Here is a 72,089-nt window from a genome sequence, read left to right as displayed (position 1 = left end):
CCTATTCTACCCCGGGTCATAGGACTATGCCACTTATGTATATTCATCGTTAAAATATGTGACACAACGCACCATCGCCTAATAGAGGAAACACATAAGAGAATATTAGCACTATCGATCTAGCAAGACGTCATATGCCAAGTTAAAAATCTAATACATAGGGCAGAGACGACGAAATAGTGATAGTTTCACCTGAACAGACGGATGTTATAGGCATCAAGAAATAGTAAACAGTGTTAGTTTCACCTGAAAAGACGGATGTTGTCGATCTAAGACGTCATATGCCAAGTTAAAACTCTAATACATAGGGCAGAGACGACCATTCTATGTGAGAGAATACAGAAACTAATACTGACGCCTCTGCCGCTATCTACCCTAGTCCTGCCCTGTCCCATGCGTCGTCAGCTATACTCTGACAAACAAAGGTCATGTGTCCGAACCTCATAGTTGGTTTGTTGGTTGGTTTGTTGTTTAACGCCGCACTCAGCAATATTCCAGCTATATGACGGCGGTCTGTAAATAATCGAGTCTGGACCAGACAATCCAGTGATTGGGGTGGATGACATGCATCAGCCAAGCCAGCAAGACTGACCACCCGGCCCCGTTAGTCGCATAGTCATAGTCGCCTTCTATGGCAAACATGGGTTGCTGAAGAACTATTCTACCCCAGATCTTCACGGGTCCGAAACTCATAGTGAAGACACTATGTTTTTCGTGTTATACACTCAGTGTCGAAATATTTCCAGGAGTGTAGAAACTACTTGACCATGGCCAAAAGGCAGTGTAGACATATACTAGTATATTATCGACAAAAAGCTATGGAACTAATGATCTGAATGTAGCTTTCGTTGAGGCAACATCAAATCACAATGAAATTTCACTTCATGCATGTACAGTACGTCGATAGCATGCTCGACTGTACCTCAAAAGTAATTTAATGTAAACACCAAAGAATGCTTAGGGGAAAACAAACACAGATGTAGGTGATCCGTTGCTTGGTATTGCCAGTTGAAGGAGGTTTTCATTTGAAAAATGAAATTCTTCACATCAATTGCCCTGCGTGTCAGTCCATTGACACTGGATTGATGACACGGTCTTTCGTGACGCAGTTCAATGCGATCATTCTCGATCAGTTAATGTGCACCTTGTAACACCTGTAACAGGGGCAACCATTAAAATATTAGATAATATTTCGTACGCAGTTGTATAATAACGTGGTACATATTTGCACAATATAAAATCATTTTTCGACCAGTGGGTCCAATAAATAAATTTATAGGAGAACGCAAAGTTAATGAAAAAAATAAATTCCATCGCAAGAACATTCACTTTTTTGTTGTCCAATCATGTGATTTGTCCCAAACAGGGTCTTCACCCTCTGAGTACAGGCTTTCATATTTTCATACCTATTCTGTTCATTTTCAGAAATTATTGATCATGTAAACTTCTTATCAAAACTATGATACCTTTGTGTGTACTTGCGAAGTTTTTACGTTTGATACCTAATTCTTCTTACAGGTCCAGGTTTTCTAAAACAAATACATACCCCTCATATCCCCAGGGCAAAAGATGTTTGAATCCAGTATCTCTGAGAATGGTAAAATTGTACACATTCCTTTCTTTATGGAAAGTGTTTAAATAAAGTATGTGTTATGATTAGAAAAAAGTTAACTTTGTTGATTGGCAGTTATGAGCTTCAACGTTCTATACAAACTGACGACCAAAAGAAACTTTACCACATTAAAAATGAAATTACAAAAGTTCAAGCAATATCAATGCAAAATGCATCGTCCAAACACATCATTGCTTAATGCAGAGAGTGATACCCGTAAACGACAAAAGTGAAAAACACGCGCCCGCTTGGGCAGTCTAAACTACACGTGCAATAAGAGTATATAAATAATACGGACACTCAAACTGATAAAAAAAAAACACCACAGAAACGCCACGACAGATACCCTAACAACTCGAGCTGGCCATGGCTATGATGCAGATGGAAGCCACCCATCTCTACATTGCTGGAACTTTTGGTTGCTTGTTGCTTAGTCAGATCAGGCAGACATCAGGCAGGCCAAGAACAGGCAGACCCAGGGTAACTACGCCCAATGAAGAGCAGTACTTGTGTACTTTGCATCTGCCGAATCGATTTCTGACAGTGACGTCATCAGGGACGAATGTCTTAGTGCATATGGTTAGTAGACAGCCAGTGGCCAGGAGACTCGGGACTCAGGGAATTAGGGCTTACAGATATTACAGAGGACAGTTATTGACAGCGCAACATCGTCGTCAGAGATTGAGATAGGTCCGGATTGTACGTCGTTTACAGCGACGTGAATGGCCTTTACTGATGACTGTCGCTTCTATCGTAACTGAGTTGATGGAAGACAGCGTGTTTACCGCCGAAGGGGAGAACGAGTGGCGGCTGGTCGTTCAGGAGGTCGTGCAACATGCGTGGGAAGGAATTTGTGGGCAGGGGAGAACACCACTGGTCATCGTTAACGGAATTTAACGGCTCTGCGTTACATGGATGAAATTCTTCGTCCGATTGTTTAACCATTTCAGCTACAGCTGCCGCTTGGTGTCCATTATCAGCATGACAACGCCAGACCCCATACAGCCCGAATCGTACTGAGCGTCCTTTGCAGCCAACAACGTCAACGTTTTGCCGTTGCATGCACGCTCCCCAGAACACCCTATAGAACACCTCTGGGATGTCATGGATCGCCGTGTTCGACAGCGACAACATCCTCCAGCCAACCAACAAGAAGTCATCGATCCCAGGCAATCCAAGAAGAATGGCGATGTAACCCACGTGACGTCATTAATCGACTGGCTTTTATGTCCGCGGGAGAGCTTTTGTCTGTCTTGTACACGATATTAGTATGACGTGTCATTGAAACTGAACGATTTTAGACGGTGTGCCCTTTGTCCATTTACATTGAAAGCTTGTTTTTGCTACCCTACCTCAATTCGGACAACTGCTATGCCAATATCGGATGCTATATGACTGTCATTTTAACTGTTTATTTTCATTGAGATTTTGATGTTTTCAATACATTTTACATCATGCATCTATCTTTCGAAGTTTTTAAATTCTTATGATCTAAAAGTAAGATCAAATGTTTGACTGTCTGATTAGTTGTTGATGTTGAATACTGTCTGTGTTGTATGTAACCGAATTACCTCTCGCCTGCTCCAGTAGTCATAGAACGGCTGTCATGGTCTTGGGTAGGATTACCATCCGATTAGTACTACCAGAACTATTTAGTTAGACATGCTGTGGGGGCTTATTTCAGTGTTTGTTGATTTAGTAGGAGGTTACTATAGGTTTACTCGTCTGTTCATAAAAGAAACCCTGTCTGACTTTCTTTTTCTTTGTTTTCGTGTGAAAGCATGTAGTTCCCTGTCATCTCAGTTGAGATAACACATCATATACTGTTTTTGTTTTTCTTTAATTATTAAAGATAAATACCATGCATATGTATATATGTTGTGTGTATGCTCCGTATGCAGACCAAAGTCAAGGATACATGCCTAGCCAGATCAATAATGGCATTAATAAGAAGAAAGACCGATATTCAAATTATTTTCCTACCAAAATATCAATTAGGTACATGGCGTAATTAGTTTATTGAATCGATTTTAAGGGGAGCAGGGGTGCCGAATCCTTTTCTTTCTTCATGGCTCAACAACAATCTGGTTCATCTCGAAATGAAAAAAATAGACGTCTAGAGGAAATTGATATATCAACTGGAAATATTTCTCAAAATACTGCTTCCTGGGTTAAATCCCTGGTGATCGAGGCTGCTGATAACCTCCCAATCAAATCCTTTTGCTATTTCTAAGACTGTTTCTGGGATTTGTGGTGAGGTCAAGATCGTCACCTGTCTCCGTAGCGGTTCGCTTCTGATGCACGGAGTCAGCAATCTCTCAATCTTTTATCTATCTCTACTTTTCAATTTTCTATTTTCAATTGAGGTTGCTGTGTCTGTGCACAGAACATTAAGTTCTTGTCGAGGCATTGTTCGTATATCATTCCTTCTCTCCGGGCGATAAAGCTACTGGAAGTACTTCTATTTTGGTGCGGCGGGGCGTTGTTCATATTCCTGTTCCACTTAACACAAATCTGCAAGCAGTTGCAATTAGATTTACACTGCATATTGCCTTCACACTTTGCTCCTTATACATTCCCCTTTCTTCAAGTCTTCAGCGGAATGATCTACAGAAACAATACGACCAATTCCCAAAGCCCTGTATTATCATGGCTGATCTAAATGTGCATAATCCTTTATGGAGAAGTTCAATCCCTAATCCGTCAATTTAAACGAAATAAACGTCAACCATGGAAGAATCATGTCTCTAAAGTACATTCGCACACCCCTATGTCCAAGGTATGGGACATGATTAAAAAGATGAAAGGCAAGGAATCAAATTCTACAGTTAACCCTCTGAAGGATGGCGATACTTTGTTTACTGATAAATCTGCCATTGCGAATAACTTGGGAAAACTTTATCTCACCATTCTTCTTCATCTAATTATGTTCCTGAATTTCAAAAATATCAGCTCCAACAGGAAAAAACACAATAAATGTAACATCTGATAATGGTGAAGTATTTTCACTACATGAGCGATATACTGCCTTAGGGCAAGCTCATGACACAGCAGCAGGCGCTGATAATATCCATTATCAGCTACTAAAACACTTGCCCGAATCATGTCTTGAAACTATGTTGAGTATATTCGATGATATTTGGACATCACCTTCACACAATAGAAAGGCAATTACAATTATGTCAAAATAAAATTCACAAGTGGTGTCTTGAAAACGGGTTTAAACTTTCAAAATAACAAAAACAACTGCATACATTTCTGCAAAAAAATATAAGCCGCATAAGGACCCTGAACTATTTTTGAATGGCTCACCTATCAAAGTTGAGAAGAAGGCCAAGTTCTTGGGACTTATTTTTGATAACCACTTAACTTTCCTTCCTCATATACCTTAAAGTTGAATGCCTAAAGGCTCTCGATTCATTGAAAGTTGTTTCTAATTCGAAGTGGGGAGGGGATCAGACAACCCTCTTACACTTATACAGATCACTGATCCGTTCAAAACTTGATTACGGCTCCATTGTCTATGGGGAGATCATAGTATCATGGTATAGATCTATTCATCATCAGGGCCTCATAGAACGTCTCCCATTTACAGTCTGTATGTAGAAGCGGATGAGCCTTCTCTTAAACAACGCCGTCTAAAATTATCTTTACAATACGTCACTAAATTATATTCTAATCCAGCTTTTAAATGCATATTCAATCCTTCGAAGATCTTTACAATAAGAAATCAACATCACTCCACCACTCGGAATCAGAATAAAATCTGCCATTTCGGCTTCTAATATTCAACTGCTTGATATAGCTCCCACTCAACCTTTTTCATCTCCTCCTTGGCAAATGCTAAAGCCAGAAGTAGACCTTACATTAACAAAACTAAAGAAATCAGATACTAACCAACTCATTTACCAGCAAGAATACAATCAATTACGAAACACTTATGACACTTATAAATCTATATTTACAGATGGATCCAAGGATGGTGGCGCAGTTCCTAGTGCCACTGTCATTGATCCAGAACAATATCTCCACGATTACGATAACAGTTCAATATTCACAGCAGAAGCAAACGCCATTTTAACAGCACTAACATATATAAAAAACCAATCAAAACATAAACAATTCATTATTTGTTCAGATTCTCTTTCATGCCTTCAGGCGATAAAAATGTGTCATCCAAACATCCACTTTTAGTCCAGATTCTTGAATAAATAAATTTTCTTGCTACTGGGCAACATGACATCGTCTTTTGTTGGTTACCAAGACATGCTGGTATCATTGGTATTACAATGGCCGATGCTGCTGCAAAAGAAGCACTCAACAAATCTGTGACACCACGTCTTATCCCATACACTGATTATAAACTCGTAATTAGTTTTACATCCGTGATCTTATGCAAAGGAAGTGGGACACCCAAGTAGGTATCAATAAATTGCATGAACTTAAACCAAATATCGGTTACAACTACTTGGGGGAAATATTTCAGTGTCAAAACAGAGTAGGACCTTTTTAATAATGTAAATTCACGTTTAATCATTACCTTTTAAACGATATTGAACTAATTCACAAATTTTGATGTTACAAGTTATGAATTTTATTAATCGGTAGTGTATAATGAGATTGTTAGTGGCTCTGCCCTCGACAGGGGTTAAAGTACCGTCAAATTATTGTCCCCCTGAGAGGGTATGTATGACAACCTCATTCAAAGAATATCTATATCTACCCAATTTTAACTGCAAAATATTTGTTCACTTTTAATCTCTCGCTAAACTTGAAACAATCGCCAGTTACTAAGGGAAAGGTGTAAATCCTGCTGTGGCACCATGCAGGTAGCAGAGGTACCCTAAGTTCCCTTGGTCCCTAGAATGCTGACCTTACCTTTGTTGCTGGCGACCTATAGCCCCATTTTCGTATCGCATCGTTGCCCATTAATGGTTTCTTAATGTTCTGCAACAAGTTTAAAGCCAAACTGTGATATATTGCTAGTTAGTACACTGTCCTTCGTCAAGAGTTATTACAGATATTGTATAATTTGTTCAAGTCAAGCTATGGCTCAAATATTGGCGACTTAAAATTAAATTCACTCACTCACTCACTCACTCACACACACACACATGGCGCATGCACGTCGCTATATAAGTGTAATAGTCTTGGATGCGACGATAAACACCATTTCACCTCACCTCCTGTTCTGTGGGTCTGTGAGTATTTTATTTGAAAATAATGCTGTCACCCCATTACCACTATCGTTTCTCGCTGTGTACAGTTTTAAAGAATGGGTGGGTGTGGTTTAACGCTGCTTTGAACAGTATTTCAGACTGAGTCATATAACTACATGTCAGATTAATGTGGGAGGAAAGCTTGAACTGATGCGTGTCCCAGACGTTTTCCCTCTTGGTGAAACACTAGTGTGGTGACTTGAGCTTTCCCCATTGTGTTATAAGAAAATGTCAGCTGCTCAATTCCAATTGGCCAAATCGATCCTTTTTTCCAATACATTCCCTTCATCATTCCGACAGTGTTGATAGTTGTTGCTGTTAGGAAGACTGAGAAGGAGACTGTGATATTTTGGTTCCTCCATGCGATCAGCTGTACAACCTGTGTGATACACGGTGAGTAGGGCACATACAATAACGCCTAGTTAATTTGGACGAGGTAATAATTTGAAATATGAAATGTTAAAGTGACGTAAGTCTTTAAAATATTGACATGAATGTTGAAATGACAGAACTAATCCTTCAGTGTGGCTAAAATGAATAAAAAGACCGATGTTTCAAAACTGGAAAATCGATGTATGAGTGCCTCTGTGATACAAGGCGTTTTCTACTTTCATGAACTGGTTTTTTTTTCTACATCTCCTAAAAAAAACAGCTTCGGTCAAATACTTGCTTTTGTTCAAATATGAGAAAAACGCTCCCTGAAAACCAATAACATTAGAAGTTAATAATTGACACATTTTAGCCTTGCATGTACCTATTAGTATTGTCACAAGTCGAAAACATTCAATTGTTGAAAAGAACAACATCTAATTCGCATTCATATGAACACGTCTAAAAACTTATTTGTTTTCTTCGATACCTAAATCATACATATCCATTATATAATTAAGTCAAAAAGGGACTCTTTCATACATTCTGTCGTTTTCATGTGTGTCCTGATCAAAGGGATACGGCTTACAATTACAAGACTGAAAAGGTCCTTGACTGTTTTTACACTGAAATATTTATTCCTTGTGATGGAAAAATCAATACAGTCAAGCAGGACATGCTTGACTGTGATTCTCTCATCACAAGGGATACAAAACGGAGGATCCTCACCTTTTAATACATATTCATGAGTATATCTGTTGTGGCCAATACAACATCGTCGCATAATGACCTTTTTAAATCAGGACTGACAGCCCAAGTAGTTGTAACCGATATTTGGTTTAATTCCCATGCAATTATTTAAAACCTACTTGGGTGTCCGACTTCTTTTGCGTGAGATTTCGGCTGTAAAATCTAATTACTGGTGTATAAGGACTGTCTTGAATAATAAGTGGTGTCACAGATTTGTTGAGTGCTGCTTTTACAGCAGCAACGGCCATTGTGTTACCAATGATACCAAAATGGCTGGGGAACCTACAAAAGATGGTGTCATATTGGCCAACAGCAAGAGCATTAAATAATTCAAGAATTTGGTGATGTATTGTAAGGATACTTTCAGACGGCGTTGTTTAAGGGATGGCTCTACATACAGACAAAGCCTCAGGCCCTGATGATGGATAATATTTAGTTTTTGTAAATTACTTTTACATGCTCCACCATAGAAGATGGAGCCGTAATCAGGTTTTGGACGGATTAGCGATCTGAATAGAGGGTTTTCCAATCGCCTCCCCACTTTGAATTAGATACAACTTCAACAAGTCGAGTGCCTTCAGACATTTAGCTTTAAGTGATGAGCCACAATAATTTGGCCTCCTTTATAACTTTGATAGGGGTGCCATTCAAATATAATTTATCGTCTTTATGTGGCCTATATTTTCTCGAGAAATGTATAGTTAGTTGGGTTTTTTATTTGGAAATTTAATCCCCTTTCAAGAAGTCATCTGTGAATTTTATTGAGACAGATTTGAAACTGCCGCTCTGTGGAATGCATATTTTTACCACGACAAGAAATATTAAAATCATCCACGAAAAGTGATCCATCTTTTGAGTCACTTAAAACCTTTGAATGACTATTTATTTTAATACTAAATAAAGAGACAGAAAAAACACAGCCTTGCGGTTAACCTGATCCTGATTATAATGGTCAGACAGGGTTGTACCCATTCAGACTTGAAATTGCCCGTCTGTTAAAAACTGTGATATGAAATGAGGTAAACAACCTCTCAAGTCAAAATCCTTCAAAATGCAATGCTTCCAGGAAATGCAATGCTTTCTCAAGATCAAAGAACATTGATACTATTAGCATGTTTAACAAATAATTCTAATGGTACCAAGTGATCAATAGTGCTTAAGTAAAACCACATTGAATATTTGTGAGAAGATTTTTGTTTTGCAAATACCAAACTTATCTATTATTCACCATTCGTTCCATGGTTTTGCAAACGCAACAGGTTAAAGATATAGGTAGATAATTTGAGGGACCTGTATGATCCCAGTCAGGTTTTGGTATGGGGATTACAATGGCATTATGCCACGAAGGAGGAAAATTCCCTGAAGTCCATATTTGGACAAACATATTGAAAAGTGTCTCAGGACATGATTCAGGCAAATGCTTCATTAACTGATAGTCTATATTACCAACCCCTGCTGCAGTATTATGAGCTTGCTCAAGAGCGGTGTGTAGCTCATGCAATGAAAATACTTCATTGTAATCTTCACCATTATTATTATTTTTTCTGATATCCCTGACACTCAGGAATAAAATTTGATGATAAAGACTTTTTGGCAAGTGTTTTGCCAAGTTTATTTGCAATGTTATTTTATTCAGTTATTAATGTGTCACCATCTTTAAGATGGTTTAGGAAGCTTTTGCCTTTTATTTATTTACCCATGTTCCACACCTTGGACATTGGTGTGCATGAATTAATTTTGGAGACATAGTTCCTCCAAGTTTGGCGCTTATGTTGTTTATAAGCACGCCGTGCCTTGGTACTGGTAACTTTGATATTATTTAAGTTATGAACAGTAGGATGTTTGCGGAAACATTTTTTCCGCTTTCTTCCTACATTTTCTTGCTTCTTTGCATTGTGTGTTTGTTGTTTGGACCTAAGTATGAGGATTTGAAGAGGACTTAGGAATTGTTTGGTCAGCAATATTATTTAGTTGAGCCGAAAACAACTGGATGGGATCTGGTACATGTCTAAATATGTCATTTTTAATTTTTCATAACATAATATTTCATACAAGGTCCAACTGCCCTAGGTAAAATTCCACTGCGATGAAGGTGGGTTCTCATCTGGCTTTTTCAGTTTTTAGCACAGTAAGGAAATGATCACTTCCACAAAGGTCGCTATGCACAGATCATTCAAATTCATTGTAAACTTCTGAATCTGTGAGGGACAGATGAAAGGCCGAATATGTTCCAGTGACAGAATTATTCTTTCTTGAACATTATATACTGAACCGCAAAAGAAACGTCACCAATGATAGATATATGAGAAACCTTATTTGTCCAAACACTGTAAACATACTTTGAGACATATTAAAAAGATGAAACTTGGCACAACTGATCATCAAGGTTGAAATGAAAGTGTCAAATGTTCTTAAAGTGAAACACTAGTCTCTGAGAAAATGGCATCACAAGTCAGTATCCCGTGTGTCCACCATGTGTATTGATGACTGCCGTGCAACGTCGATACATGGAATGAATGAGGCGGTTGATGAAGGCCATAGGCACTTGCGCCCACACTCTGAGGAACGCCTGGCGTAGTTCAGCTGCAGTTGTCGGCCTTGGTCGGACGTCATTCAGCCGTCTTTGAATCTCGTCCCACAGGTGCTCAGTGGGATTTAAATCGGGACTGAGGGCAGGCCACTGCATGGTTCTGTTACCATTCTGCTAGAGGAAGTCTCTTGTTGCTCTCGCAGTGTTGGCACGGGCGTTATCATACTGAAACTCGTGGTTGCGGCGACGTGCCAAATGAGGTATGGTGTGCGGTCTCAAGACTTGATCGATGTACCGAGCTGCTGTGACACCATTGCCTCTCACTGGACCGATGTTCTGGAAGACCACAGGGCCGACCCTCTATGCAAGACCAATTCCACCCCACACCATGATGCATCACAAGCATCCGAATAACGTTCCCCACGGCGTCGTAAGACTCTCTCTCTCTCTCTCTCTCTCTCTCTCTCTCTCTCTCTCTCTCTCTCTCTCTCTCTCTCTCTCTCTCTCTCTCAACTATCTGCTGTTGAGATACAGTAACGACTCTCGTCTCAGGAGAGGTCTCTTCTCCACTGCTGGATGCTGTGTTGCCCACTGAAGACGGTCCCGGCGATGACGTTGTGCCAGAATGGGTCCTCGGTGTGGCCTGTGACAGTGGAGCTGTCTGCTCGTCAATCGTCGACGCACGGTGTCCGCTCTCATGTGTCCCTTCAGTGTCCCCAGTTTCTGCAGCAGTAACAAAGCGATTTTAAAGATGCTGTGGCACAATCTGACGATCTTTACGTCGGGTGGTGACCTTTGGTCTTCCACTACGTGGTCGGTCATCTGTAGTGTTGGTGGTCTGGTACCGTTGCTGGAGCCTGTATATGGTCCTTACGTGGACTTGAAATGCATTGGCTACTTGCTGCGCGATTTGTCCAGCTTGCAATCGTCCAAGGGCTTGGTGTCGCTGATTTCTTGTCAATCTTGCCATGTGGTAGCTATTCAATATGGAATGAATGTTATCCGATCTGGGTTTATTTCTATAGGGCAAGAAATGGGGAACGCGTGTGCATTCAATTTGCACAGAACTCAGGTTACCATGGCCGTTGTCGTGATGCGTTTGGGCGATTGGTTTTATTGCCATCTGCTTTGTTTTTTTTATCGTTAAATTTCATTTTTCCGGACAAGGTAATGTTAAATTTAAGAAACTTTGGCAAAAATTACCCAGATATTTAAATGACAACTTTTCATGCAATGTTTCTTGGGGTGACGTTTCTTTTGCGGTTCAGTATAGTTTGGGGGATTGTTTCAGGGGGTGTTCAGGTGAAGGTAACTCTGATTGTTTTAGATTGGTTAGTTTCGATGTCAGAAACTTCCTTCGGCTTGTCTCCTACTGTCCATGACAGATCTGTCTGACAATGAACTGATGTTGCATGAACTGTTGGAACTGTTTTAACTACAGAAGCATAAGAATGTCCTGTAGTGTTGGCGGATGTGACCGCTTTTGCTTGTTTCCTGGCATCTGAGTAGTTGATGTTGTGTCCCTATATATATTTTTAGTACGATGGATTGAAAGTTATGTTCACTGCAGTCAGTTGAAGATGGCATGTGATCACCGTGACAGTTTGAGTATTCACTGGCTGAGGACATGTACGAGTGACGGATGCTACCGGTAGGTCAGGACATGCTTACTCAATCACGAAGACCTGGTGTTATCACTGATTTTCAGTGATCAATTCCTATTACCCTCAAAAATAGTTTGCCACTAGGAAGTGCCAAAAAGGAATATTAAGTTGACTTCATGTCAGGATTTCGTGTCTCATTCGTGTCGAGTTATCATAATCAATTGAACGTGAATAAGCAATGAAATTTGATGAAATGTGATAGATTAGCATGATTACATGGGGAAAAGAGTGCGGAATTCAACCAAAAGATGCCAGAATATTATAGAAGCATTTCGTGGAATATCTTGACATAAACATGCATTGTAGTTTTCAAAGGTTGGTGCGGTGCTTTAATTGTTTTAGCCCAAAAAGCCAAAGAAAAGTGTTTGTTCTCCAAAAACATAAACGATAATCGATGGTAATTGCCCACAATTCAGTAATAAATCTCGCCATTGATTTACTTTTAAGAAGTGATTTTTATTTTAACCCTGCAGTCAGGTATATAGAGGCAGGCAATTTCGTTTTGAAGGTTTGGGCTGGGGGTCGTGGCTGAAATTAAAAGAATATAAAAAAATACATGTATATAAATCACTTCTCGAAAAGTAATAATTTGTCCCAACCAATATAAACGTCATTCACTGAGCATACTGCGTGTTGAAAAAATAATGCCTTTGGTTTAACAAACAAATTGTTCGTCTCAAGCTTTCAGAGAAAACATGTATGTCTTGAAGCAAATCAACACAATGTTTAGTTTCCATCAGTGAGTCACGCTGAAATATAAGGACATATCAATAGCCCCTAATAAGAATTCAACACTACATACTGGTACGGTTTCATTGATCTTGTATGGAATCGATAAGTCGTAAAGACAACATGCAGATGACGTCCTCTGCCACCCGTGTATGGTTTTATATGCACAAAGAAAATAATCCTCCTTGGTGTTGAAATAAATATATGAAAACAGTATAAACTACAGTAGTTTTAATTGAGCTGGATCGTGATGAACTGAATTCATAACCTATTCTATCTTCAGTCTTCACAGTACTTTCATTGAATATTGCCCAGAAATAGTTTAACTTCGACAATCATCGTATTCGATCTCCTCACCCAGAGAACCGAAGCCAAGACTTTGCCCGCAGACGCCACCCTCTTGTACTTCTTTGGTGAGGATGAGTCTTGAGGTCAAATGAAGTTTTAAGAGAAAGATTTCCGGCTCCTCTTAGAATATAACATGATCAGTGCAGTCATATGTACACACAGCAGCTGAAAGGGAACAAGGTAACAATACGGACATATTTTGGCCCAAACCAGCTGTTTCAATTTTGGGAAAAGGCCCCTAACCACTGGGCTTAGTGTCCTCGCTATAAATGGTTTCGCTCAAACGTTGCCAAGAATTGAAACATACGTGAGCTACGTCCCAGTTAGACACTGATTTTCAGTATCTTAAACTATTGTTTTGTAAGAGATCTCGACAATTATCCACCCAAACTCGTCGACAAAGCCATCTCCTCTGTAATCCATCCCACATCCAGATCTGCGTCCTCTAAACCTGAATCAGTGCCCTTCCGCATCCACCTCCCATTCATAGGAAAAGCCTCCCACATCACCACCCGCCTCCTCAAACAGCGAGCCAATTGTGACGCCTACTTCACCAGTTCAAGCCTCCCTAAAAAACAGCCCAGATATTTAAATGACAACTTTTCATGCAATGTTACTAAGGGTGACGTTACTTTTGCGGTTCAGTATATATAACAGATACTCCTAAGGTGCACACTCTGATTATGAATATGGTATTATTATTCATAACCTCTTTGAGAGGCATTTATCAAGTAATGCTTGATAACGGTGTTAGATCCTACACCGAAACGTAACTAATTGTAATAAAGAAGTTGTTCATCCATATATCTTATCCTTACCTACTTATTATTATTCATGTTAGTTATAACGCTAATCCGTGACCGCGGATTAAAGTCCGTTGAGAAATAGATCTCATGCAGTTTATCTTGTGTCTGCTTACTTGACGCATTAATCATTTAGCTTGGTTTATTGCTTCGTGTTAATAAATCCTTAAACGTGTTTGTTCTTCGCCAGTGTGCCTTAATGCAATCAGTTTGTCGTCCTATATATTGTCTTGGGATGATTAGTTTATTGAATCGATTTTGAGACTCATATACCCGGAGGCTGAGATGTGTTTGTTTGTGTGTTTGTTGTCAAACGCCGCACTCAGCAATAATCAAGCTATATGACGGTGATCTGTACATAATCGAGTCTGGCCAAACAAGCCAGTGATTGACATCATGAGCGTCGATCTACGCATTTGGCATACGATGACGTGCATCAACCAAGTCTGAGATCCTAACCACCCGATCTCGATAGTCGCCTCTTACGACAAGCATAGTCGCCTTATAAGATAAGCATGGGTTGCTGAAGACCAATTCTAGTCCGGATTTTTACGGGCTAGCAATAGTCCAGTAATTAAAAGGTCCTGGTTCAACAAAATTGACGGAAAAGGTTTATTGCTGGATTTTGGTGCCTTGACACATATCCATTAAAATAAGAAATAGTTTACCAAAATCGGACATGGGGAACCATCCGAAAATAGGTCAAATCCAAGATGGCCGCCAACAAAAGTAATGATAGTCAAAAACGTGGAACCAATAACAATAAAAACATTTATGGTGAGTCTATCTATATTAGCTTGCCAGGATAAATGCACAGGAATTTATATTTAACAATTAAAATAATGCTTCAAAATGACGAAAAAGTACATAAATTTGTTAATATCAGTGATTCTTGCAGAACATGAATCGATTTATTATAATGTTGCCTTTTTACATATAAAATTATACAGTTTATTATCTTCACATAAATAATCAAATTAGAAAGAAATATATTTGAAAAAAACCCAAAGTATCCCCTTCTTCAAAATGGCGGCCGAGCAAACGATGTTTTAAAGATAGACCTCAAGAACATAAAGGTATGTATAAGCTATTTGTCTTTAATAGCTAAAATGAAAACTTGTATAATATATAGTTCTGTGGCTCTAGAGGGGAACAACTGATGAAAATATGAACAAATATAGATATACAATTTGTAACCGAGCCATTAACATCAACATTTGTTTCAAGGAAAATCAAGGGAGATAATCCAAACTCCGGGAAGCAGTTTTTTTTCTCAAATGGTATTAGCTTCTCAGAAACTTTGATTAAAAGTTTATTCTGAAGATATAATCAAGACATTTAGCACAAAAATCATTTGCTATAATCGGAAAAGCAACATTTGTATCTGTACACATGTCAACCATATTTCTATCAACTGTTACTTTTCGCAGGTGAATATTCTCAACTGAACGTGTCCTATGTAGATCACAGATGGCTACTTGTTTGCTATGTATGGAACCAGTTAACCTGGACAAACCCCAGGATTATGTGAAGTTGACAGCAAAATGCTGCTGTAGCATTAATAACGCAAACAGACTGCACAAATTAGATGCACCTGACATCATATACAACTGTAGCCTGTTGGTACACAGACAATGTCGAAGTATGCATATAAATCCAAAGGCAATCAAAGTAGCTGAAAACTCTTCGATCATATGTTGAAGCCTTAAATTTTAAAACTCACTGTTTTCTATGTGGTACTTGTATGGACCAGGATGTTGCATACAAACATCCATGTAGAGGTGTACTTCAGCCGTGCGATGGCTCTTGAGTTCCAGGAAGTTACTCAACATATGTTTGTAACATATTGTGTCAACAGGCAAGATGAATGGACCAAGATGGTACAGTCAAGTATCGTGCCCATATACGATCTACCAGCTGAAGAAGCTATCCATCACCATGCTTTTGATAAGAATTTTCGGAGAGGGACTAGTATACCTGCAGCTTATATTGAACATGAGGAGGTTCAACCAAAGAATCGGAGACTTGGTCGACTGAAGTGTATGTCCTAGATGACAGCATTTGGGATTGCCATTGATTACTTGGAAGAAAATGATGATGAAACGATTCCTTTGGACAATTTGCATCACATTATGAAGTCCTTAATTTCTGTTGAAAATAATCAGATACAATTGCATGCTCATGCAGAATGTTTTTGTCTACAATGTACCTCAGCATGTGGACAATGCAAAGGGATGACATGTTCAAATGGACCAAGTCATGTCTTTTCTGACATTACTTAATAATCCTCTCTTCATGTCCAGTATATGAGTGTGAATATAAAGACTGTCTTGAACTTAAGACATTTAAATTGATAGTAAGTTTGACTCGTAAACTGTAGTATTGCAGGGTTATTCCCTATTTATAAGCCTGTGTTAAGTATTTTGTAGTCCGATATGGAACAATTGCATTTTTTTTCACTTTTCGGGCATCCGTAATTTATTTCAGTGTAAGATTGCACTTCAAAATTGTTAAATATATATTCCCCTGTCTTGATCCTATGAAGTTGATTATAAATAGAGTCATCATCCATGTTTAGATTTAAATTTATTCTTTTTTTTTTTCTTTTTCGATTTTCGTTTGTATTGATAGCGGCCATCTTGGATTTGACCTATTTTGTGTGTTTCCCCAAGTCAAATTTTGGTAAACTATTTTTTTTTAAAGTAGGCCTATCAAGGCAGTGAAATGCGTTAAGAAACCTTTTCCGTCAATTTTGTTGAACCTTCATGAAAAATAAACCTTTAATAACCGGACTAATCTCCATGAACTGTTCGTACGTGTCTCAATATGCCTTGTACAAGGCATATTGAGACACGTATGAACAGTTCCTGGAAATAAGCGCATTTCCTGTGAAAGCTGTCTGCAACCTTTCTCAAAACGGAAAACCTTGAACCGACCCAACCGTAAGCAGACCTTGAAAAGAAAAAAAACAATGATGCAGAACCAAAACATTAATGCCTGGACTAGAGCAACATCACTCCACCAGCTAGAATTGAAAAATGCAATTTCTAATGTCATCACAAACACAAATGCTTACTTATAGGAAAACTGGTTTGTGAGCTATGCGCATCGAGAGTATAAGAGTGTGAATCCTGTCACCGACCTCTGTCTGAGAGGTTCTACAGTATACAAGTTGACAAGTGTGACCGGTGCATCGGGAGAATATAGCTGAGATTAACAATCAGAAGGTTTATCAGAAATTGTACACTGCATCGCAAGGAATTCAAAGTTTGAGAAACAAAATGATATTTCAATCAATGTATTAGGTTATGATTAAAAGGATGGGATATGTCCTTTATACATATTAAACTTCACATTTTCCACCTGGAAAAATGATGTGTTGAGAAGATCAGCAATCCTGCAGAGTCCTTTGCATAGATGAAGTCGGCTGGCCTGACAAATGAAACAGGAGGCTTTCTGTTTGGTGGTCAGGACCAGTCACTCCCCCCTCGAAACCGTCAATGTGTGATTTTGTATCAAAATGTAAATATGAAATGTAGATTATGCAATGAATTTAATGAGACTATCCAACACATTGTCAGCGGATGCCCAGTTTTTGTACAAACACAGATCCTCGATCCTTCTTTTATAACCGTCTTCGCCATGTTTGTGGTTTTGACACAGAGGTCCATCCATGGTATGGCCCAGAATATGTAGAGGGCATCATGGAAAATGATACATACAACAGGCTTTGGAATAGGCCCGTATACAACCTCAGACCTATCCAGGCCAACAAGCCTGATCTTGTCCTTTTTAACTAAATCATTTATTTCATTGGATTTTCTGTCCCTTTTGACAGTAATGTGATTGACAAGATTCAGGAAAAAAATGCAAATATGCAGACCTCGGTTTCGAAATGTCACGCTTGCATCCCAAATACGACACCGACTCCCCATTGTTCTCAATGCCTTATGTTTGGTACCTCCCAATCTGTTGACTGCCATTGGGAGCGGTACCCTGGTTTCCTATCAGGAATACAGCCATTCTGACAATCTGGATAATGCAGAAGGCTGCAGAGTCAACAATTTCATAAACAACATAGGTGAGAAGAGGTGAAATTGGGTTTAACGTCGCGTCCAAGATTATTGCACTTATATAGCGACGTGCATGCACGTGTATGTGTGTGTGTGACTGCTTGTACTAGTCCGGACTGATGCCGATTTATAGTGCTAGCTCACTGAGATACCATGCCGCAGTTTAACATGGATACCCCACTCAGACACAGTATACTGACTCCGAGCCGACCAGTGCTTGTTTTAGCCCCTTAATGCCGAGCGCCAGACAGGGTAACAGCAAGTACAATCTTTTAACGTCTTTTTGTATGACGCGGCCCGGGATCGAACCCTGGACCTTCCGCTCTCCGGGCGGACGCTCTACCACAAGACCACGGAGGCGGTCCCATAAACAACATAACAATAACAATAGGGTATATATCCGTTCTGGCCTGATGCATTAAATATATCCTAAAAAAAGGCATAACCAGATTTTGTAATGGGATGTATCACACATTTCCTGAAAATCGGAACACTTGACGATTGGTTATGGCATCTTGCAAAAACGACACGTGTCCAATATGAAGACATTACACGGAAAATGACACATGGGAAACGCTTGCCCTCTCGATATGAAGTGTAATCTGTTTCAGTGCCAGTGGTATAGCCCAACTCGTCCCAAAATCGGGCGATTTTGAGGCCAATGCGGTTGTGGTTGCAATTTAGAGTTGTATTTATATCGCTCAGGTTCATTATGGGACGCCATCGTGTAGCTGCAGGTTGTTAGAATAATAGCGTTGGGCCGTTAATCTGTCACGCACTTGCACCGAGTATGTTAAAACATTCTAGAGATGGTGCTCTGCGTCACAGTGAACACCCTGGCTACTGCCGACTGTGAATATCTTGCTTCCAGTCGCCGGCGACGTTGTTCCGTTCTGCTTCTGATTCAGTTTTTCGTTGCATGACTTCGTTGGTCTGAACAACTGGTAACAGACAGCGTGCTGACAACCCGATAATCAACAACGCTTACATGCCATTTTAAGGCCTATACCATGTAGAGCATACGCAAGCATCCATTCCGTGGTTCTCATGGGGTATTACTTTTCTTTATTGTTGCGCTTGTTACTGCAGTTGGATGGTTTCAAAAATGACATTCATTTGGTACCAAACGACATGATATTCACGATTCACATATCTTTTTTATGTGCGAATGCCATTCATATATGTATATCAATATAACCAAAATCGCTGAACACAGTTGCGTACTCACTCTCACTCTCGTGCTCTGTCTGTGGTTATTTTAGTTATAAATAATGTTATAATACCTATCGTCAGAATGATGAGATCTGATTAGTGCACGTGGTCTTGATGAAATACTATGTATCCCCCCAACCCCCATCCCCCACCCCCTTAGGTGGGAAATTAATTTCTCAGATGTAGAATAAATCCCTTATACCCCGCCACGAAAAGGACACGCTGCACGTGGATTTCTGAGCGGAAGACTAAATCCCATATACCCGGCTTCAAAGCAAAACAGCCGCACGCGTTAACCTCAGACCAATCGAACAGCTGTTTTCTATCATATTGAAATTGTTGAAATTGAAATTGTATCACCCGGGGTAAATTATAAGCGGGATACATTGTCAACCGATATAGAGGGGCCTGTGATGTGATGCAACCTGCGTGTGAGCCTGTGTACCCCGAGCAGTCAAGGATCGGTTGACAACGAATTTATCTTACCGACATTCATTTAAAAGGGTCCGGGATATGTGTCCTCAGTTTTACTGAGTAAGAAAAACTTGTAGCGTACGACGCAAACGAACGGGCTTATTTCCCTTTGTCCAATGCATTCGGATCAACGACGGTTCAGTTCAACTCAACGATACTTATCCAAAATATGCCATGTGTTCCGATATTGGAAACACGGACTGTTTCCAGTGTACAATGTGGCGCTGACAACCCAATAATATATATTATTTTCTTAATATAGTGGATTAGAATTTGTGACGATTACTGAGTATGTGTAGTTCTTTTCTCAAATTTGAATATAACTTGCTATCAATAAGGTAGGCTGTCACCTGGAAAAAATACTTTCAAATCGGTGTAAGTATTGATACTTAAAACCTTTTTTGGAAAGGGATGTGAATGTTGTTTGTGCTTAACGTTTGTTTTTTTCCCCAGATAATCCAGTTATTAACATCATGAGCATCGATCTAGGCAATTTGAATACGATGACATGCATCAACTTTGTACCGTTAGTCGCCTCTTACGTCAAGCACCGGTTGCTGAAGACCAATTCTAACTCGGAATCTTCACGGGATGTGATTTAAGTAAAACAAATGTATTTGTATGAGTCGGCTGATATTAATGGCTTTCTACTTACAAAGAGAACTTACATATCATGAAACACACTAAAGTACTTTGAGAAAATCGTTCATGACATTAAGTGCATATGGAATACACAATCTAAATGTCAGTTTTCCGTTCCAATTTGCGAAATCGATCAAATGTTCCATTACATCTTGCCCTTCTTCCCGACAGTGTTGATCGTGGTTGCTGTTAAGAAGACAGAGATGGAGCCTGTGATCTTCTGGTTTCTCCAAGCGATCATCTGTACAACCAATGTGATACACGGTGAGTAGGCCACAGAGTAATAACGCTTTGGTAATTTTAACTTGAAATCTTTAAAATATCGATATGAATGTTTTAAGACATGTTTTAATAACTGAGAACTAGCCCTTTTTCGTTCTCACAACTGCAATTTTGAGACTTATGACATGAAAACACATCAGTGTGGCTAAAATGAATAAAAATACCGATTTATTACATCTTTTTTTCTACATCTCCTGACGTGAACGACGTCTAGATCTCATTCACATGAACACATCTAAAAGGTTTCCTTATGACTAGGAGAGGGACATTTTAAAACCTTGGCCGTTTTCATCAATACTATTGTCGTGTTCATGTGCGTCATAGTCAAAGGGAATTGCCTTAAAAATAAACATTATTATGTTATGATGTTATTGAATAAAAATTGGATTGTTATGATGTCATTGACGAGTAAATGATTGTTTTATGATATCTTTTACCATTATATGATTGTGCTGTGACTTCACAGAACCGTAAATGATTGTTATCATATTATTGAACATAAAAAGTTTGTTATGATTGTGATGTGATATAAGTGAACATATGATTATTGTAGTATATAAAGTAATTGTGCTATTGAAAGAGCAACTCTTTCTATCGTCCTTGTTCCTACATGAGCAATGAAGACGGTGTTGCCAAATAAGACATTAATGCGTCAACACATTAATTAGACCCAAACCTAAATGCGTCATGGAAGCCCTAAAGATACGTTTGAAATTTAAAAATAACAATATCTCATTATTCGGCAGACAACATATGTTTTTGAATGAAAAAGTGAGATTTCTTTTCTTACAAACTTACTACTCCCATCTTTCCTTTCGCCATTCGGTTGATGTCTGTTCACTAACTCACGGTGTCATCACTGTTATTCAGTGATCCATCAATATAACCCTTCACGAAAATTTGAAAATGTGAAGAACATGGTTACATGAAAACGAATGTGGAATTTAACCAACAGATGCCAGGATATCAGGACTCTCCACCAAATGTTAAAAAGGTGATTGTTACGTGTTGGTGCGTCACAGTCACCACGTAATTGATCGTTATGGGATCGTCACGCATAACTATTAAGTGAGTAACAATCACCTTCTAACTTGCGACAGGAGATCGCATATGAGACATACACTCGCACAGTTAGTATGTAGTTCATTAAACCTGACTACACATAAAATCGGGTACAGTAAACTACGGTTATAACGAACTCAAGGGGACTACTAATTTTAGTTCGTTAAAACCGTAGTTCGTTATATGTACATATACAGCATGACTACAGCAAGTAGTCGGGACCAAAAAGTAAGTTCGTTATAACCGTCAGTTCGTTATAAGCGTGTTCGTTATAACCGTAGTTTACTGTATATTAATTGGATATATGTTGTTGGAAAATGTTGGTGGCCTGATATTCGACAAACGGTGCGTCAAAACACAGCCATTATCGATTTGCAATGTCTTAAACGGCATTGTTTTCACACTTGTTCAAAAATGTCATGGAGAAAAACAGTAAAGTAAAATGCACGTGCAAGTTATGGCATTCGTAACTCGTGGGAGTGGCTATAAAAAGGCAAGCATAAGCCAATAATTTGTCATTCAATTGTCAACATTTTTCAAATTCGAAAATGCTGAGGCTTAGCGCTGCCGATCGGAACATCGCCATAGGACGTATCCGAAGAGGGGAACCGCAGTCTTCTGTAGCACGCCACTTTAACGCCCACCACATCACCATATGTCGCCTTTGTGACCGGATACACACAGTTCAATTCCACTGCAGACCGTCCGAGAACCGGCCGACCAAGAGTAACCACCCCTGCACATGATCGCTACAGTCGACTGTTCCACCAACGTCATCGCAATGGCACAGCTACGGCGACTGTAGGACGCATCTTTGGTTTGAGGAGGGTATCGGACCAGCTTGTCAGGAACCATCATTGCGAGGCTGGAATCCGACCCAGAAGACCAGTTATCGTCCCTGTTTTGCAACAGATCCATCGACAGCGACGCTTGCGTTAGTGCCATACCTTACAGAAACTTGCAGGAATTTGAGAAACTGGAGACGAGTGTCGTTTAGCGATGATTCACGATTTCTTTTTCACCGGCGAGATGGAGGACAATGTGTTTATCGTGGTCGAAATGAGCGTTTTGTCCCACATTGTGTACGTGAAATTGACAAATTCGGTGCCATGGTGTGGGGGCCATATCCTACACCACGAGATCTGACCTGGTTGTGGTTCAGGGAAATTTGACAGCAAATCGCTACATGAATCAGATTCTTCAACCTCACCTTCTTCCAATTATTGACCGCCAGAGGGAGCTGTTTCAACAGGACAACGCTCCACCCCATACAGCTCGTGTCACGGTAGGCTACCTCCATGATACCAACATCAACGATTTGCCCTGCCCGTCGAGATCTCCAGATCTCAACCCAATCGAACACCTCTGGGATGAATTCGATCGACGTGTACGTCAACGTCGAACACGCCGCAGACACTCCCACAACTGGCCAACGCGTTACAAGCAGAATGGCGCAGACTTCCGCAGGACATAATTCGTACACTTATCCAGTCAGTGCCGAGGAGATGCAGTGCCGTGATTGCTGCCCGGGGCAGTCACACGAGATACTGAGTTTAGCGCAACCTTGTGGCCTTATGTGACATGACAATGAAAAGTTTCCAATGCCTTTGTACAATGACAACATGTGACCATCGAGCTCCAAAACTTCAATTTCCTTTGAATGGACATGAATAAATTGACTTTAACTGATTGACATTAAATTTTATGCTTATTTATCTATAAAGAAGCTGTGACTTAACATGCATGACAGGTGGCATGTCGCTTGGGGTGTCAATCAGCAATCCTTAACTACAAATGACAGACACCGTCACAAAGTACAGACAGGCCAATCTGTGACAGTTAATTATCTTTTAGTACTTTCAGTGTGTGACGTCAGTGCGCCAACTGTGCAAGGCCACAAGGTATGACTTTAGTGATTGAATTTCTAACTAATAATTCTTTATGCTTATAAATTATGTTAACCTGTATGTACATATTGTAAACGTACACACGTAAAAGTATTTGTGTGACAATATCATAGAAGCATTTCATATCTCAGTTCATTAAACATATAATACTTTTCATCGGTTACTAAGGGGCTTTAATTGGTTGTTGCCCAAAACCATAAACGATTATATAAGGTGATTACCCACAATTCAGTAATAAATCTGGCCACTGATGTTATTTATTTTTAAAAGTGATTTTTATTTTCATGTTTTACGGGGACAGACCAGTTCGTATTTTGAGGGTGGAGGCTGGGGATCGTGGCTGTTCCTGACTAATAAGTGGTCCAAACTAAGACGTTATTCACTGAGCATGCTGGATGTGTCGTGGTTTAAAAGCAAATTGTTTGTCTTAACCTTTCAGAGGAAATATGTATGTCTTGAAGCCACTCAACATAGAGAATGCTTATTTTCCACCAGTGAGTCACGCTCAAATATAAGGGCATAGCAATAGCCCCTAAGAAATCAACAGTACAAACTGGTACGGTTTCATTGATCTTGTGTAGAATCGATACGTTGTAAAGACAACATGCAGACGACGTCCTCTGCCACCCGTGTTTGTTTGTATCTGCACAAAGCAGATAATCTTACTTGGCATTAGAATACATATATGAAAACAGTACAAACTACAGTATTTTTAATTGAGCAGGGACGTGATACATACTTTGAACTGAATTCATGATCCATTCTATATCCAGTCTGCAACGTAGCTACAAACACAACACAGTTTATTATTCAACAGACATATGTGAATCATGTTAGATATATTCACCAATATCAAGAGAGGACTATCAATCTAAACAACTATCTCTTTCCAAGAAGTGCTAGGCGATGATTAATAGCTTGTACCCCGACATTGGTACAATAGATGAAAACATATGCATTGTGAAGAATGTTATTCGCTTTGTGAATGTCTTCCTTTAGTTAACGCCGCTCTCAGCTATATGACGGCGGTCTATAAATAATCGAGTCTGGAGCAGACAATCCAGTGATTGACATCATGAGCATCGATCGACGCAATTGGGATACGGTGACATGTATCAACCACGTCAGCGTGCCTGACCACCTGAGCTTTGTGCTCAGAAAGCTCATTCCCCTGAGGATTAAGGACGAGACCTGAATACAAGCGACACTAATTTTGAAATGAGCGCCCGGACGCGGACAAACCAGCAAATAACTCAAGACCCCCTGCAATGAGTTCACGAAAATATCTTTGCCAATGTCCGACAGATAGACGCCATCCTGTATGAACAAATCCCTGTCTGCTTTGTTAATTTCATTGTGCCCGAGAACACGGCCGCCAAGGTCTAGTGCACCTTTCCTACCAAATCTATTAAATCTATTCCTCTTGTGCTCCATCACTCTGCCGTCTTGTATACCCCGCCACGTGACTCTCTGCAGAACATCTGACCATATGACTTGAGTGTAGGGTATCATGTGATGAAGATCCCGATCCCTACCAAATGAAGAAGGAGCCATGCTGGTGGAGGACTGCGCCTTAGTTTTTGTTGTAGAAATGGCAACAATGATTTCCACTTCATTCCTCTTCTCCCGAACCATGTTAAGCGTAGTCCATACTTCTGCAGACCTAGGTCCAATCCCACTGGCTTTGCAACTGCTCTCCGGTGACCCCAGTTGATACGGTTGGAGCCGACCAGCCATGCATATTTCTGTAAAAAATGAGTTGTTACAACATATCGATGTGAATGTACTTAGCGTATGCAGCGGCTTTCCATCTGTCCATGTGGTATTCCCTGTGTTGCTGCATATGTAGTGGCTCCAATCCTGAATGAGAGTGTGTCGTAGTTTTTGAGTGAATGTTGAGGAACTGTGAGGCTTTCCGGAGTACTGTGGAGAACTGATATCTGCTGACAGCTTTACCTTTCAAATAGATGAAGAACTGGCCTTGTTGGGCTGAGCGTAAAGACAGATATGCGGTTAATGACCTAATTGGGCAAATAGTAGGATCAGACTTAGCTGGGATTATCAGAGTTGTGCCTTTGCCATGCTGATCATTCTTCGAAAAGCGAATCTTAACGTCCTTATTCATCTTGGACACTATCGCTATCTCACCAATCCTTAGGAATGCAAAAATTGCCAAGTTAAACATGGCAGCAAATAAACAAGATTCATAACATGATGCATAAATAGCCTGGAGGGCACTGGGCAGCCACTTCAACATGTCAGTTGTGATTGGGTGTCTTGCGTCAGGTGTCGACACCAGAGCTGCTGTATTTCTGTATACCTGCATGCATTTGCGAACTAAAAACCTTTTCAGTAGGATCAGACCAGCTACTAATTTTGTGATGTCTGCCAAGAGCTGAGAGATGCTGAGCTATATTTGAGCTTGCAAAGGCCTTTCAGGACATACTGGCTATGTAACATAAAATATCCTCTAGCGGCGGTGGCCAAATCAGAGGTGTTTTGTCAAATGACCTTAATGCAGCTGCATAGTTGTGTTGAGTATTGCTTAACACTGATGCTTTAATTAAAAACAAAGGCCTCCAATTTTAGATAAGCCACAGATTCTTGGGTACTGGTGTCAGTTTGGTTCTGGCTTCTGGTTTCAGCTGACGAAACTTTTGAAGATCAAACCGAGATAAGGAATCTGCAATGTTGTTTTTCAAAACTAGGTAAATACTGACCTTTGACTAATAAATTTATGTTGAGACAATGAAGGACAAACTGCCTTACAAACTGTATAGTATTCTTACATTTAGTTGACTGCTTGTTCAGTATGGAAACAACTGCCTGGTTATCACAGTTTAATATTAACTTTTTTGCCACTGAGGGCATCAGCCCAAACGTTAACCGCAACATTGACTTGGAAGAATTCCAGCAGTGTGATGTTTCGTGTTAGGCCTAAAGTACTCCAATGTTCTGGCCATGAACCGTTCGTCCAGCGTCCATAAAAGTACCCACATGACTCTCCTGATGCACTGTCTGTGTAGAGATGTAGTGCGTCATTGGTAATCCAGCATTGATCCAGGAATAATGACGTTCCATTATGATTGTCCAGGGATTAAAGCCAAATCTGAAAATCGCCTCCATATTCCTAGTAATCCTAACTTTATGATGAGGCATCTTAATACCACAAATCGAATCAGTCGACTTGCTGTTTGGTTGTTCTGTTTGAGTTTATCTTAAGCATCCTGTATTTTGTCTGCTGGTTAACTCCATCCTGACTGTGTCTTGCTGAAATCCATGGAAGCTGATTAATGTGGTTGGTGATACTGTTTTGTGACTGGCTATTGGGATTCCGAGTTGGTCGCAAGTTGCTCATACTGTTGACAGGACTAACTGACATTCAGACTTATCTCTTCCAGATCCTCCGCATAGGTAATCGTCCAAGTAATGCATTAACTCATCTTGAGAATTTCACTTTGTTTGAACTATCCACTGGATGAAGGTTTTCAAGATTTCTAATAAAGGAAAATCATGAGGGTGCGCCATGCATAACCGGAAAGCGCTTTTGATGTCGGCCTTTGCTAAGTTAAGGCCCCGGTCCAAGCTGCTGAATCATCAAAATTGCATCGTCAATGGATGAATAGGTTACTGAACAAAGCCTAGGGCTGACGAAATCATTCACCGACATACCGTCTGGATACGATAAGTGGTGGATGAGGCGGTACCCATCTACTTCTTTCTTTTGAATGATTCAAATAGGAGAGATCCTCAGGTTATGATATGGACCGGCCATTCGGCCTAATTGTACTTCATTGATTCTCAAGTACAGTTTGTTCCATGTTGGGATCCTGAGCTGATTTTAGGTTATTACACACGAAACTGGCCTCTCTGGGACCTGTGTAATGTAAAAGAAATCCTTCCGTGAAACCACAACGAAGAATATTGGCGTCAGTTAAGAATTGGTAGGACTCCAGGTATGCTAATAGCTTATCTACTTTGATAGGTGTGTGGCCCAATGCTTGCACGTTTTGGGAAGTTTCTGTTGCGATACTGAAATGTATTAACATCTGGGGTTGGTTGATTTCCTGTAACTGGTTGGTTTAATAGGCACTTTGGGAATGGGTGCCCCCCACCACACTGTTAACAAACATGAAGAAAGCGTCATTGAAATCCAAGCAAAAAAACAACTTTTAAGAGATTGTGCAGGCTGCTTGAAAGGAGTGAAAGTGCGGTTCACAGGTTGAGGAGTTACATTCATGTACAGCATCCACAATTCCACGTTGATTGGGCCCCATGCCTTGTCTGTGGATCTACCCAACCTAAACTGCTTTTCATTATTTTGCCAACCCTGGTTTCTGCTGGCGGCCAATCTAATTGTCTGCAAATATTTAAGCATTTGCTCCAGCTTTTGGAGAATTTCTCCCGGTATATGCCGACATATATGATAAAGGCTGTTGTCCACTCTTCGACTGACTTAATGTCCTTCGACTGGCGTGACATTTCCAATTGGCCCATTGACATCGTCCTTCTTACCGAACGTACGGATAAGAAATACCCTAAGATCATACATAATATGTTGCCTTTGAGATATGTGTTTGGCTGCTCGCTGGTGTACGCGAAAGAGGCTTGATGCAGTCACGTGCGTCACGTGATCGGTTTACGATTACCCACACACTGGTGGAAGGGAGGCAAATCCACTGAACTGTGGTAGGGTGCCTAGCCTACCACATACTAGTTTTCTCAAATTAGATTCGTGAATACCAGTTTTCATCACTGATTTTTAGTGATCCATGAATTTAGTTTTTACCACTATTTTGCCACATGTAATCCGCTTCGGTGATTCTCTGGTGTTGACGTAATATAACAATGCAATAAACTCTTTTTAAAAAGAATAACAATAACTTTCTATTCAGTTTCCCACACTTTACTTCTTCTTTACTATGTTCAAGTCATTTTCCGATTCAACTGTATTTTAAGCATGCAATAAAAGACTGTCCAAAACTTATAAATGCAACTGATTTTACAGTTGCATGTTATTGCGGGAGATGGTGTGACATTGTGGTTTAAGGCACCCAAACGAGTTGTGTAGAGTTATGGCACCTACCCACTTCTAGGATCCCACATGATTAGAAAGTGTTAGAAGATATTTTCATATCATGGAATGTTGACAACTCATATATACACTGAAAGTATCTGTTGTATGTAAATACAAGGAAAACACGTAATTCACTGGTAAGATTTCGATGTTCATCCTATGATTTATGCATCGAGAGTGGGCGATATACAAACACTCAAAGGTCAGAACGATTATGCAAACTGTGTAATCGCCAAGATATAGAGAATGAATAAACATTTTTACTTGTATGTCAATTGTTCTCCTATGTGAGGTGAGGTGAGGTGAAATAGGGTTAAACGTCGCGTCCAAGATTATTGCACTTATATAGCGACGTGCGTGCGTGCGTGCGTGCGTGCGGCTGCTTGTACTAGTCCGGACGGATGCCGATTTATAGTGCTAGCCTACCATGCCATGCTGAGATACCATGCCGCAGTTTAACATGAATACTCCACTCATACACAGTATACTGACTCCGAGCCGACCAGTCCTTGTTTTAGCCCCTTAATGCCGAGTGCCAGGGTAACAACAAGTACCATATTTTAACAACTTTCGGTATGACGCGGCCGGAGATCGAACCCCGGACCTTGCGCGCTCCGGGCGGACGCTCTACCTCAAGACCACGGAGGAGGTGTTCTCTTATGTGAGAAAATATGCGTTCCTGCATACTACATTACTGATCCAAATATTGTGAAATTCAGACAATTTTTAAACAGTCATGTACATATACCACGCACTGTTATATAGAACCACATTTGTAAATAATAGTTTAAAGTGTGCACAACGCCTCTGTCATATGTATTATAGGCCTGTGACAAAATTGATTGATATCTGCAATATTGCTTAATGCAGAGTTTTACAATCACGTATTTTACCAGCACCTTACGGGAACGATCTGCGCCATTTCAAAGCGTCAAACCAAATTTACTCATCCACTTCATTTATCTGTTTTCAGTCTACACCTACTCGAACGTGGCTCTTCACAAGCCAGCCAGTCAGGACTCCTACCGGGAGATCCACCCACCATCTCTTGCAGTGGATGGAGACAATAGTACATTTCTTCACTCAGACACAGTGGTGGCAGTCCCCTATCATTGGTGGGAAGTGGATCTCCTTAACTCCTACACCATACCCAGTGTCACCATCACCAGCAGAGATTGTTGTTGTAAGTATGCAGAATACCTTCACGAGAATGGACCATTGGTATCCCGAAAACGTGGGAGTGATAGTTTCACCTGAATAGACTAATGTTGTAGGCATCAAGAAATAGTGATAGTTTCACCTGAAGACACTATTGGTGTAGGTATCGCGAAATACGAGTGATAGTTTCACCTGAATAGACTGATGTTGTAGGCATCAAGGAATAGTGATAGTTTCACCTGAAGACACTATTTGTGTAGGTATCGCGAAATACGAGTGATAGTTTCACCTGAATAGACTGATGTTGTAGGCATCAAGAAAGGTTGTGGTAAGTATACTCTTCAAAAAAGGAAACGCAAAGCCAGATTTGTGCGAGGTAGGAAAATATACAAAAGTTCCTGTGACATTGAATAAGATTTAATGCAAAGTAATGTTTTTTACCAAATCTGTAACAATTTCGGTTTGCAACAAATAAAAGACTCTTGTAAGTGTTCAAATGGTTTAATTTGCCATACTGACTTCAGAAAATGCGTGATTTCATAAAAATGCCAAAATGTCAATTTACAAATCAATAGCGTGTGTGTCCACATCTTGTTTTGCGATGCAAGCAACAAACCCTCGTCTAATGAAATGGACCAGGCGTCACACAAAGGCCTGTGGGATATCTGTCCATATCTGCTGGAGCATGTTTCGAAGTTCCTGGAGTGTCTGTTGAACACGTGGTTGACGTTGAAGGCGCCGATCCATCTCATCCCACATGTGCTCGGTTTGGGAGAGATCAGGTGAGCGAGCCGACCAGGGGATGACATTCACTTTGTTGAAGAGAATCCTGAACAAGTCGAGCAATATGAGGCCGGGCGTTGTCATGTTGAAAGGTAATGCCTGGGCCATGACGACGCAAAAACGGTAGAACAACAAGGCCGATGATCTCGTCGCGGTAGCGCTGTCCATTGAGATTTCCCTCTACCACTATCAAACGGGTCGTCTGTCTTGCTGTAATCCCACCCCATACCATAACGCTGCCGCCCCCGAACCGATCTTCTTCCATGACACAATGATTGACGTAACGTTCACCTCGACGTCGGTACACTCGAATCCGTCCATCGCTGTGGCTGAGGTGAAAACGAGACTCGTCAGTGAATAGAACTTGTCCCCACTGCATGGCCGTCCAGTGTAGACGCTGTCTGCACCACTGTAGACGTGCTTGACGGTGGTTTCCTGTCAAAATGGGACGTCTTGCGGGTCTTCTGGCGACAATCCCTGCACATCTGAGGCGGCGACGTACGGTTTGTGAAGATATTCGTCGAAGGCCAGGGATGCTTCTTGCAGTCACTGTTTCTGGCTGGAATCGATTTCGTAGGTGTGTTGTTCGAATCCAGTTGTCTTGTCGATTATTGGTTACGCGTGGCCTGTCACTAGTGCCGAGGATGGTCTCTGACTGCATTCGTCTGTTGCCAACGTTGCCATAAACACCAAATGGTGTTTCTGTGGACGTTAAATTGTCTAGCAACATCACGTTGACTCGATCCTGCTTCAAGCATACCAATGGCTCGCAGACGCTCATTTTCGGAAAGGCGTGGCATTTCGTAATGTTGAATGATTGTGTAATTTTGTTGTTTTTCGGAGTGGTTGTTGTCAGCACGATGTTAAACAATGCATATGGAATCCCGTTAACGCACATGTTTTTATACCCATTCTTGGGTACTGAAATGCATGGGGCTTGCATAAAAGTCAACTTTTGCATGGAATGCATGCTTTTCTGTAGCAGTTGCGTTTTTGTGACTTGATTCAATACATGTACTACAATATTGAAAACCAAACTTTACTGGTTTAAAAAATACACTAAAAAAAAGGTGTCACAGGAACTTTTGTTGTTGAGTATACATTTATACGAGGAACTGTATAAGCTATTGAGCCAAAATGTTGTGGAAAGAACATTTGGTGATTGCAGTCATCTCAGTTATCGGTACATAGGAAAAGTCCAAGGTGAAGGTCAGCGACCATCAATAGACGAGTATGCGAATCACATATCACTGGAGAATGGTAGCTCACTCGGCCTGCAACGCAAAAGCCAACTACTGCAACGTCTGGGGTTGTGGTTGACGTCGGCGTAGCCCTCTATCCAATTCATCCAACAGGTGCTCTATCGGGTTCAAATCTAGGGATCTGGAGGGCCAGGGGAGAACATCAACGTTGTTGTGTAGACAGGCTCTTGTGATCCGTGCTGTATGCGGTCGAGCGTTGTCCTGCTGGAATACACCGTTGTCGTTGGCTGCAATTGGAAGGACGTGTGGTAATAGAATTTCGTTGATGTATCGTTGAGCGTAAGTTTGCCCTGGATATGGACGAAACCTGTCCTTCCATGATGAGAGATAGCCGCCCACATCAACACTACCCCCACCAAACCTGTCCACTTCCTGTGCGCAGTTTCCGGCGTAACGTTCTCCCCGACGTCTGTAGACCTGTGCTCTTCCATCCCCTCGACGGAGGAGAAATGTTGATTCGTCGCTGAACCAGACATCGCAGTTGAGGCCATTCCTTGTGTTGACGACACCAATGCAGTCGTTGTCAACGATGTTGTCGAATCAATATGACGCGTCAAACGGGACGTCTTGCTCGTAGACCTGCGGCTCTTAAACGGTTTCGTACGGTCTGGTCGGAGATTCTGCGCAGTCCGGGTGTTTTGGATGCGGTTGAGGTGGCTATGGTCGTCCTTTCACGTAGGTACGTAGGTAGCGCACTCGGATGTAGCGATCTTGGGAGGGGGTGGTTACTCTTGGTCGTCCCGACCTTGGCCGATCACGTGTTGACCTATGCTGTTGAAACCGATCCCATAGCCTTGTGATGGTGCTGGGTGCTACATTGAAAACCCTGGCTACAGCTGATCGGGATTCCCCTGCCTGCAAGCGGCCTATGACGTTGTTTCTTTGCACTTCTGTTAATCTTGGCATGTTGTTGAACTGTCAATGTTCGATTGACGCAGATGCCAGGCAATCAAAAACCCTGCACTTTAATATCGTTCATAGTGCTGCTGCACGTGCAGTACGTGCAGCTCCATAGCCCTTATGTTAATGCACTGGGTGCGATTTTCCGAATCGTTCGTGTTTCCCGACTAATTGTTTTGCATGTCCTTATTGTGATCATTTTGATCCGGGAAATTTGTCACTGACACTATAACACATTAAACCGCTTCATTTTGCACCTCTTGGTCCGCTAATTGTGCTTTTATGGCCAAACATATCCGTACTGCGTTTCTTTTTTTGAAGAGTATATATGGGAAATGTGATGCAGTTAATTTCGCATGATTAGACTGTTGTGTTCATTTCAGCTGACATGAATATGATACAAAGAAGCAAGTGTTTAATTTTGTATCCTTCTGTTGTTTATTATTCAAGGACAGATTAATTTCCTACAAATGAAATGAGGCCTCCATAAGATGTCGATACATAACTCGGTTAGGTTTTGGACACACCTACAATATTAAAATTGCTCCAAAATACCTACACATCTCGTAAGAATCAACCAAAATCGATTAAACTGGCTGGGAGACTTGCCTGATTGTGTGTCATCGTACTCCTATGGGAGTTTGCTCATGATATCAAACACTAGTAAAACAACCTCCATGTAAAACAATAATCAAAAAGATACTTCAACTTTCATCATTATCTCTTCTCCAGCTGGCCGATTCCGAAACTTTACAATTGAATTCACTTCTGAAGTCCTGCCCTCAGCACAAGTCACGCGAATTTGTCACTACTACCCGGGGAGTTTCACCCAATTCGCCACCCATACCATAGCATGTGATGAGACATTTACAGCACGAAAGGTCAAGGTCACTATGGATTCATCTAACGAGCGACCTCTTGATATAAGCGAGGTCAAGGTCAAAGGTCTTCACGTGTGTGGAAGTAAGGCTCTAGCGATTACAAAATACACTCGATAATGCATCAGTTTCCAGCCCAAAACAAAACAAACGCTGAAACTTATTCATTTGCTATAAAAGTTTTCTAGCACACACACACACACACACACACTCTCTCTCTCTCTCTCTCTCTCTCTCTCTCTCTCTCTCTCTCACACTCACACTCACACTCACTCACACACACACTCACACACACACACACACACACACACACACGCACACACGCACGCACGCACGCACGCGCGCGCGCACCAAGCCTACCCCACTCAAATTATTAAATGGTCTATCTATAATATGATTGTGTTTGCCAAGTTTACCAAGATGTTGCTTTTATGCTTTTAAAACATTTTTGTTAACCGAATTTCCTTTTGTTACACCTTCTATAGATCACTGGCTGCAATTTACATTGACTGCTGACACAAAACGCTCGGAAGCCCCACTACACCAGGTCCAGGTGGAATCCACACTGGCATGTGCCCAACGCTGCCGGGAAGATATAGATTGTGACGCCTTTCAGACACTGGCGTCATCTAGTAGTGTGACCTGTCAACTGTTTGTTGGTAGATCTGGTGATACTGTCAGTGATGCTAATTGGAAGTATTACAGTTTTTCAGGATAAAAACACTTAGTGAACCCTCTTGAATGATGTTATACGTGTTGGTACATAATATCATTGACTGGTCTACTTTGATCCAAATGAATTTTGTTTGTATAATAACAAAAGCCGTAAAATGATTGTACTTGTTGTTACGCTGTCTGTCATTCTGTACTAAGGGGATCAAACAAGGACTGGTCGGATCAGAGTCAGTGTAATGTGTATTAGTACGGTATCCATTCTAAACTGCGGCATGGTATCTCGGTGGGCTAGCATTTTAAAGCCGGCATAAGTCCAAGAGCACACACATACACACACACGTCGCATAGTACAAGCACACACACATGTGCGTGCACAACATAAATAGGTGCAACAGTCTTAAATGCTACGCTAAACCCCATTTCACCTCAACTTATTTAGATAATTTCTTCGAGGTACATTCGAGCTACGAAGAGCGTCATACGACTCTTGCTCAAAGGCTGTTTGATCAATGTTACAACATTCAAGGCTTTCAAAACAAATTATGGTGTGCATGTGGAGGACATTTCCAAATTTGACGCATCAGTGAATGTACTGTTTGAAGACATTCCCTATGTTAACTTGTACCACATGTTACCCTGTTTTTAGGTGAACAAATTACTTGCCTGTGTATGGGTTTGTGACGGGTGCCACCGATGGGGCGGGCACTATTACACTCACCGTTTCACGAACACCGGGTGTCATCACTAATTGATAAAGGTTCATAAACACATGCTAATGGTAGAATCGAAATCGTACAATGGATATTCCTTATGATGATGAAACGGTCCTTGTCGCTGCTGTTTTATACCATATTTTCACATATGTAGTGTTATCTGAATAATTATGGGGAAATTGTAGATCATGTGTTATTTGCTATCCTGACAAGAAGTGTATTGTTCGTTTATGTGATATTCTATCAATTGAACCCCAATGCAAATAAAATACTTTCGATTTGAACCATGACATAGACTAACGTGTTTTATCGAAAGAGTTGATGGGCATAATTTTTCATGGGTATACGCATCGCCTTCAAGTAGGAAAGAACTCTGGTGTGTTTATGGTGAGTGAGAAGTGTTTCGTAAACAAGCAGTTATATATTAACGTGGCAGATGTTTGCAAAATATAAAATCCTTTTCTCGACCAATAGGTCAAATAGATAAATTGATGCAAATTAATATTTGATCGCTGAACTTTCAATTTGTTGTTTGATCATGTAAATTGTCACATAAAGGGTCTTCAGCCTCAAAGTATAAGAAATGTTTGATCATTTACACTTCTTATCGCTGTTACATTTGCATCTGTGTGTATTTGTGAAGACCAAGTCTCAGACGAGAGAGTTTACGTTTACTTCTTACTAAAACTATGATCGCTGTTACATTTCCCTTTGCCTCGTATACTTGTGAAGACGAAGTCGCAACCTGGACTGTTTACAACTGATATTTTGCTTCTTATGACAGGCACCAAGTTTTCTGAAACATACCCCTCATATCCCCAGAGCAAAAAAGGTTGGCCTTCAGTAGGTCTGCGCATGGTAATTGTGCATATTCCTTATTTATGGTAAGTATTTAATAATTTTAATAAGTTTCGTAGGAACAACGTGAACGTGATATGGCAGATGTGTACCATGTTTATTAGCTGGTGAGAAGACCTGTGAATGTAACAAAATAAATGCTATATGGCAGATTGTCTAACATGGCATGTCTTCACATGGACCATGTAGTTTATGAAACCAGTAATTATCAACAATATAATACAACATTTTGTTTGGAAACTAAATTGTATATCAGGCTATTCTAAATGGAAGCTTCTTACTTTTGCATGTTTCATGTAGCATATGGCTATTTCAACATCAAAATAATAATTAACATCTAGAATTATCTATACTATGATTCCAATCAACAAAACCAACAGAATATGAAAGGACGGGTACAGATTAAGTATTTGTGGCTTTAACCTTATTGCGAGCATTCAGGTCTGAAATTGGGATACGATGACATGCGTCAACCAAGTCCGCGAGCCTGACCACACGATCCCGTTAGTCGCCTTTTACAAGAATAGTCGGCGAGCATGGGTTGCTTGTGACCTATTCTACTCCAGAACTTCACGGGTCAGAAAATTGTTAATTACATTGACTGTGTCTGTTCTGCGCATATGGAACATAAAATATTTAATGTCTTCCAATCAGTTTCCATGAGCGAATTCGATCATATATTCCGTTACTACTCGCTCATCAGTGTTGATCGTGGTTGTTGTTAAGAAGAAAGAGATGGAGCCTGTGATCTTTTGGTTTCTCCAAGCGACCATCTGTACAACCAATGTGATACACGGTGAGTATGACACATGTAATAACGCTTTAGTAATTTGGACGGGGTTAGGTAAGAGTCCTTCTGTGCCACTTGAAATATCAAATGTTAAAGTCACGGACATGTTTGACATATTGATATGAAAATTATTTGACATGTTCAAATGGTTGACAACCAGCCTGTTTTCGTTCTCACATTTGCACATTTTGGACTTTTGACATAAAAACACATAAGTATGATAAAAATGAATAGAAAGACCTATTTTTGAAAATTCATAAGAAAATCTAAGTATGAGCGCCTAGTGACCCAATACGTTTTCTACTACGTGGTTGAACGGTTTTTATCTAAATCTCCTCAGAAAATCCGTTTCGGTCAAACACTTGCTAAAATGTATGTCCAAATACTAGTATTTGAAGAAGGAAAAAAATCGTTAACATTAGAACTTAAACATGTACACAGGTTTGCCTAAGGTGAACATAGTCATTTAGTGTGGTCACAAAGCCCCGTGAAGATTCGGGTTAGACTATAGAGGCGGTTATGCTTGTCGTAAGAGGCGACTAATGGGATCGGGTTTTCAGGCTCGCTGACTTGGTTGATGCATGTCATTGTATCCCAATTGCGTGGATCGATGCTCATGATATCAGTCACTGGTTTGTCTGGTCAGCGAGCCTGACCTCCCGATCCCGGTTGTATTCTACCATGGATCTTCACGGGTCGTTTGATGACGAGTCACGTTTCTATGCTTCGCTGTGCGAATGGTAGGCGTCGTGATTACACGCGTCTCGGGGAACGTTATGTTCGAAACTGCATTCGGAAGTGGACAGATTTGCCGGTGGTGGTAGTGTGATGATGTGGGCGGCCATCCCATACACTGGTAGAACATACGTGGTGCAAGTTCTGGGGAATTTAAGGACACAACGTTACACGAATGAGATTTATCGGCCACACTTCCTTCCTATTATGTAACAAGCGAACTTCATTTTCCAACAAGACACCGCCCGACCTCATGCGGCAGGATTGACAATAGTTTTTTGTCAGGAATCACAACATCCAGATCCTGCCAGTTTCTAGGGCTTCTGGCCTGCCCCACACTGAAGCACGTGTACCACATGTGATGTCTCCTTAAGAAATGTGCCCTGTTCACCCAGCAGTGAGTGGGTACCCGGTAGGATGAGATGGTAATGTGGCTGTTAACCTTCTAGCGCCTCACAGGCAGCTCGGTTTGTATACTCCACAGGGAGCCGAGAATGAAAATCGATTGCTCACTGATCCATTGACCGGGTAATAATAGTGTAGCGCTATGAGCATCCACTTGGTGAATGGAATCTGGCACATTATAAATGCACTTATTATTACTATTATTATTATTATTATTATTATTATTATTATTATTACATCTAAAATCACTTTTACGTGGTGTTTTTGCAGAGTATATCCTAGTTTTCATAGGTCAGTACGAGGCTGTAATGCTTTTTAACTTAAGCGAATGAATAGCGTTTGTTCCCTCGAAACATGAGCCACGAAGTGTGTTTGTCATTGACGGTAAGACTTTCTTTACTTTTTTAAGTGACTTTATTTTTACCCTGCAATCATTGGGAATAATAGGCTAGACCGATCGTATTCAGAAAACAACGGGAAAAAACGTATTGTGGATACAAAAAACAACACAAATTTCAAATAAAAAATGTTTATCTCTGAAAGCGACTCTACACAGTGAATGCTTAGTTCGCATCAATCAGTCACGCTTCAGCACTAACAGTACCACACTAGGTTTAATTGATGTTGTTCAGTATCAATAAGTCTTAAAGGGCCTTAACGTAAACGCAACAACCAGACGATGTCATCTGCCATTGGTGTATGTTATTTTTGTCTTCACAATGCAAATAATCTAACTTGGTATTAGAATATAAATACAAAATAAGTTCACAAATATTTTCAGTTTAGCTGAATCGTGATTCGTACTTCATAACAGAATAACAATGGGTCTGTAAATAACCGAGTCTTGACCAGACATACAATGTTTGATATCATGAGCATCGGTCGTAAGAGGCGACTAACGGCATAGCCTGGTCAGGCTCGTTGACTTGATTTGATGCATGTCATCGTACCCCAATGGATCGATGCTCATGATATAAGGCGAGTATGCTAAGTATGAGTAAGAAATCTGCCAAAACCATGCATCAGTATAATCAACTTTTAACTTGACTCCAAAACCTGAAGACATACCCATTCCTATTTTATACTGGATTCCAAAGCTCCATAAAAATCGTACAAAGAGAGATATATCGCTGAGTTCTGCAAAAAGACTAACCATAATCCTTAATACAATCAGGAAAGACTGTTTTTATATTCACAGAAAGTATTTGAGACAAGTGAAATTAATACCATGTGGATTCTCAAGAACTCAAAGGATTTGAATCTCAGAAAAGAACCAAGTTCCATTCTGTCACAACATTTGATTTTTCAACTTTGTACACCACTATCCCACATGACAAACTTAATTCCTAGATCCATGGGGTTGACGGCAGATACAGTTACGTATCTATATATAAAGCAAATGCCATCTGAAGTTAACTGAAGAAAAACTATGTGAAATGCTGAAATTCCTCATTAATAACAACTATGTTAAATGTGAGGGTAAGCCATTTAGGCAAGAAGAAGGCATCTCCATGGGTACCAATTGTGCTCCCCTTCTTGCGGATCTGTTTCTTTAGGCATGTGAATCGGAATTTCTGCTCGGATTGGCAAAGTCAAAAGGTAATATGGCCAAGAAGTTTAACTTACACTTCAGGTATATCGATGATCTGATATCGTTCAATAACAATCAAATAGCCAATTCCCTCCCACCTAAACTAGAAATGAAGGGACCAATGAGACCGCCTCATCTGTTAAATATTTAGATCTAAGCATTAAAATTCAGAGTGTAAAAACAGTCTCCACAAGACTGGATAGACAACTTTAGTGCATGTACTTTCTACCAAAATTTCTGGGAGCGTCAAACGACAAAAATGATGTCCGGTGCAATTCCCTATTTTGACTTGTACCATATGTTGCCGTGTTTTTTCATGTGCCCTTCGCTGCCGAGAAGAGATAGATTGTGATGCTTTTCAGACTCTGGCGTCATCTAGTAGTGTGACGTGTCAATTGTTTGTTGATAGATCTGGTGATACTGTCAGTGATGCTAATCGGAAGTATTACAGTTTTTCAAGATAAAAACACTTGGGGGGAAAACATGTTGGTATAAAACATCATTGACAAACCTTAGGTCATTTAAATAATTTCTAGATAAAATCGAGCATTCTCTTCTAGGGCGTCTCGCTCTGTCTCCTATTACCAGACATGGCTTTTGTCAATGCAGTTGTTTTGATAACACATTGACACATCAGACGAATGACTATAAATTATGTTGTTATTTACAATATCTTAACAATTACACCCATTTATAAATGAAACACAGTTACTTTTCAACTACGATATATTCACCCTCATTGTCCTATAGACCCGTGAAGATTCCGGGGTAGATAAGGCCTTCAGCAACCCATGCTTGCCGTAAAAGGCGACTATGCTTGACTAAAGGGATCGGCTGGTCAGGCTCGCTGACTTGGTTGACGCATGTCATCAATCCCAATTGCGTGGATCGATGCTCATGATATTTATCACTGGATTGTCTGGTCCAGACTCTATTATTTACAGACAGCCGTCATATAGCTGGAATGTTGCTGAGTGCGGCGTTAAACAATAAACCAACCAACCAACCAACATTGTCCTATATTCACCTCAAAAGCCACGTTATCTCATATTGGTCTATTACGCTGTAATTCAGTGTATGGAGTTGCGTACCTTTGCCATTGCCAGGATCCACTTACCCCATATTAGCTTCGATTAATATATTTTGATCTGCCAGCATCAAGTGGTGTTCATTAAAGCCGTTCGGATTCCTGGTAAAAATGACCTAGCATCCCAATTGCGTGAATCGATGCTCATAATGACAATCACATGGTTGTCTAGTCCATACGCGATTATTTATAGTGCGACGTTATATAGCTGGACCATTGCTGAACGCCGTGTTAAACAACAAACAATCTGTCATAGTATGAAAGCCCAATTTACTCATTTACTTGATTTATGTTTTCAGTCAACTCCTTCTCGAACGTGGCTTTACACAAGCCAGCAAGTCAGGACTCCTTCCGTGAAACCGATCCACCATCTGCAGCCGTGGATGGAAATGATACTACTTTCATTCACTCGGACATGGCGGTGACAGTCCCCTATCACTGGTGGGAGGTGGATCTCCTCAACTCCTACACTATACCCAGTGTCACCATCACCAGTAGAGATTGCTGTGGTAAGTATGCAGAATACTTTGCCTTGAATAGACTGATGCTGTTGGTATCACGAAATGGTTATAGTTTCACCTGAACAGACGGATGTTGTAGGCATCAAGAAATAGAAAATAATGATAGTTTCACCTGAACAGACGGATGCTGTAGGCATCAAGAAATAGTAAACAGTGATAGTTTCACCTGAACAGACGGATATTGTAGGCATCATGAAATAGTGACAGTTTCACCTGAATAGACTATTGGTGTAGGTATCACGAAATACGAGTGATAGTTTCACTGATTTTGTAAGTATCAAGAAATAGTTTCACCTGAATACACTATTCATGTTGGTATCACGAAATACTACGAGTGGTAGTTTCACATGAATAGACTTATGCTGTAGACATCACGAAATAGTGATAGTTTCTCCTGAATAAACTGATGTTACAATCTCTCTGGAATACACATGTGGTGCGCACATAATAATGGCGACACTGTCGACATTAACTGAATAGATTGTTCTGGTAAGAATATGGGAAAAGGGATGCAGTCATGATTAGACCGTTGTCGTCATAATTTCAGCTGACATGAATATGATACAAAGAAGCAAGTGTTGAGTCTTGTATCCTTCTGTTATTTATTATTCAAGGACAGATTATATGATATGAGGCCTCAATTAGGTGTCGATACATTACTCGGTTAGGTTTTGGACACACGTACCATTTTAAAAATTGCTCCCAAATACCTATACTTCTCGTAAGAGTCAACCAAAATCGACAAAACTGACTCGGAGACTTGGCTGATTGTGCGTCATCGTACTTACACAGCGTGGGAAAGTGCTCATGATATCAACCACTGGTAAAATAAATTCCATGCAAAACATTTATCAAAAAGATACTTAAAACTTTCATCATTATCTCTTCTCCAGCTGGCCGATTCCGAAACTTTAGAATTGACCTCATATCTGATCACCGGCCCTCAGCACAAGTCACGAGACTTTGTCACTACTACCCGGGGAGTTTCACTCAATTCGCCACCCGTACCATAGCATGTGACGAGACATTTACAGCACGAAAGGTCAAGGTCACTACGGATTCATCTGACGGGCGACCTCTTGATATAACCGAAGTCAAGGTCAAAGGTCTTCACGTGTGTGGAAGTAAGGCTCTAGCGACTACGAAATACTCTCGATTATACATCAGCTTCCAGGCAAAAGACAATTAAACGCTTCATTTAAAGCAGTTTGAAACATGTTCATTTGCTATAACAGTTTTCAAGTATATTGTTTCATGAAAGTAGGTGGTGTGGTATCTTGTTCAGAGCAAGTTCCAAACTTCCAAACATCAAGAATCCAATGTTATTATTTGCACTGTGATGAAACCCGGAAAGCTTTCCCTAAAAAAAATCTGTAGCCGAAAATGTCGGAAAAATCACATGACCTGAGGTCTACCGAAAATGCTGAATGCTTCTGAAAAATATTGAGATGTGGGCAAAAAAACAAAACGTTGGACTTCTCCTTACAGAAAACGCCATGAATGCTTTAAAGGGAACTGTAATCTCCACAAATGAAATCTCAGCTGCACCTTAAAACACACATATGTTGCTTTTATGCTATAAACACATTTTTGTTAACCGAATTTCCTTTTGTTACACCTTCTATAGATCACTGGCTGCAATTTACATTGACTGCTGACACAAAACGCTCGGTAGCCCCACTACACCAGGTCCAGGTGGAATCCACACTGGCATGTGCCCAACGCTGCCGGGAAGAGATAGATTGTGACGCCTTTCAGACACTGGCGTCATCTAGTAGTGTGACCTGTCAACTGTTTGTTGGTAGATCTGGTGACACTGTCAGTGATGCTAATTGGAAGTATTACAGTTTTTCAGGATAAAAACACTTAGTGAACCCTCTTGAATGATGTTATACGTGTTGGTACATAATATCATTGACTGGTATACTTTGATCCAAATGAATTTTGTTTGTATAATAACAAAAGCCGTAAAATGATTGTACTTGTTGTTACGCTGTCTGTCATTCTGTACTAAGGGGATCAAACAAGGACTGGTCGGATCAGAGTCAGTGTAATAAGTGCGGTATCCATGCTAAACTGTGGCATGGTATCTCGGTGGACTAGCATTTTAAAGCCGGCATAAGTCCAAGAACACACATATACACACATACGTCGCATACAAGCACACACACACACACGCACGCACGCACGCACGCACGCACGCATGCACGCGCGGTGGTTGTTTAACGCCGCACACAGCAATATTCCAGCTATATAACGGCGGTCTGTAAATAATAGAGTCCGGACAAGACAAGCCAGTGGTTGATATCATGATCATCGATCCGAGCAATTGGGATCGATGACGTGCTTCAACCAAGTCAGCGAGCTTAACCACCCGATCCCGTTAATCGCCTTTTGCGACAAGTGCATGCACGTCACTGCATAAATAAGTGCAACAGTCTTAAATGCTACGCTAAACCCCATTTCACCCCAACTTATTTAGATAATTTCTTTTTGAATTTCGCGGTACAATCGAGCTACGAAGAGCGTCATACGACTCTTGCTCAAAGGCTGTTTGATCAATGTTACAACATTCAAGGCTTTCAATTATGGTATGCATGTGGAGGACATGTCCAAATTTGACGCATCAGTGAATATACCATTTGATTATATTCCCTATGTTAACTTGTCACACATGTTACCCCTTTCTTAGGTGAACAAACTATTTGCCTGTGTGTTTGTGATTGGTGCCACCGATGGGACGGACACTATTACACTCATCTTTTCACGAAAACCGGGTATCATCACTATTTGATAATGATTCATAAATACATGCTTATAATTAATATAAGTCGGGATCGTACAATGGATATTCAAGGTAATGATTGAAAGGGCCTTATCGCCGCTGTTTTATACCATATTTTCACATCTGTAATGTTATCTGAATTAGTATTGGGACATTGTAGATCATGTGTTATTTGCTATCCTGACAAGAAGTGTATTGTTCGTATATGTGATATTCTATCAATAGAACCCAAATGCAAATAAAATACTTTCGATTTTATCCATGATAGTCTAGCGTGTTTTATCGAAAAAGCTGCTGTACATATTTCATGTCATGTCGAGGGTACACGCTTCGTCTTCCAACAGGAAATAACTCCGGAGTGTTTATGATCAGTGAGAAGTATTTTAAACAAGCAGTTATATAATAACGTGGCAGATGATTGCAAAGGAAAAAATCTTTTCTAGACCAATAGGTCAAAGAAAGAAATTGACAGGTGAACGTCAAATTGATGGAAATATAAATTTGATCGCTGAACATTCAATTTGTTGTTTGATCGTGTGATTTGTCACATAAAGGGTCTTCAGCCTCAAAGTATAGGATTTCAGTTTCGTTCATTCTATTCATTTTCAGAAAATTTTGATCATTTCACTTCACATCGCTGTTACATTTGCATCTGTGTATATTTGTAAAGACCAAGTCTCACACAAGAGGGTTTATGTTTACTTCTTACTTCTTACTAAAACTATGATCGCTGTTACATTTCCCTTTGCCTCGTATACTTGTGAAGACGAAGTCGCAACCTGGACTGTTTACAATTGATATCTTGTTTCTTATGACAGGCGCAAAGTTTTCTGAAACATACCCCTCATATCCCCAGAGCAAAAGAGGTTGGACTTCAGTAGGTCTGCGCATGGTAATTGTACATATTCCTTATTTATGTTAAGTGTATTGATACTGCATGTGTTATGATTAGAAAACCTTTAACACTGTTAATTGGTAGTTAATCAATATGAGCTTCAACGTTCAGTATATTTATTGATGTCCAATATTGCCTGTGTAATGAGAAACAGAATATCCTCTCGCCTGCTCCATTAGTCATAGAACGGTTGTCATGGTCTGGGCTAGGATTACCATCCAAATAGTACTACCAAAACGATTTATTGGACTTGTCGTGGGGGCTTATTTCAGTGCTTGTTGGTTTAGTAGGAGGTTATGTTTATTTGTCAATTCGTAATAGAAACAATTTGTGACATCGTTTTCTTTGATCTGCTTGTGAAAACGTATTGTTTGTTTGTATGTGTTTGTTGTTTCACGCCACACACAGCAATATGCCAGCTAGATGACGGCGCTCTTTAAAAAATTCGAGTCTGGACCAGAAAATGCATTGATTGAGATCATGAGCCTCCATCAACGCAATCGGGATACGATGAAATGCATCAAACAAGTGGGCGACCCTGACCACCCGATCCCGTTTGTCGCCTCTTACGACAAGCATGGGTTTCTTGAGACCAATTCTAATCCAGATCTTCACGGATCAAAAACGTATTGTTACCTAATATATTATGACTCACATTATCGAGAGTTGTTTCAAATCAACAGAGTATTCAAATCATAACCCGTCATTTTTTTATCTTTCTTCAACTTACAAAAATTAATACTATGCACATATGTTGGGTGTATGTTGTGTGTATGCTCCGTATGTAGTAGACCAGACTTCAAGATACAGTCCTGGTCTGAAAGCAAAAATCGCGTTAATAATAAGAAAGACACAAAAATATTACTTAGGTACTTAATCTATGTAATCGACGGCCTCATATACCCGTCGGCTGAGATGAAAATGTTTATGCAAAGCCATTCTACTCCTAAAAGGAAACTTTGAGCTGAGAATTTTGGCTTTGAACAGTATTTCAGTCATATCGTGGCGTGTTAACTTGCTGTGGGGGGGAATCCTGAAGTGATGCAGGTCTTAGACGTTTACAATGATGTTGAGTGTGACGAGGTTCACATTGAGGGACTATCCCAGTGTATTGTTATGGATTATGTATGCCAAAAGATTAATTCCCTTGGGCTTTTAGTTATCTTTTTAGGCGGTAACAAAATAACCACCTATATTGTATATATAAACTCTGCACCACATCATGGTGATATTATTATTGATGTTAGTTTTAACACTAAACAGGGGATTAAAGTCTGTTAGCAAACACAATTAATAGCCGCTTGGGATGAAAGATTCCTCGATAGTGTCCACTATTACGTCCGTGCCTATCTATAAAAACTTACTGCTGACTCTACTCTAGGAGGAGTCTCTCCCAAGTTGAAGAGGTGAAAAGTATCTGCGAGACTGGTCTCCAGCCACGAAGTGCATGCATTCGCACCCCACTGATCCGACATCACAGGGAGGCACGTTTGGATTGGGCTGAAGATCACGTCAATTGGACAGATCAGGACGAGGCTCCAGTACTGTTCACTGACCGCCGTGTCCCAGTGTGACGTAGACAAACATTTCAGGTATCCAACGAAGCCGAACTTGACCGCTTTTGATGGAGCTCAATCATGATTTGGGTTGGGATCAGTAGAGCTTTAAGAGCCGGTCTAAATTTCCTACAGGGGGCACGAAGACAGGTGTACGCTACAGGGATGACAAACAGCATGTGTATGTGAGGCCGTATGTTGCTGAAGTCAGATCGGACTTCATCTCCATGGACGATTACGCACAACTTCATTGTGCCAGGGTCGTTGATGTCTAATTAGAGCAGGAGACCATTGTCCGCATGGAGCGACCATTGTTCGCATGGAGTGGCCAGAAGGTCACCAGACCTCAACCCTATCTAATACATGTGGAACAAGATGCAGATCGCCCTCTCACGACGCCCCGTCCTTCACGGCAACTCTACAGGAACTTGGCAATGCTCTTACAATCTTCCCTTGGCAACCATTCAGACACGTATTGGGAGCATGAGACGATGGCGCCAGGCTGTGATCGCATTACGTATGCGATACTGAAAATTGTTTCTTGGGACAATGAATTTGTTTTCGCGATTTTTGACGTTTCAGATTTGGCCAGATACTCTATACTTTGACTGGTGATGGGACTGATTCATGGTCTTGTGTTGCTTGTTGGTATTTTGTTGCACATGACAACGGACTTTTCATGCATTAACATCCGGAGTGGAAAAACTGAGTTGATTTCACGATCACCATATATTGACAATAAACAAATGGAATTTGTTTTGGTTACGTTCCCCCGGAGACATGGGTTGAAAAGCTGTGAGTAAGTGAGTTAAAAGTTATAAAAGACCTGCCGACAGTAAAACAGTAAGGTTAGGATTTATACCATCACTTTGGTCAACAGACGTTGTATGTTTTGCCAAACAATGTTAAAAAAAAAGAAGTACAATCAATACATTAAAACACTAGTTGATATTATACATTCCATATAGATGGACTCAAAAGCCACTGTCAGAGGGACAATAGTTTTACACTACTTGAACCCCCTGAGTGGCACAGCCTTCAATAATCTTAGTTCTTGGTAACATCACACTAATTTAAAAGCTTCAAAATTCAAAACTTATCAAATAATTCTGTTTCTTTTAAAAAATCGAGAATTAAATGATCATTGACAAAAGATCCTTTAAATAAGTTGAATGATCGTAATGGGTGTCCCTTGTGAGAGAAAAGTCTATACAGTCAAGCAAAATATACTTGACTGTAATTCTCTCATCTCAAGGGACACAAAACGGAGAATCATCACCTTTCAATAAATATTCATTGGTGTAGCGACTGTGGCAAATGCGACATCGTCACAGAAGAACTTCTTCATATCTGGACTGGCAGCCCAAGGAGATGTAACCTAGTTTGGGTTTAAATTTATGAAGTTTTATGAAACTACGAATATATTCCTTGATGAATTGTTAAAATTCACTGTAGGGAATGGAAAGATGAGACATTGATTTATCAAGAGCTGCTTCAACTCGTGTGTTACCAGTGATACCAACATGACTAGGCAACCAACAAAGAACGATATCGTATAAGCCAGTAGAAAGATTATTGTAAAGTTCTAAAATATCAAGAAATAACGGATGATTCAAGTTGTCAGTCTTGTCAAGTTGAAATGCCTGCAGGTATGATAAAGAGTCGGAGAAAAGGATGAAGTGAAAACATGCAGATTGTTTCTGAATATATGTCAAGGCTGTTTGAATAACCTCAACTTCAGCAGTAAATATTGAGCTGTTATCCGGTAATCTAGAAGAAATAGTTTTTGAATCAATGATGGTGGCACTGGCAAATTTGCCGCCATCATTAGAACCATTTGTGAAGATTGAGCGGTGAGAATTGTATTTAGAGCGTAACTGGACATATTCTTGCTAAACGACTAACTGGTTTGTGTCATTTTTTTAAAATTAGTAAGTCTATTTTTGGTTTGACTAACTGACAAGGAGGCATAGATAGTAAGCAGTAGGGTGCAATTAAATATCAAGGTCAATATGAGTTGCTGTAAAATGTGGTTGTTATTCAATCCTCACAGGTGGAACCAGCTATGGTTTAGTTTAGAATAATAGGGAGGATTAAAAATGCAATCATATGCTGGATTTGTCTGGTTTGATTTTAATGTTGTGATATATTGTAATGCAAGTTTTATATGACGTTTCAACCGAGGCTCATCAGCCTCTACATACAGACTACGGGAGAGGTCCTGAAAGTTCCAAAACAGAGCCTCAAGCCCTGATGATGAATGGAATCTAGTTTCTGTAAGTTACTTTTACAGGCTCCACCATAAATGATGGAACCTTAATCCAATTTCGAGCGGATGATGTTGAGATATTTGATATGTGGCAAGAGTGTCAGGTGGCGTCCGATAATAAACCCCAAGAACTTGGTCTCCTCAACAACTTTGATGGGTGTGTCAGATCGAAATAGTTCTTGGTCTTTGTGCTGTCTATATTTTTCTGCAGAAGTGTATAGTATAGTTGTTGTTTTAGAAAATTTGAAGCCGTTGGCAAGCAACCATTTGGGGATTTTATTGAGACACAATTCCAGTTGTCTCTCAATAGTGTGCATGTTTTTACTGCGACAAGAAATGTTAAAATCGTCCCCAAACTCCATCAACTGAATCATTCAAAACCTTTGAGATACTGATATCTTGGTACTAAATAGGGTAACAGACAAAATATTGCCTTGTGGGATACCCTGAACCTGATTATAATGGTCAGACAGGGTTGAACTCACTCGGACTTTAAATTGCCCGGCTGATAAAAACTGTGATATAAAATTAGGTAAACGGCCTCTTAAACCAAAATCATGTAAATCATTTAGAATACCATGCTTCCAAGTAGTATCATATACTTTCTCCAGATCGAAAAAGACTTTCGTTACATGTTGTTTGTTTTCAGTGGCATAAACAAAGGATTCGAATCGTACTAAATGACCGATAGTACTTCGATTTTTTCGGCAACCACATTGAATATTTGTTATTAGATTATTGGTTCCCAGATACCAAACTAATCTATTATTCATTCTATTATGCTGGCTTTAATCGCTTCCACAGGTCATCATGGACAGACCATTCAACTTCGTCAAATAGGTTTGTGAGAGATAAATCAAGTGATGAATACGTTCGAGTGGCAGGATGTAAATAGGTGGTTAAATCAAAATCGTAAATTCATAAATTATTGTCAGAAATGAATTCCTCAAGTACCTTCCCTTTATTGTTGGTGTTCACACTTCTCCATAGAGGGTTGTGCCCATTCGGATCGCCCATGATTATGCATGGTTTAGGGAGCTGATCAAATAGATTTTGAAGATCAGATTGTCGAAGTGTAGAGAACGGAGAAATGTATAATGAGCACAGAGTAAATACTACGTGCAAAGTTAAACAAGCAGCAACATCATGCAGATCACACGATCCTGTTAGCCGCCTCTTACGACAAGCATAGTCACCTTTTACGGCCAACATGGGTTGCTGAAGATCTATTCTAACCTGGATCGATAGGCTGATGAACTTGTCTGTTAAGGTGGTGGCAAATGTGTGTCATCAAGTGTGACCTGTGTATCTGTTACCCAAGATATGACTGTTTGAAATTAAATTGATTGTTTTGTAACCTTGAGAGCAGTTGGACCAAGAGAACATGAAGAGGAACATAAGTAATTGCAGCAGAGTTTGTGACAGTAGGATTTTGAGAATGAATGGGGACTATTTATTTTGCTTCAGAAAAAGAAATAGTGTTTGCGTATTTAATTTTGAGGATTTTTTATTGATGTTCAAATTTTGGGCAGGAAATGCTGTTCATCACAGTTGGCACACTTGATCTCATTAGTGCACTCAGGCCTCTCATGAGCCCCACTGCAACGAATGCATGCACTATTGTGAGTGCAGGTCTTGCCACCATGTCCAAACTGGTGGCATTTAAAACATCAAAGTGGGTTAGGTATATATAATTCCACACTGATGTTAAAGTAGCCAGCTTTAACTGATTTGAGGGAAATTAGAAAGTCTAATGGTAAACAGGTATGTATATTTTTTGATGCTTTTGTTGTGTTGTTTTCTATTGAAACGTTTCACAGAAGTAACTCCTTAAGTTTTTAATGCTGCTGTAATTTCTTCTTCTGTCATGTCAGAAAGACACTTTTCTCGGTTTTGAACAATTCCTCTACAGGGGTTCAGAGATTTGTGCACTGAAACAACAACCTGGGTGGTAACAAACTTCTGGAGACTTAGCAGATTGACAAATTGTTGTCTCCGTGCACATTCGATAAAAAGTGAACCATTTTGGAGACCGGTTACATTTTTCACTCTGAATGCCCTTGAAGACAGCAAAATGATTAAGTTTGAGAGGGTTTCCATCAGTTGATGATATAACTATGAACCTTGGCCAAGAATTAGCAACATCTGGAGAGACATCAACATCAGATGACAAAAGAGTCCACATGACGACGTTTTCAATGAACCAAGAGCTTGGTTTTGAGACATGGCGTTATAATTAAATTCGCCACCCCTGATCCCCACCCGCCATCGAGTGTCAACAAGGACGGTGTTGCCGAGCCATCCAACCTGCAATACCAGGGATACGAGGGTGTTACACTCCAGCAAATACAACATAAAAAGCTATATTTGTCTACCAAATAAAATATGGTTCGGCCCATAACAAGAAATTGGGGACATACAGAATTCGGCGATTGAAATCACCTGATTGGCTTAAGACTTTAGGCAAACATCGTCAAAATAATCTTAACATTCAAAGCCTAAAAAGAATATCACCAAGCAAAATAAAGAAACATGTTGTAAGTCCAGGGCTTGACATGACCAGCCAATTGATAGAACCGGGCCCATTCTACCAACCGTGTAGGTGAAGTTACGGTCAAAGTAATGTGTTGGACAAAGGAGCACAGTTCCAGGACCCAGTGCCCTCAACTACCATACTCCCAACCGCCACCGACACATGGGCGCAACCCAAGGCAAACGGCTTGCCCTATATTGTCGCATATTAAGGCAAGCAATGGGGTGCTGAGGACACATTCTACACCGGGTACCCAAGAGGTGGTATCGTTTGAATCAGTTATGTTGTATATATTTAATAACTAACCAACAAGGTACGAATTATTACAGAAAATATGTCACGAGTGAATCTAAGGTTAAATAACGAATGTCACAGATGATATTGACATTGTTAACCCAGTTGTTCGGGTTTTCGAAAAATTAACTGTCCCAGGTAATTCTTTAAAATTATAATTATGCTTCTGGCATTTGAAAACAATTTGTCTGGCTCAACATAATATATTGTTGCAAGATGTTTCACAAAATAAATTGGCTAACAGTTTTAATTTAATGTCAATGCTCGGTTCCTAAATTTGTTTCGAACTGCAGGTAAACACTGTAAACGTCATACACGCCACATTGAAGTTCCACAAGAATGTTCCGGCTGTAGTTTGAATGTGAAGGATTAATCACCGAGGCTCTTAAAAGTGCAAGGACATCTCCATTCTTGGTTTATTTTCACACGCTAAATGTTCAGAGGAGTTTTTTTTATATTTAAAAAGGGAAAGCACATATTCAGCAATGATATATATTTTTTATCATTCTGTAGAGAATTTGAGACAAGATGTTCGCACAGAGCTGCCCCTTGTCAAAACATGTGTCAGCTATTTACTCAGCATACAGCTTTATCGACAGAGATCCAATCTAATGTTTCTTGGTACTTATAAATCGCTCCTTGAAGTCTCACATACTTGTCCTTTCTGACATCTTTTACAGATTGTGCAATAAACCCCACATAATACCCACGTCACATCTCAATCAATATTGAGATATCCCAGTAAATAAAGGCTGTGATTGCAACGCAAGTCATAATCTATTTTGATATCTGAAGTAGGTTTTGTTTGACGAGCTATAAGCATTAGTTTAGACATATCATGACAGGAGACAAAGTCTAAGGTCTTAAGTCTAAGCTCCTACCCTACTATGGGAATAAGAACGAAATACATAAGGTTGTTAATGTAGCTGTATAATTTTATGATAAGGATAAAAATTACTCACAAGAAGTTTGTGTATGTAAGTGTGGAATGTATTTCAAATTTCCATTGGGACATGTAGTGAAAAGAGATGAAAAGTAAAACTTCTTCATGAGTAAATGTTTAGGATTGAGATAGGACCATCAAAGCTTGGTCCTCTGAATATTCACATTGATCATTTCTACATGTACAATTCTCGAAAATCCCTTTGGCAAGATAATTATTAAAACCACTTAGCAGTGCATTGGCAATAAATCAGAATGCCTTTGGTTGTATATTAAACCCTTGCTGGTACTCTATATAAAGTAAAAACAACACTAAATGCAATCAAACGTGTTGACGTGTTACTTTCATTTGTCATCAACTTGATTTAAATGGAATGTTTCAGTGGTAAATAAGCCGCTATGGTATTACCAATGATACCCTACGTTGAAAGTCTGAAATTTCCTTTGTTTCCTATCGTTGGCCACATTTTCAATGACACCATCTGAGACAGACGTTATGATATTGATTTGCTTTTCTTTGGTTCCCATTGAGTACATTTAGCAGACAACCTGGTTGAGCATCCTTATGAAATACCCAGCGGTTATGATAGCCGTTTGATATCAAATATAGTATCTTAAGAGAGACGAATGAAAAGGCCAAGACGTTTCAACCAGGTATTTCATATATGTAGTGATAGAAGATAAAATGAACAGTATTTGGTGAAATTCAATCGAAACCTATCAAGATATCCTGATCTAGCAAGTGGTCTGTAAATACTCGAATCTTAAATCAGTATTCCTGGCAACCATATAGACCAGTTCTTACGAGAGGCGTGGAACTTGGCTGAATCACCAACTTGCTAATAGCAAGCCAACCAATTACTGATCGATTTTTAAAAATCTTTTTTTTCAAACATGACAACAAGCCAACAGTTACGTATATAATTTAAAAATATACTTCTGGGATGGACGGTGCGTAATTGTACATCTTGATTCGAAGCCCATGTAAATGTTGTGAACAAAAACACTTAACTCAAAGACTCCAGTCTTATCAATGGCTTGTAGTTTTACCGCATAACAAGTATGTTAAGCATGCGAACAGCCCCACGGAAATATTAACTCTATTTGTATTATCTGCAGATTTACTGTTCGATAATGATTTTATTTTCACTTTTGAAACAGACTATAAACCATCATTTAGTATTCACTACTTAGCGAGTGTATTTATATCGTGCGTCTTAAAGACCTGCTCTCTACCCGACGTCACCAATGCAATGGGTTCACAGGACATGGAGCCACTGAGGAAATGTGTCTTTCTCGTAATGACTTTTCTAGGAATGCTAAGAACTGGTAAGTGAAGGTTCGATATCATATATATAGTATGACACAATATTATCGCGGTATCGGTAAATCTCGTAATCCAAACCCCCTGTCGACTGTTTACTTATGCAAATCTAAGCACGATATTTGATTGCGTGGTCGAATACACGACTCGTTGCGGTATGTCACGGCTTCTCGTAAGTATACTCGTTAACTTTTTTATGATAGTTTCTGGAATGATTCTGAAGTGGAATTACCCCTACCTCCATTCGATATTGATTCGAAAAAACCCATTTGTTTAGACGAAGCCCCTTGACCCAACCTAAGTCGTATGTACACTGATCATGTATATTCCAAAACAGGAAGTGACGTAAACCACGTAATCGACACGTATCGCACCACAAAATAGCCACACTGCGATAATATAGAGTTGCCCGCCCTTGAGTCGTAAATGAGTGGTATTTGTTTCCTGAGCTCGGTAAAGAAAATCAGCATCGATTAATCCTAATTGTTGTATCATGAAAGTTGCATAAAGATCAGGAAACATTTTGCGTATGACATAGTTAATGTGTTAGTAAACATTTGCCATTACGATCCATTATAAATTAACTACCACGATAATATGGCGTACCATCCTACATTGAATAATCTTTTAATACGAATTTAGGATAGATATCAATACAGGCTTGACAGATGATGGTATTTTTATCAAGCGAGACAAATTCTATCTTCAATGGCACTTCAACTTTCAAATATTACTTGAAGATATTTTGAGACGGAGTCAATGGGTGTTTGAAGACATGTTGTAGCAATTCTCAGCAATAGGTTGTAAACATAGTTCCACCATGATAATGTAACATAAGTTTCTGTCAAACGTATGTCCTTATCAGGACAGAAGGTGAGGTGAAATTGGGTTTAACGTCGCTTCCAAGATTATTGCACTTATATAGCAACGTGTATGCACGTGTGTGTGTGTGTGTGTGGCTGCTTGTACTAGTCTGGACTGATGCCGATTTATAGTGCTAGCCCACTTAGATACCATGTCGCAGTTTAATATGGATACCCCACTCAGACACAGTACACTGACTCCGAGCCGACCAGTCCTTGTTTTAGCCCCTTAATGCCGAGCGCCAGACAACAAGTACCATCTTTTAACGTCTTTTGGTATGACGCGGCCGGGGATCGAACCCCGGACCTTCCGCTCTCCGGGCGGACGCTCTACCACTAGACCACGGAGGCGGTTCATTACAGAAGGTGCATTTTACGTAATGACATATGTTCTTTATGTGAATGAAAGATGAAGTGTGGATAAGGCACTTATTAGATACGGAAATATTTGAAACTTCGAAATAATGAACATCTAGCAAACGTTTTCGGCTTACAAGATTGCCACCTTCTAAAATGTGGGTAAAACTAATTCTCAAAATGACTAATTTGAGCTTCAAGAGTGAATCCACCTATCAGGGATCTGCGTGACCCAAGATACTTTTTTACCATTGATTGCTTGTACACTTCCTGAATTTATAAAGAGCTCCTAATGTAGCAGCATAAAGGTGAAATCCAAAACTAAAGGACGATGATATTAACATGAACTCGCCCACTGAACGTGATTCACCAGTGGTTTGTATTAGATATTGTTACAATTTGTAATAAATTCGAAAGTATTATTCCTTTTTACCCTGATGTTTCTTTCTGACTGCACGTTCAGTTTAATGTTTTATACCACCGGCAGCTCTATGTGCAAAAAAATGTACTGTTACTGTATATAGTTTATTCAACATGGTGTCAATACCAAACATTCAACGTTGTGCCAATACCTAACATCCCACATGGTGTCATTACTGTCATAGCGACCGATTTGGGACAACCTTTGTCTGAATGAAAAAGCGTCAACCCCCTTGTAGCTATAAAATATATATGTCTAGAATTTTAATTGCCATTACTTATAAGAAGTAAATCCCAATTATAAACCCCATTGTATTGTACAGTCATTGTCAGCCATCCTGAACGAGCTGTGTACTATGTGACTTGTTATGTATTGTTCTATATATTTATGACTTAATCGATGTCAGATGACTTTGGATAGAAAAGCCTTGGTCCAGCGACGAAACAGAGAAGGTCTTACCCTCAGCCTAGCTAGGGTTACGCGAGGTACTCCGGGGCACCAAGACAACAACCACTACCACTAGCTACGATAATAGCGTGAAATGAAGTTACAAACTGTTCTGTGTGGATGCCAATATGTCTCTGGTCTTACCCTCAGCCTAGATAGGGTAAAGCGAGGTACTCAGGGGCACCAAGACAACAACCACTACCACTAGCTACGATAATAGCGTGAAATGAAGTTACAAACTGTTCTGTATGGATGCCAATATGTCTCTGGTCTTACCCTCAGCCTAGCTAGGGTTAGGCGAGGTAATCCGGGGCACCAAGACAACAACCACTATCTCTAGCTACGATACTTGCGTGAAATGAAGTTACAAACTGTTCTGTATGGATGCCAATATGTCTTCACACAATGATTATATAAAAGTCGATTCGTGGAGGTGTTGAGATTATCAGTATTTTACCATTTAATTTTACCTATCGAGACTACTAATTGTCTAGCGTTGTACGGACGTCAACTAGTGGTATTGAGCACATCAAAGATATATTGCCCATTGGTCCATGAGTAGCTACAAGGCATCGATAGTTCGATCAGGCGCTCACAATACCATGCAGGAAATTATGCCCACGTATTGATGGCCCTGATTAGTAACACGGCCACGCATCTGTTTCAGGGAGCAGAGGATTCAGAAAGTTTACCCATAAATCAATACTCCATTATTCAATTATGTATATTTATTTCTTATTAGGGGAGCATTATTACCTTCAGATGATTGATTGTGAATTGTTTCGACATGCCACATCGCCCATTACATTATTTTGTTTAGTGTGTCTCTGAAACCAAACAATACGTTAGTTTGGCGTTTGATATTGATGCTATTCAGTACATGTGTGTACAGAGGCACGGGTGGCCCAGTCGTCTAACGCGCCGCGATTCGCTGTGCAGAGTTGCGTCACTTGGACACGCCAGAAACCTATGATTGTGGATTCGAATCCCGGTTCAGCCGATAATGTTTCTAGGTTTGTCAGCACCATACCCGTGCTCGTGGGTTTCACCGAAGAGGTAAACAGCTGAGACATGCATCACTTCGGGCTTTCCTCCAACATTAAGCTGACACGCCGCGATATAACTGTAATACTGTTATAAGCGGCGTTAAACCCAACTCACTCACTCACACACATGCATACCATACATCTGTCATCTTACCTTAGACATTAAAGTTCAAGTCTCATGGATTTAGGTACAACTTTGCAGAACTGGATAGATCGTAACATCGTTTCTGCAAATATCGTATTCAAAACATCGAGAGGTACATTAATTTGCACCTTAATCCTGCCTATCGATTTCAAAGACTGAAACGAAAATACAGCCGAGGCGGAGACTTTATACATAGAGGCTCCACATATGGTCACTGTTGGATGAGATATCCTCCAAACTCACACGCTTGATCACACAACCAGCATGCCCTCCGTTCGCGTTCATAGTCGGTTGAATACGTTTCGTAAACTCAACATAGCTTTTTACGGATTTTGATATTTCATTCCAAAACGAAAATAGCGCACAGGAGTCGATAAAAAATGACACCGGAGTTCAAACGTGTGCCCGGTGTTTGACGTGCTAAAAATTTCAACGATTGGGCCGGCGTACTGCTACCGCCTCTGATTTGTTAATGCCATTATGGGCCGTTTTCTGTCTGCTCATTTGTTTGATTACCGTGTCCACAACTTATGTCGACTTATATCTTATTACTAACAACATTAGAAGTTGTTTTCAGTTGTCTACTCAGGAGTTTAATTTCTAATATTTTTTTAGAAACCATGTCCCATTGTCACGCAGTATGCGCGAAGTTGAAAAGCATGGTGCAAGGACCAGATGAATTTATGACACCAACTTTCGAAGTAATTTGTGATCATGACCAGTAACAAGATTCTGTAGAATTTCATTTCTCCAAAATGTGTCCCCATTGAGAAGCGAACGGAAAGACGGACGGACGAACTCCGTTCCCATATCCCATGCAACACTTTGGGGTGGGCTATAATCATTTATAAGCAGACGTCAAAGGTGGCGTTAAACAACCTCCTTTAAGACGGAGACCAAGCCAACATAACTTGTGTTTACATTCACAGTAGATGGCTTCAAGAACGTAGCTTTAGGCAAGCCAGCGTCAATGAACGAATATCGAGAGGGAAACCCACCATCGGCAGCAGTGGATGGGGACAACACAACGTTCATCCATCCTCCCAATGGGCCATTGGCTCCTATCAGTTGGTGGGAGGTGGACCTCCTCGGCACCTACTATATCGTCAGCGTCAGTATCACAAACCGAGAGTGTTGTGGTGAGTAGCTTTGGAACCCTACAACAGACTCTTTCAAACACAAGAAGTGACTGCATGTTATCATCTTGGGAGATCTCAGAAGCACATACTCGTAACTCAAATTCTGTCTTTTCTTCAGTGAATCTCATCAACACCATCAATGAAATTCAATTATTATCTTTAATGATAACAGTTCATTTTGCCATTGTATATATCTAGGGATTTATAACAATTTGTTGGAAACGAGTTTGAACATCTAGAGTATATACATTCAAGATAATACAGACCAAAAATACCATTGGTCTTCAATTCATTCCAGATACTCGACTTGGGAACTTTACAATTGACCTAATTTCTGACGACCTGTCCGCCAGCCCGACCACCCGACTGTGTCACTTCTACCCAGGGAGCATTGGAAAGTATGTCACTGAGGTCATTGCTTGTGATGACCTGCTGACCGCACAAAAGGTCAGGGTCACTAAGAAGGGTCATCTTGACTTCAGTGAGGTTTCCATCAAGGCCCTGCCTGCATGTGGAGGTTAGGACGTATATCTGTTTTTTTATTACATCAACTCAATAAATAACCAAAATATTCCCAAGAATTTAAACCTAAAAAAATAAGAAAAGTGTCATTTACTTTCACTTCTACATAGGATGGTATGGGGGGATGGGGGTGGGAGGTTGAGGGGGGGTAGCCATTTGGTTAAAGTGTTCGCTCGTCATGCTGAAACGGGGTTTAACGCCGCGTTTAACATTATCGCTCATATATAGCGACGTACAAGCACGTGGGTGGGTGTGTGTGTGTGTGTGGCTACTTCATATACAGTGCTAGCCCATGAGTGTATGGCTTATTGTACTAGTCCGGACTTTTGCTGCTTTTAAAGTGCTAGCCAACTGAGATGCAATGCCACACCCAGACACATTACAGTGACTCCAACCAGTCCAGTATTATCACATTAATGCCGAACGCCAGGCAGGGTAACAACAAGTGTCATCTTTTAACTTCATGTGGTATCGGGTGGCCCAGAGGCCGAAGTAAGAACCGTCCGCTCACCGACACTCTATCCACTAGACGACGGATGATATTCTTGCCCAATGCACCGCAGTCATGAGGTGTTGTGCTAGAATCCTCTGATATGTTCGAGTCCCAGCTCCACCATGAATATGATCCTTGATATCTTAACACCAGACCTGTCTTTAACTGAAGTAGTTGACATCAACGACGTGCATCATTTCGGGTTTTCCTCTCACATCAAACTGAAATGCTCACTAGAATACTGTTCAAAGCAGTTTTATGTTGAATGTCAAAACCCTGGACCACCCTAAGATGCCCATACCTACTCGTGGGTAGTCAGGTTAGTAGACTTGAAGTGACGTCTTCGTAAGAGAGTGGAATTTTCTTATTTTATTGATTCCATGCTGAATAAAATCATTTTAATGAATATAATTAACTCAGTATTGAGAGAATACACTCTTCAAAAAAAGAAACGCACAGGTAGTTTTTTAGTAAATGTATTATACCTAATAAGGTCGATATATTTAATTTAATATCATAGATACAAATATGAAATATTGGAGCTTCATAGTCACTTGTTGTCGTTGTACAAAGGCATTGAAAACTGTTCATTGTCATGTCACATAAGCCCACAAGGCAGCAATCTCGGCTCTGCATCTCCCTCGGCACTGACTGAATAAGTGTACGAGTTCTGTCCTGTGGAATTCTGCGCCATTCTGCTTGTAACGCGTTGGCCAGTTGTGAGAGTGTCGGCGGCGTGTTCTGACGTTGACGTACACGTCGCTCGAGTTCATTCCAGAGGTGTTCGATTGGGTTGAGATCTGGAGATCTGGCGGTCAATGATTGGAAGAAGGTGAGATTGAAGAATTTGATTCATGCAGCGATTGGCGGTCAAATTTCCCTGAACCACAACCAAGTCAGATCTCGTGGTGTAGGATATGCCCCCCCCCCCCCCCCCCCCCCCCCCCACACACACACACCATGACACTACCGCCACCGAATTTGTCAATGTACACAATATGGGGTAAAACGTTCATTACGACGACGATATACTACACGTTGTCTTCCATCTCGGGGGGCACGGGTGGCCCAGTCGTCTAAGGCGCCGCGATTCGCTGTGCAGAGTCGCGTCCCTTGGCACGCCAGAAACCTATGATTGCGGGTTCGAATCCCGGTTCGCCCCGATTATGTTTCTAGGTTTGTCAGCACCATACCCGTGCTCGTGGGTTTCACCGAAGTGGTAAACGTCTGAGACCTGCATCACTTCGGGCTTTCCTCCCACATTAAGCTGACACGCCGTGATATAACTGGAATACTGTTAAAAGCGGCGTTAAACCCAACTCACTCACTCACTCACTCTTCCATCTCGCCGGTGAAGAAGAAATCGTGATTCATCGCTAAACCACACTCGTCTCCAGTTTTCTCAAATTCCAAGTTTGTAAGATGTGGCACCAACGCATCCTCTTTGGATACGTCCTATGGCGATGTTCCTATCGGCAGCGCCGAGGCTCGGCATTTTCGAACTTGACAATTGAATGACAAATTATTGGCTTATGCTTGCCTTTTTATAGCCACAACCACGAGTTACGAATGCCATAACTTGCACGTGCATTTTGCTTTACTGTTTTCCTCCATGACAATTTTTTAACAAGTGTGAAAACAATGCCGTTTAAGACATTGCAAATCGAAAATGGCTGCGTTTTGACGCACCGTTTGTCCAATATATGGCCACCAACATTTTCCAATAACATATATCCAATTTATATACTGGATTTCTTTAGTAGTCAGGTTAAATTAACTACATACTACCTGCCTTTCCTTTTTTGAAGAGTGTATATTATTCTGCTATGCGTAAGGAAAATTAATCTTTCTTTGATAAATCTAAATACTTTAGAAACAATAATGCAACTTTAATGATGATTTTGTGTTAATATGAACTTTCGTGTCGTTTTACATGCATTGAATAGAAAAGGGACAATCAGGATTTGTAAGGCCAAGAAACACTTGTTAAACTCTCATAGTTGTGTGTTAAGGACATACACATGGCTTTGTATTTATATCTAAGGTTGCATGTTATGTGTTTTATTCTTGAATGCAAATGGCTAACCAGAAATGTGGTAACCTGGTTGACTCAGGTCACATGAAGTTAAATAATCGAACGCACAGAGTCTTGAATCAAATTCGCTCACTCGCTCTCTTCCAGGTTTGCAGTTTACATTGAACCCTGGCATCCGAAGACTGGACACTGCCTTGCGTCAGCTAGTTGTGGATTATACACCAATGTGTGCAATACACTGTCGAGAGGAAATTGACTGCGACGCCTTCCAAACACTGACGTCAGCAACCAATGTGACGTGTCAACTTCTCGTTGGTCAAAATGGGAATACCGTCACTGATAACAATTGGAAATACTATTATTTGGCTGAATGACAATACAGCTTTCATGTTAGGGCACGTTCACGTTTGTGTTTAGATATTCCCTTGGTTTAATTTATGTGTAATGTATTCTGTAATTTAGGTCGTCAGTTTTAAGCTTCAAACTTTCTTGTCAATCGCCCTATTTGTCTTCTTAAACCTCATCCATTATCCTTCCTAATCTGTGCCAGTTAATTGTCATGTCTACCTCTTTAAGTTTGTGTAACTGTATAGCATATGTAACTTCATGTAGTTATGGGGGCGGTCGGGTAGTCTAGTGGTTAAAGCGTTAGCTCGTCACGCCGAAGACCCGGGTTCGATTCCCGACATTGGTACAATGTGTGAAGCCCATTTCTGGTGTCCCCCGCCGTGATATTGCTGGAATAGTGCTAAAAGCGGCGTAAAACCTCACTCACTCACTCTGGTGTCCCCCGCCGTGAAATTGCTGGATATTGCTTAAAGCGGCGTAAAATCAAACTCACTCACTCATGTAGTCATGTATTTTAATTCTGTGTGTTAGGATGTGCCGCTCGGAGCAAACTCTCTTGGATGAACTGTATGTTTCATATCTGCTGCAAACTTCACTCATTGTTGTATTTATCGATGTAGTGTTTAAAGGCTATGTGTTTAATGTTGTCTTTCATTCTAACCAAGAGCTACTTTCCTTGAGAAAACCGGATTGTATAAAAAGACATTTTTTTAAGAACCAACAGCGAATACACTGTCACTATCTGTCTATAGTCAGTGTAGATAATAAACTAGATTTGCTGGTGTCCTACATTATGTTTGAATATCCGTGGTACAATAGGTCTTCAGCAACCCATTCTTGCCGTAAGAGGCGACTAACGAGATCTTTTTCAAAGGACGACAGGGCTCATTTTAACTCACTAGAAATAGGAAAAATAAATATAGGGGAAAAAGACGTGTTCATAAAGAACATTTCCCTGTCAAGTTATTGAGTTATTGCATCAGCAAGTCTGTGACTAGTCTGTGTGTTTCCCCAACTCAAAAGCTTGGGTCAAAGACTTCATTCCCAGTTCTTCATCCCGTGATATGCATAGCCTCCAGTACAAATAAAATCGATGAATAAAAACTTTAATTGATTTTTTTACTTATTTGTTTATATCACACGCATAATCATTCGATCGTCTAATATATGATTTACACAGAAGGGAGTGAAGATCCGGGGGTGTCGTAAGAGGCGACTAACGGGATCGGGTGGTCAGGCTCGCTGACTTTGTTGATGCATGTCATCGTATCCCAATTGTGTAGATCGATGTTCATGATGTCACTCACTGGATTGTCTGGTCCACACTCGATTATTTACAGACCGCTGTCATATCGCTGGAATGTTGTTGAATTCGGCGTTAAACAACAAACAAACAAAATAAACACACAAGAGCTAACTGCATTTTTCACAACTTAACATATTTTACCGATTACAGTGTCTGTCGTCCTCTACAGCTTAGTAACGGCCGATGCAAGTAACATGTACGGCGATTGTCATTTAGGAAACGTTGAGACTGTTTTCGACATGAATTCCGATGTCTTAAATGATATTGTGAGTTTAGGAAATATGGATTTTCTTCAAGATTTCTATGTGAAGACATTGGCCGGTGCCGAGGCGTCTGGCACATTTACGACAGAAGCTATCCTCAAGCTTACCAGAGCCTTCGAAGTCAAATATGAACCACCAAAACTACAACCACAATCCGAGAAAAAGATTTAGAGGACTGTCGTCAATCTAGCAACAAAAAAACACAAATGGGGTGTTACAATGTTCCAATGTAACGCTTGGTCAATTTGCTAAATTTCCCTGTGGCTAATATAAAGGGAAAAGTCAACTTGCAATTTCAAATTTAGTTCGTATGTATACCAAAAGGATATATGAAAATGTAGCTCATTATCTAGACCTCCTTTTCTGCTGGGCCTAACGAAACTTTCTGTGAGCCAAGGGAGATAACTCCAAGATATTTTTCACTCACCTGATCAATGGCCCAGTTCAAACGACATCGTGTTAGGCGTGTGTAAATTGTGTACAGTTTTGTTTACGGACGAAATATCACAAATAAATAGTTTTAGCAAGTCATAATTCACACGCTTAAATATAATTTGTATTATTTCCAGACTGGGCGGGTGAAGTTGGCGGTGGTCACATCAACATGAAAGAAATTACGCCTGAAAACCTATGCATGCAATTAAGGCAGTTTTATGCCAAAGTACAGGACAAAGAACATTTCTCAAAGATCTGGAAAATGACACCCAATCAAGCTGCCGAGTACCACAAAAATCGCTCAAAACTGTGACATCGGCTATAAACCGTCATTTGCGCGACATCGGTAGAGACATTGATCTTGATAGAGTTTAGGCCAGTGTTACGAGTGCCAAAGTGTCTCAGGTGGCAAAAGGAAGGACTCAACTCAGTTTCACTATAAACAATGTTTAATTCTTACCGAAACCTACAATTATTCAATACTTACACAACCACGAATACAATCTGGCAAACTAACATATAAATGGCAAAGCAAAATTGGTGAATACTCAACGTGATACAGAAACTCCATAAATCAGACACAGTCTGGATCCTGGTCACAAACATATTCCGATCACAGTTCGATTAGCCAACAACACATTGTGCACAGAGTCAGTCTAACACAAGTTACACGTCCACTATCCTATCTCTCACAAATGACATGGCCGAATACATCACAAGATTCCACTGGTAGGAATGTAAGTTTGTTTGTTGTTTAACGCCGCACACAGCAATATTCCAGCTATATGACGGCGGTCTGTAAATAAACGAGTCTGCACCAAACAAAAGAGTGATAGATATCATGAGCATCAATCCACGCAATTGAGATCGATGACATGCATCCACCAAGTCTGACCACCCGATCCCGTCAGTCGCCTCTTACGACAAGCAAGTTCTCCTCGCAAGATCGCATAGCAATGATTATAATCCATATTATTATGTTAGGCAACTTTACAGGCGTGCATTATCGTGATGTGAACTTGGCTCTGCAAGCACCAGGCGCCACTTTTTCCAAAATGATACTTCTTGTTTGTACCCACACAGTGTGAGTATGTATTTTCCTGACAGCTTAGGACATACAAGGTCGCTGGATCATCAAATATCTTCAATGTTACCGTTCAATGTGTGTGTTCACGCACACGGTGTTCTCACACGAAATTGTTAATTGTGTTGTTGGAGGTGTTATCTCAGGAAATGCATTAAACATATTATTATGCTTCAGGCATTTGAATAAGATAAATTGTCTGGCACAAAAAATACATTGTTGCAAGATGTTTCGAAAAAATACTTCCACGTTGAAGTTCACGAATCGCCCTGCCCTAGTTTGAATGTGAAGGATTTATCCCCGAAGCTCTTAAATGTGCAAGAACATCTCTGGGTATATTTTCACACACTTAATGTGACACATTAACTGTCTGTTCTCTTTACGAAATGACATTTCAGAGGAGTATATATTTTTTTTTAAAATAGAAAATCCATATTCGCCATTGATATATTCTTATAATTCCATATCCGATTTGAACGTATATGACTAATTGAGACAAGACGTGTGTACAGAGATTTCCCTTGAGGCCAAATCACTTGTCAGCACGCGGTTTAATCGACAGAGATCCAGTTTAATGTGTCTTCGTACTAATAAACCGCCCCTGGCAGTCTTGCATACTCTTCCTTTCTGACATTTTTAACAGGTAGTGTAAAACCAGTCACGTCTTAATATTATTATTGAGATATCGCTCAATGTAGGCTGTGGCAGCAAAACTTCCATTATATGTGATGTAAGATTTGTTCCCGCGCTTTTAGCATTATTTCAGACATATCATGGCGGGGGAAACAAAGCCTAAGGCTCAGGGATGCTCCTACTCTAAATTTGCTATGAGAACAAGAACGAGTTTAATTTTATGTGACTTCAATTTTTCAGATATTAAGGTTGTTACTGTAGTTGTATATGATAACGATGTTAATGACTCATAAGGTGTTTATGTAGTTGTTTTTGTTTTATGTGGTTTGTTGTTTAACGCCGCACTCAGCAATATTCACTGAGATGAATTGTCTCAACTTCCAGCTCAGATGCTGGCTCAGATGGTGGTTCAGATGAACCTTGTGTAAAATTCTGTCGGAGAGGCTGATGATTTGTTTTGTTTGTTGTTTAATGCCGCAATATTCCAGGTATATGACATCGGTCAGTAAATACTCGAGTTTGGACCAGACAATCCAGAGATTGACGTCATGAGCATCGATCCACGCAATTGAGATACGATGCACATGCATCAACCAAGCGGGCAAGCCTGACCACCCGATCCCGTTAGTCGCCTCTTACGACAAGCATAGTCGCCTTTTACAGCAAGCATGGGTTGCTTAAAACCTATTCTACCCCGGATCTTCACGGGTCTGTTCAAGTAATTAGTGTTTAGAGGAGTTGATTACACAATCTCAGTTTTCAGTCTGACAATACTCGTAAAATATAATAAAGGTTGTCCTCAACACAACTGATGCAACATATTGTTGATGTGAATGTCGTCATCATCAATGACTAAGACAAACTGATTAGGTTTTTTCAGATAGGTGTTCCGATTGACCTTGGATACTCGTTGCATGTTTATTTCATGTTCATGTAGTCATTATAATAAAATATCAAATAGAGAGGCACATTCGTGGAATTAATAATCGTGTACATGTATATGCTCAAACAGTTTTTGTCTTCACATTCTCATTTCGGGTACAGTAAACTACGGTTATAACGAACTCAAAGGGGCCACTTATTTTAGTTCGTTATAACCGTAGTTCGTTATAAGCATACGTACAGGATATACACAGCAAATGTCCGGGACCAAAAAACAGTACGTTATATCCGTCAGTTCGTTATAAGCGTGTTCGTTATAAACATAGATTACTGTAAAGGAAAATTATAACGGCCACAAGCGCGAGCCTTCACTTCTGCCCCCTAAGTTTGTACAAACATTCTGGTTTTACTAGATGGGTCCCGTAAAACAAAACCTGGTTTATCAGGGTTGTTTTATGTACTCTAACTAAGGGGAATAACTGATGCAACATATAATAATATAATGAAAGCTTGCTTATCCATTGTTTTTCGTCTCTCTGATGACCAGGATTCAATGATTGTGGTCCCCATGGTGACAACAGCTTTCGTCCCGCACGGAGACTAACATCAACACATGGAGGTCAGGACATTATGTCACCTTCAAGTCAATGTGCTGGAAGGTATATCCTTGCAATGGACTAACTTACCTCAGTCTGACCTGAAACAAAATTGGAGCGCCATTTTTTTCCCATTTAGCTGTTAACATGTATAGATATGTTTGTCCTGTGATGTAGGATGATCAAATCACTATAATGGAAATGTCCTCCTAATGTCTACCATAAAATATTTGGGCGTAAAAAGTCAAATCGCAGTGAAAATGATATGAATGGGTCACTGGAAATCAGCGGTGACACCAGGTGTTCGCGAAAAGTGTACGCATTGGTTGCCGCTCATTCAAAAGAGTAAGTGTCTGTTAGATGCCTGACGCCACACAGAAGTACGCCTGTCATACGATGGCGCCCCGCAACAATCGCGTCTTGACCAGACAATCAAGTGACGAACAAGACAATCCATTGACACTATAGCGCATTTACTGATATTGGTGAAACTAAAAACGATATGATAGTTTTGAATTACGTCTGCGGCCTACAAGTGCAGGAGAACTTCTACTTATAAGTAAAGAAAAACATAAAGGGTTATTATGTTTTGCCACACAGTGGGAGACCGTTTTAATATCTCGACACAAACACGTCTTTTGTTGTTCACTCAGCAAAACTGATAAATGCTGATGATGAAACTCGGGCATTTCAGTCAGCCAGTTTGAAAGGCCGACCCATTTCATGTAAAATTTCTAAAAACGTCAACGTCAGAAAAAAATCAGCCTCGATTATCTGCTAAAACAGATTTCAGGCAAAGCAACAGTAAGAGGCAAAGAGACATTATAACAATGGAAAACTGGAAATCAATGTGAAGTATTGGTATTTCACATCAATAAACTGGACTTTTGGTACAATATTATGGATTCCTTCACGCTTAAATAAATCAGATCGTTTTTAACATCGTTTTCACAAATCCCTGACAACATGTAGAAAAGGTAAGCTTTATGTTAAAGAAAATGTCGTTTGGTATAGAGGTACATTATTGTACATGTTGCAATCATATATAAGTGCACAACGACGACGGCAGTTATCTGCATTTCTCACTAAGTCTCTTGATTACATTGGAAAACATAAAACAAATAACAGTATGCAGATTGTCATAAAGTTTATGATTACACAATATTTCGTAAAAGTCTGTCAGCGGTAGTGACATCATACGGAAATAAACATTGTTGTACATATTTGGTCATTTCTTTGAGGTGAAAACTTTTAACTCGACATCCGGCGGGTACTTTGATTTTATCTAGTTTGCATTATCAACATCGCCTTGATAAACAACAGATATATTGCGTAAACCTTTTAGTGTATGGTCACATTATTTGTGAGTAGTAAGCAGTACGTCGGGTGACGTCAATCATGACCGTTGTGTTATGTATTAATGCGCCACTGCGGTCATGAGAATCAGATAAAATCCATCGTTTCGATGCTAAAAAAGTGCGATTTTAGGATGTATAAGAAACAGATTTACTGCACTCGTGCCTGTCAGATGCCATTTATCAACAAGAGCAGTACCGCGGCATTGTTTGTCAGAACAAAAAAAAACAACATTTCCAGTGAAAGCAAAAACATCTCATTGTTCCATGGTAACTGTATCATCCAACGATGTACCGTTCCGTGATAAGGATTGTCACTAGGTAACCTTTGAAGCTGTGCAGAAAGTCCAATATTGGTATACATCACTTGACAACTCTTTGATGAACATTTACAAGTGGGAAGGACCTGACTACATGACACTTTTGTATGGAGAGCAACTTTTTTTATTCTTCATCACGACGTTTCCGAGCAACTACTTACTCATCCATCATACTGGAAACGTCGAGATAAAGAAAAAAAGATGTTGCTATCCATACAAAAGTGTCATGTGTTCATCACAAGTATGTTTATATCGATTGTGTGTCTAACGTATTGATGCGTTTCTAACAGACGTCACCGATGTATGTTGACGTGTCGACTTCATTGCAGACAGAACATGGAACCACCGAGGACGAGTGTTTTACTTTTAATAACCTATCTAGGAATTCTGGCAAATGGTGAGTAAAAGTTACATAGCTTACCCTTTGAATTACATGTTTTACTAATTTCGGCAAATGTGAATACAGGTGGGAATAATCCGTTATAAAAGATCTGGAAACTTTTTCAAATATTGGAATGACAGCAAGCTGGCCAGTCTTTCCTGCTTTCACTCCAAGTTTACGAGACCCGTGAAAATCCGGGGTAGAATAGGTCTTCAACAACCCGTGCTTGCCGAAGAAGGCGACTATGCTTGTAATAAAAGGCGATTAACGGGATCGACTCCCTGACTTAATTAATGTCATCGATCCCAATTACGTGGATCGATGTTCATGATGCCAATCACTGGATTGTCTGGTCCTCACTCTATTGTTTACAGACCGCAGCCATAAAGCTGGAATATTGCTGAGTGCGGCGTAAAACAACAAACCAACCAACCAACGAAGTTTACGAACTATGGCATAGTAAAATGCAGAAGTATTGATAAAAAGAAGAGTAAAAAGGCTGAAGTTTCAAACTTCACGAGAGCTATGAGGAAGGTGACCCAAGATATTTTCACCATTAATTATGACGTCTTATCTCTTCAGATAATTAGACTATAAATTGTTTCGGACTAGCGCATTGAACGTGAATCACCAGCGTTTTTCGTTTTCTTGGTTCATAATTTGCAAATCTTTTGAAAAAACATTACTTGCTCTTGTGTTTTTCACATTTGTCCGAAACTCACGTTCAGTTAAGAGTATTTTATTTCCTTTAATGATGCAGCTTCCGCCAAACATGAACAGATTGTAACGTAATACTACCATATCTGACGAATTTCTATTAAGTCGCATTACGAAATCGAGGATGCTATTGAAGGCTCATAGAAGCGGGGGATGTTTGCATCTTTAATACTCTCTACCAGTTTGAGATGTTTCCATTTTGATATTGTTATATAACAAAGATGGTGATAGCTGAGTGTTAAAATTGATAGTGACATTATATAAAACCGAGGTTAATTCGGACCCCAATAATAATAAGCATGCGTCTTTTGAATCATTATCAAATAGCGACTATACCAGGTATTCGCGAAAAGGTAAGCGTAACCTGCCCCACCGGGGGTACCCGTCGCGCTTACCACGTCGAATCCCCGGGTTTAACGTCATACATAGATACAATGTGTGAAGCCCATTTCTTCGTGTTCCCCATCGTGATATTGCTGGAATATTGCTAAAAGCGGCGTAAAACCATACTCACTCACTCAGTCGCAATAAAACCTTTTGAAAGCTTTACTGATGCCTTGAACGATGTAACCTGAATCATACAACTTCTGAACAAGAGTCGTATGACGCTCTGTGAAATCCTGGTAGAAAGAACATGCTCCATTGTACCGCAAAAGTTGTTGAATGGAGACACCAAAGGCTGGAGCTGCGGGAATATTGCTCTTCATGAAGGGAAAGTTGTCTCTTGGAAAGTTGAAGTCATCCCTCGTGTCACATGGTATTGTGGAGAGTTTTTTGTCACTTTGAATCTTTTTGCACAGGTCGTAATGTGTAACAAACGAGGCAGTATCGCTGGTCTCGTTTGTTTCTAGTTCAGGTGGGTAATTTAGTGGAAGGGAATTTGTAATTTGGCCGTTATCGAACAATATCAGATCATCGATATAACTGAAGCTTAAATTAAATTTCATGGACAAATTCCCCTGTTTTCACTTTGCCAATCCGAGCAGAAATTCCAACTCTGATGCAAAAAGACACAGATCAACAAGAAGGGGGCACAAATGGTACTCATGGGGCTACCTACTTCTTGTCTAAATGTCTTGTGAACATCTGTTTACAAATGTATTTAACTCATGTGATTGAATGGTTTACATTTGGCAGCATTTTAGTGTGCAAATTATATGAAATTTGTTCTGAAAGGTTGTAACACGCTGGGCATGTGATACTAACATTATGTTTCTTTCAACTGTACCATGGACGAAGTAAACTTGATAGATTGAATACGTCTCTTCAAACAAGATGTTAGTTGGATAAAAAATGAAATGGTACTTTATAAGAGGTGTTGAGTGTATCAATATTTAATACTTTCATTGTATCCATCGAATCTACAGGTCGCCTCTCATTGTTTGTTTGTTTGTTGTTTAACGCCGCACTCAGCAATATTCCAGCTGTATGACGGCGGTCTGTAAATAATCGAGTCTGGATCTGAAAATCCAGTGACAGACATCATGAGCATCGATGCACGTAATTCGGATACGATGACATGCATCAACGAAGTCAGCGAGCCTGACCACCCGATCCCGTTAGTTGCCTCTTACGACTAGCATAGTCGCCTTTTACGGCAAACCAGCCAACCAACCAAAACGTCCACATCTACGACCTGTGTCGCTATCTCCAAGATGCGATAAATATTATTGAAATACTGAAAACCTAACTCACCTTTATTTAAATTCACAGTTGATGGCTTCAGAAACGTCGCTTTAGGCAAGCCAGCGTCGATGAACGCATATCGAAATAGAAACCCACCATCGGCGGCAGTGGATGGGAACTACACAACCTTCATCCATCCACCCGGTAGTCGAGTGGACCCCATCAGTTGGTGGGAGGTGGACCTCCTCGACACCTACTACATCGTCAGCGTCAGTATCACAAACCGAGAGTGCTGTGGTGAGTAGCTTTGGTAACGTATATGTACAGCGTACTGACATTTTAGAAGGGCATAACTCAAAACTACTATCCTTTCCTTGACGATTTTAAAGTGCAATGGAGTTGGCAGAAGATTGATTCCTTACGATTTCTAAATTAAAATTGAATCAAATATCAAAATTCGTGTTCCCCCTAGCAGTTTGTTGTGTTTGAGAAACCCTGGAGTAAAAGGTTTGAAAGGGAAAGCTTATTTGAGGTGTGACTTTCTATTGACCTTAATATGTATTTATAAACCTATTCATTGGGATCGCTATTAAGTAAGAGACTTCTTTCTATAGGCATTAAAACCTATTGTGAGGTTTCACTTTCCAGTCGGGTTAATTCTCATAAACAGGGACGTTGTAATGTCCCTGGCGTGTTTTCTCCAATACTTAAACATACCGGCCATTATCGGTTGTGCACAGAAAATTAATAAAGCGATAAAGGAAATCTCACCAAAATCTTCATTGAAATTCGGTTATCTAAAAACTTTAATACCACTACTTTTCGCGCTTGCATATATATAGGATTTATAACGAATTAATTGCAAGGAGTCTGAACATCGAGTAAAGTAAAATAATAAACCATTGATTTAAATTCATCACAGATAATCGTCTAAGGAACTTTACAATTGACTTAATGTCTGACGCCC

At 40.2% G+C, this 72,089-nt stretch overlaps 3 protein-coding genes across 3 annotated transcripts in view; all 3 read left to right on the top strand.

Annotated features, from left to right (window-relative positions):
- Nucleotides 1-20,596: 20,596 nt before the first annotated feature.
- Nucleotides 20,597-34,520, top strand: LOC124142606. Its single transcript, XM_046511180.2, has 4 exons — nt 20,597-20,689; nt 29,727-29,936; nt 33,589-33,819; nt 34,220-34,520. Exons 1-4 carry the CDS (start codon nt 20,629-20,631, stop codon nt 34,450-34,452), a joined length of 735 nt encoding a protein of 244 aa, XP_046367136.2. The 5' UTR covers nt 20,597-20,628; the 3' UTR covers nt 34,453-34,520.
- A 19,099-nt stretch (nt 34,521-53,619) lies between these two features.
- LOC124142605 lies at nt 53,620-61,910 on the top strand. Its single transcript, XM_046511179.2, has 4 exons — nt 53,620-53,712; nt 57,916-58,125; nt 58,424-58,642; nt 61,323-61,910. Exons 1-4 carry the CDS (start codon nt 53,637-53,639, stop codon nt 61,547-61,549), a joined length of 732 nt encoding a protein of 243 aa, XP_046367135.2. The 5' UTR covers nt 53,620-53,636; the 3' UTR covers nt 61,550-61,910.
- Nucleotides 61,911-68,716: 6,806 nt separating this feature from the next.
- LOC124142617 (fucolectin-4-like) overlaps nt 68,717-72,089 on the top strand; it is a 6,058-nt gene continuing 2,685 nt past the window's right edge. Inside the window, exons 1-3 of the mRNA XM_046511190.2 lie at nt 68,717-68,794; nt 71,210-71,419; nt 72,045-72,089. The exon at nt 72,045-72,089 is cut by the window's right edge and continues 177 nt beyond it. Of these exons, the coding sequence (XP_046367146.2) occupies nt 68,734-68,794; nt 71,210-71,419; nt 72,045-72,089 (316 nt within the window). The 5' untranslated portion in view covers nt 68,717-68,733. The remainder of the gene's footprint in view (nt 68,795-71,209; nt 71,420-72,044) is intronic.

This window comes from Haliotis rufescens, unplaced genomic scaffold (assembly GCF_023055435.1).
Source record: "Haliotis rufescens isolate VD_foot unplaced genomic scaffold, xgHalRufe1.0.p SCAF_19, whole genome shotgun sequence".
Taxonomy (NCBI): domain Eukaryota; kingdom Metazoa; phylum Mollusca; class Gastropoda; order Lepetellida; family Haliotidae; genus Haliotis; species Haliotis rufescens.
Note: the sequence above shows the minus strand (reverse complement) of the source record. Positions and strands in the feature narration are given on the sequence as shown.

Excerpts from the sequence above, each read along its gene's own strand:
- LOC124142606 (XM_046511180.2), top strand. The coding sequence starts at position 20,629 with ATGGAGCCTGTGATCTTCTGGTTTCTCCAAGCGATCATCTGTACAACC. Across the intron at positions 20,690-29,726 it reads TACAACCAATGTGATACACG|TCTACACCTACTCGAACGTG; the intron begins GTGAGTAGGCCA and ends ATCTGTTTTCAG. Across the intron at positions 33,820-34,219 it reads AGGTCTTCACGTGTGTGGAA|ATCACTGGCTGCAATTTACA; the intron begins GTAAGGCTCTAG and ends CACCTTCTATAG.
- LOC124142605 (XM_046511179.2), top strand. The coding sequence starts at position 53,637 with ATGGGTTCACAGGACATGGAGCCACTGAGGAAATGTGTCTTTCTCGTA. Across the intron at positions 58,126-58,423 it reads CACAAACCGAGAGTGTTGTG|ATACTCGACTTGGGAACTTT; the intron begins GTGAGTAGCTTT and ends AATTCATTCCAG. Across the intron at positions 58,643-61,322 it reads GGCCCTGCCTGCATGTGGAG|GTTTGCAGTTTACATTGAAC; the intron begins GTTAGGACGTAT and ends GCTCTCTTCCAG.